At 34.6% G+C, this 72,089-nt stretch overlaps 4 protein-coding genes, 1 long non-coding RNA gene and 2 other non-coding genes across 10 annotated transcripts; 6 read left to right on the forward strand and 1 right to left on the reverse strand.

Moving 5' to 3' along the window:
* The first annotated feature begins 3,220 nt into the window (after window positions 1-3,220).
* On the forward strand, window positions 3,221-11,256 carry LOC127850544 (uncharacterized). Of its 2 annotated transcripts, XR_008035342.1 has the most exons (3): window positions 3,221-4,485; window positions 8,683-8,878; window positions 10,202-11,256. XR_008035342.1 is itself a non-coding variant. In XM_052383668.1 (2 exons), the coding sequence occupies exons 1-2, from the start codon at window positions 4,111-4,113 to the stop codon at window positions 10,295-10,297; spliced, it is 471 nt and encodes a 156-aa protein (XP_052239628.1). In that variant the 5' UTR covers window positions 3,221-4,110; the 3' UTR covers window positions 10,298-11,256. The 2 variants fall into 2 exon arrangements, 1 of the variants encoding a protein (XP_052239628.1); XM_052383668.1 differs by lacking the exon at window positions 8,683-8,878.
* Window positions 11,257-30,553: 19,297 nt separating this feature from the next.
* LOC127850538 (uncharacterized) lies at window positions 30,554-45,515 on the forward strand. Of its 2 annotated transcripts, none has more exons than XM_052383653.1 (9): window positions 30,554-30,626; window positions 35,559-36,553; window positions 39,203-39,302; window positions 39,710-39,885; window positions 40,374-40,557; window positions 43,074-43,243; window positions 43,549-43,607; window positions 43,881-43,952; window positions 44,785-45,515. In XM_052383653.1, exons 2-9 carry the CDS (start codon window positions 35,653-35,655, stop codon window positions 45,040-45,042), a joined length of 1,920 nt encoding a protein of 639 aa, XP_052239613.1. In that variant the 5' UTR covers window positions 30,554-30,626; window positions 35,559-35,652; the 3' UTR covers window positions 45,043-45,515. The 2 variants fall into 2 exon arrangements, with proteins under 2 accessions (XP_052239613.1, XP_052239614.1); XM_052383654.1 differs by having other exon boundaries at window positions 35,618-36,553.
* LOC127851981 (small nucleolar RNA SNORD16) lies at window positions 42,083-42,182 on the forward strand. Its single transcript, XR_008036092.1, has one exon. It is a non-coding gene; the product is annotated as a small nucleolar RNA SNORD16 (small nucleolar RNA).
* LOC127851980 (small nucleolar RNA SNORD16) lies at window positions 42,379-42,478 on the forward strand. The gene has a single exon (XR_008036091.1). It is a non-coding gene; the product is annotated as a small nucleolar RNA SNORD16 (small nucleolar RNA).
* Window positions 45,516-65,809: 20,294 nt separating the features above from the next.
* LOC127851172 (putative nuclease HARBI1) lies at window positions 65,810-67,110 on the forward strand. The gene is made up of 2 exons (XM_052384794.1): window positions 65,810-66,289; window positions 66,898-67,110. The coding sequence occupies exons 1-2, from the start codon at window positions 65,810-65,812 to the stop codon at window positions 67,108-67,110; spliced, it is 693 nt and encodes a 230-aa protein (XP_052240754.1).
* Window positions 67,111-67,168: 58 nt separating this feature from the next.
* LOC127851604 (uncharacterized) lies at window positions 67,169-71,306 on the reverse strand. Of its 2 annotated transcripts, none has more exons than XM_052385435.1 (5): window positions 71,151-71,306; window positions 70,615-70,782; window positions 70,021-70,159; window positions 69,626-69,697; window positions 67,169-69,105 (listed from the first exon to the last, which is right to left on the reverse strand). In XM_052385435.1, exons 1-5 carry the CDS (start codon window positions 71,215-71,217, stop codon window positions 68,988-68,990), a joined length of 564 nt encoding a protein of 187 aa, XP_052241395.1. In that variant the 5' UTR covers window positions 71,218-71,306; the 3' UTR covers window positions 67,169-68,987. The 2 variants fall into 2 exon arrangements, with proteins under 2 accessions (XP_052241395.1, XP_052241394.1); XM_052385434.1 differs by having other exon boundaries at window positions 70,021-70,162.
* Window positions 68,635-70,878, forward strand: LOC127851605 (uncharacterized). The gene is made up of 2 exons (XR_008035840.1): window positions 68,635-68,773; window positions 69,051-70,878. It is a non-coding gene; the product is annotated as an uncharacterized LOC127851605 (long non-coding RNA).
* Window positions 71,307-72,089: the final 783 nt, after the last annotated feature.

A 72,089-nucleotide genomic window follows, 5' to 3' on the forward strand; every position in this document is an offset into this window, starting at 1 on the left:
CTCAAGGTAGTTCTTTCTATTTGCTGAGTTATTGAAGAACAGGCAATAATGAACTTATGATTAATCCCATTTAGAAATTGTTATCATTAAATAACTTATACACACTTTAATACTGAAATAAAGTATTTGAAAAAGTGAGTTGCGAAACTTGTTTTAACTTTTAATATATTTTATCGAATTCGGTTGATTAAAGCCCCGTTGATTAAATATCATCTATAATCAACAACAGGAAATGACGCCAATATTTCGACGAAATGACGTCAAAAATCCAGCGAAATTATCCAGTCAAACTAATTTTGTTTAAACAAAAATGTTTACAAAATAAGAAGTGGGATTAATAGAATAATAGGTTAGTGTTGATTATAGATCAGGTTTATCATGCTCGACACGAAAACGTTTTTTAAGCCTCGCATGATAAACCTGATCTATAATCAACACTAACCTATTATTCTATATATATCTTTTTAAAGAAAACAAACACGTACACACTTATTGTTATGCGCAGTCTCAAACTGGTGATGATAATCAGGAGCATCTCTGAAAGCGCCTGCCCACTTGTGTCACCACTGATTTCTTGCAATGAAATAAAGCTTTCTTGTACATCATTTGTACAATGCAGAAGATGCAACCAACCACAATGCAAATGTAAATGAAGAATGAACATGATCAGTTTTATGAAAATCAAGGTTAAATAAAGTGCAATGCTTGATTAATGTTGTGAGGATGTTTACATTGTTGTCACTGCTAATGGTAAACAGTTTAGATGGAAAGATTTTCCGCATACCATCATCATTTGAAAAGCGAAAAAAGATAACCAGTTGTTCTTTGTTGGATGAATCTTGCACTGCGTCAGCAGAGACACTTAACCATCCGGAAGGTTTGTTTATGACATGCACACTGTTCTCATGAATCTTTGATCTGTCAATCAAAATTATAAATTTATTTTCTATTTTCTTTGATCTATAGGTAGCATTTTTGAGAGCAGCTTTATCGTGTTCCGTCAAAATGTCATAACCGAAATCGCCTGGAAATTACAAGTCAGTTTTCCTTGACCAACGTATTAAGATCATCTTTATCTCCTCGGACACACAACACTGCCTTTGCCACGGATTCGATGACGTTTGAATTATTCGATACGCGATCGGCTAGAGCACAAATAATATATAAGTGATTGTTTAATTGGTTGTTCTTTTTTCAGAAACTCATCACTTAGTACATTAACTTGCAGTTGTTTGATATATTCTATGCGACCATTTTTTTTATGTCTGGAGAGGTGGAGTCATACCATAAAAATGTCAATTGAATTAAGATTTGGCATCTTTCCAGCCTGTTTCCAGTCCCCACTCATGATGAGTGAGTGTTTAGAAATGCGAAACTCAGTTAAATTAACTATGCAAACATAATAACTTTCAAAATTTACATGTTTGTTTTTCTTCATTCAATGTGGTACAATATGGTCAAACTATATATCATTTTAAAGGTAAAGACGGATAGAATAACATAAACACATTTTTGACATTCAATATATTTTGCTTTATTCATATTTTTGTTTGAAACCAATACATTTTTACACTAATTTACAAAATCTCAATCTAAAGTTAGGAAGGATATGCACGGCCGTAAGTTGAATAAATACAAAACTATATACATATACAAGGTCAAGTTAGCAACATTTCACAAAAAATTATTGTCGGAAAACAACAAATGAGTTATTATTCCACTGCATATTTTGGATAATTTTCCTTAACAAAGTTCTAAAAATGACTAAACTGAACTACTTTTTAAAAATCCAGGTATGGTGGATAATAAGAGTCACCATTCTTTTTCAAGGGCTTTATAATTTTGCTATGACCAAATGGAAAATTTTAAACCATCTCAAATTGAAAGAAATTGCAGACGACATATAAAATTGTAAATAAATATAAAGAAATAGGTTTGGCTGGGTAGAAATCATTGTGATAAGAGGAGATATTGCTCATCAATAACAAGATTTTATGAGTTTTGTGCAGACGACACTAGAAAGCATAGTTTTACATAGAAATACACAGCTAGGTATCATGGTTTTTTCTTTCTTCCTTCCTGAACAACTAAAGTCCTTGTACCGTTTTGAATAATGTGTTCCTTTTGGCAAACCGACTCTTTTTATACATTTGTATATCGATTCCTTCTACCCATTTTGAAAGCGTGGCACTCGCTGTGCTTCGTAGAAAAACGAGCATTACAAATCGGTCGAAATCATGTTAAGTAGTAAGAAAAGGTGGTATGTATATACACATACCCGAGAAAACCAGGGACCTATACAAATTTGTTTGTATAGGTCCCTGAGAAAACACATCATTTTTTTTACATTTGGGTCGCGACTAGTAAAACAACTGTTAATCAGGAAGAGATCGCGCTTAATAACAGAAATAATCACACAGAAATATAATCACTAACCCCATTTCAAATATTTCCCAGCTGAAAATGTTCCCCCACACGTCTTTTTTTAGTGTATTTGTATTGTTTGTCTGGAGCCGAAGTGCATCTCACAGAATATCCATCCGACTTCCTTTGTTTTCACTTTCGTTATTAAAAACTCCGTTTAAATGAATTATTTTTACATTTAGGTTGTTAAAGCGAATTATTATTATATATTATCGATAAAATAGTATACCGTGATGAATTGAACGGAGTTTCGTTTCGATCTTTCTGTCAGTCTGTAAGCGTACTATTTTGTGCGCAATAATACAAGTGCATGTGATTCGACAACAATTGTAAACGTTGGTGAAATGCTTCTTACAAAGTTATTTTTTGGAGTGTTTATGAGGTCTGATCATGCAGTTTGCACACGTCAACGGAAATATTACAATTCAATGCATTTGTCATCGTCAACCGTTTGGAATGTCAACTAGGCGATGAGTGAGTTTTTATCATGTTTCTTTCGATTTTATTAATTTAAAAATGGCTGCCCCCATCGTCATGAAATGACATGTGTTCGAGTTTTGATAGTTCTAGATATGTAAACTGTTTTTACTATTTAAGCGTAACTTGCCCTCATAAATGTCGATATTTTTAACTAGTTATATAATTATCCGCCGAAGTACGTTGAATAGACATCATTCAGATTTTTGAAAATAATGTCTATTTTTGTGTTAAAATCGCTTTGTATTTTGATTGATTATGTCGATGGTATTAGACGTTGCTGCAGAAAATTGGTAGCAGTTTGAAGGAAAACCATCCTTTTAAGCAAATATTATGGTCTATTACTAAATAATAGACCTGTTTATTGTTGGGCCACTGCTGGGCTGGTTTTTCAGTTTTCTTATTGTTGGTGTTTTTTAACCGAAGTAGCGAATTTTACAGATTTAAAATTTCTTTCTCATTGTTATCTACACAAACAAAAGGTTGTAAATTTTCTCCTTTAATTATTTCTAATCTATTCTAGTAAACGTTTATTAAAAATGTAAAATAAAGTTAGAAACCGGTAGTTAAAAGGTGTTTCTTAGCAATTCTTGTGATATTTATGATGGATGCTGAGTTTACGGGCCGTAGTTTACGGATTTCTGTACAGTGGTGGGGAAAAAGTGGATCGGTCACATGGCGTCTGATCTAAGCAATTGTAGTAAGAGCAAAAACAATTTCAAGCTTTATGAGAAAACGTAGTTGATATGCATTCGTGTATTCAGTGAAATAACCATGTTATACTTATTTTCTGAAAATAGGCTAATATCTCACTGGCAGTAAGAGGGTAAATTTCAATCGAAATAAAGGAATTCCCGTGGCGTGTTAAACAAACATATTACTTTTGGTCAGCACAAAAATGTCAAAATATATTTAGCGTTATTATTCAATTTCTGGAGAGTGGGTTGCTTCAGGTTCAATTAGGGCGGGCACTATGTTCAGGTTTATCATAAACACTTTAAATGACTGTTGGTTTTTATGTAGCAATAGTAAAAGGAACTTAATTGTGGCAATGCGGCAATAGTCGGTACTTACTGCAGTTAAGAGGTGGTCTTATGGCGCATTTATTTATAATTACCAAGACATTTTGTTGAGTCACGTTTTAGTTCATATGCAATAAATCTCTAAAAGGTTTGTTAATTATTATAGTGGGTTAGCTATAAGCCAAATATGGCTTTTTTCGGTATTTACTTATTATCTTTATTGTTTATTTTATTGCACACATGGAAACGCGAAACCGGAAAAGGCGCCGTCCGTCGGTCAAACTACACCAGCATCCCAGCCAAAACCTACCTGGCACCAGCCAACAACCCCGTCAGCTGCCTTCCACCCAAATGCCCGATCAGCTGCCTTCCAACCAACAGCCTGTCCAGCTGCCTCCAAACCAACAGCCTGTCCAGCTGCCTCTCACCCCCAGCCATCGACTCGGCCAATGGTCTTCAAACCAACAGTCCGGCCATCAACCCGACCAGCTGCCTCTCAGTCAACAACTGGGCGACCAGATGCAGCCTGCAGCAAGCCAGCCAGATCCGGCTGGTCAATCGGGTAATGGTTTTAGTGAGGATATTTTTTTACCAGGCATGATTCCTAGTTTTCAGTCTGTTTTAGGTGATCATGTTCCTCAGTCAATTAAAGACAAAATAATATCAGGCCAATATGTAGATCTGGCATGTTTGTTGGAGGCCCCGGTAGTTCCTGAAGATTTAGGAAAACATTTGGTTTTGAATAATTCGGGTGAATTAGTGGTAAAGCCCAACATGAAACAAAGCATTGTGGACATAGCTAAATGGACTGACGCATTCCTCATTTTCTCAAGCATTTATTTAAGTGCTCGTCCGGTTAAAATGCAAGATCTCTTAAAGTATATGCACACTATAAGGCTGGGGGCAGCAAGACACACTGAGGGTTGGAGATCTTATGATCAACAGTTTAGGTTGAGAATGGGTAATAACCCAGCGAATTCGTGGGCAATGATTGATATGGAGCTTTGGCTGTTGTGTATGGGGCCTCCAAGGCAGCCAGTTCATGATACAGGGAATTTTGTAAGAAAATGTTATGATTTCAATTATACCAGATGCTTACGGTCAGTTTGCAATTACAAACATGCTTGTATGACTTGTGGTTCCGACCATCCTTCCAGGGTATGTCATCTCAAGCCTCGCAACACCAGTTCCTTGGGAGGAGGGTCTGTCAGGGGGGCTGTCACCCAGACCTCGTACAGGCCTAGAGCTTACACGTTCCGACCTAGAGGCCCAATTCAGGGGCTCCGGGGCCCGTTTAGCAGATACTAATACCTCAGTTTGGTCTCTTGGCAAGTCGCCAATCAATGTTGTTACGATTTCTAAATATCTTCAGTTATATCCAAATAAAGAAGTAGCTTCTGTGCTCAGTAATGGCTTCAAGCAAGGTTTTAAGCTGGGTTATAAGGGTTCACATCTAGGTTCTTCAGCGAATAATTTGGTTTCAACAAAAGTGCATTTTTCAGAAGTCCAAAAGAAACTTGACAAAGAGATTTCCTTAGGTAGAATTTCAGGTCCTTTCAAAGTCCCACCAATTTCCAATTTAAAAGTAAGTCCATTAGGCATTTTAGAGAAGCCAGACGGGGGTTGGCGGTTAATTACACACCTGTCGTATCCCAATGGGTCAATTGTCAATGATGGTTTTAGTGTGGAAGACATTTCTGTTAAATATACATCATTTGACAAAGTGGCTGACATGTTATTTAGTTTAGGTACGTCAGCAATGATGGCAAAAAGAGATATTAAATCGGCTTTTCGTTTAATGCCTATTTACCCAGGGGACTTTCACTTGATGGGGCTTCAGTTCAACAACCAGTATTATGTTGACAAATGCTTACCAATGGGTTTATCTATTGCTCCGGCTTTATTCGAATCATTCTCCACTTTTATACATTGGCTAGTAAGTTTCAAAACTGGGATTCAAACTTTAGATCATTATTTGGACGACTTTATTTTTGGAAGTGCAGCTGGGTCAAATAATTGTAACATGCTAGTTTCTACTTTCGAGGAAGTATGCACCGAAATGGGAGTCCCAGTTGCGGTGGAAAAGTCGGTCGGCCCAACAACAGTACTGACATTTTTAGGCCTGGAATTAGATACTGTGCAAATGACTGTTAGAGTACCTGCTAAAAAAGTGGAAGAACTTTTGAAGCTTTTGCAAAATTGTCTAGTAAAAAAGAGACTTACGTTAAAAGAATTGCAGTCTTTGACTGGGAAGTTGAGTTTTTGTAGTCAAGCAGTAAGAGCAAGTAGGGCATTCTTGCGCCGATTTTATGATGCTATGTGTGGCTTAAAAAAGTCCTATTATAAGATAGGAGTTAATGGTGAAATGAGAGAAGACATCCTGATGTGGATTCAATTTATTGAAGATTTTAATGGCGTTGTACATATTCCAAATAAAGTATGGTTGGATAACTCTGTCATTCATCTTTACACTGATAGTGCAGGTGGTGCTACTCTTGGCTGTGGTTGTTTTTTTGGAGGAAATTGGGCTTATTGCCCATGGCCTGTTCAATGGCAAGGCCAACCTATTTTATCAGATATAACATTTTTAGAGATGGTCCCTGTTTTCTTGGCAATATGGCTCTGGGGGGTCTTTTTGAGGGACAGGAAGATTAAGTTTCATATTGATAATTTAGGTTTGGTAGAAGTGATCAACAAACAGTCTTCCAAGTCGAAACGTTTGATGTTTCTGGTTAGAACATTTGTGTTGTTAGTTATGAAATACTCGGTGGTGTTTAAAGCAGTACATATTTCATCAAAGTCCAATTACATTGCTGATGCAATTTCTCGTAAACAGTTTCACAGGTTACAACAGTTAGCACCAGAGGCACAAGCGAGTCCAGAATCAGTCCCGCCGGAGTTTTAACTGATGATCTGCAACAAGAGGCTAATAGATTGCTAGACAATTCCCTTGCTGCTAATACAAAAAAGGCATACATCGTTGGGTTAGAGAGATTCTCTGAGTTTAAAAGGCAATACGGCTTGTCAGATGCCTGGCCGCCTACAGTTGAACAGGTGGTTCGATTTGTAGCATGGCTATCCTTACAGAAACTATCCCACAAAACAGCAAAATCATACTTAAGCTCTATAGCTTTTCATTGCAAGCTGCTTGATGTTGTTGACCCTACCAAAAAGTTCATTGTTTCAAAAATGGTGGAAGGAATGCAAAAAGATAAGAAAACACACGATAATAGGCTTCCAATTACCCTCTCGTTACTGCAAGGGATAGTAAGCAAACTTAATATTGTGTGTTCCAGTGTCTACGAAGCAAAACTGTTCACTGCAGCTTTTATGCTAGCGTTTTTCGGTTTTCTAAGAGTGGGCGAAATAGCTGTTCCTAAAAAAGGTGATAGTATTTTACAGGCAGCGGTGTTGGCAATAGAAGATTTACAATTTGATCACAATGGCGTAATCATTTCAATCCGGCATTCAAAAACTGATCAGTTGGGCAAAGGGGTAGCGCTCAAAATTACTAGGTCAAACAGTGAATTTTGCCCAGTTGTGTGTCTTAACCAGTATCTTCATGTTCGTCCTCAAGGGCCTGGTCCCTTGTTTTTGCACTTTAACAAACAACCAATTACTCGTTACCAATTTTCTGCTATTCTTAAGAAAACGGTTTCTCTTTTGGGTCTAAATTATGGGTCTTACAAATCCCACTCCTTCAGAATTGGAGCAGCAACTGCAGCTTCCCAACTAGGCTATTCAGTGGAGATCATTAAACAGGCAGGCAGATTGGCTTCCAATGCCTACCAAACATATGTTCGTCCTGTTCCTGTTGTCATGCCCAGCCTAATAAATAACCCCCATTAAAAAGGTATGGTTCATATAGTTAGATTCATGTGACTAACAAAAACCAAGTTGTATTTAGGGAAAACCATCTGGATACTGGGTTCATCAATAATCAAGCAAGCCTTCATAGCAGCAAGATTACGACCTGAAGGGGCCAACCTCTGCCTTGAACCCAACATCATCTGGTGGCAAGGGTACAGTGGGTTAACACTTGCAGAATCAAAGAAAAAATTTCTTTCGCTTGCCAATGTGGGTAATTCTCCAGACTATATTGTGTTACATTTAGGTGGTAATGATCTTGGTCGTCGGTCACTGATGGACCTTCGAAAATGGATTGTCGAGCTATTCAGGACTATACTGTCTATATTTCCAAGTGTTAAGATTGTATGGTCTGCAGTGCTTCCAAGGTCAAATTGGAGATATTCTGATAATAAAGTTGCTATGGACAAAGCAAGAAAGCGCCTTAATAGTCATGGTTCATCTAGGGCTTTGGCATGTGGAGGGCATTACTTGGCCAACTCTGACTTTGGAAAATTTGAGGAACATTTGTTTGAGAAGGACGGAGTCCACTTGTCAACTCTGGGTACAGATATTTTTCTTTCTAATATGTCTGCAGGGCTTGAAAAATTTATAAAGCATAATACACCAATCCATTACTGAAGTTCTAGATGCACAAATTTGGGGGTTCTTACAATTTTAAATCCCAAACATTATGTATGTTGGTGTTGCTATTGAGTCCAAAAATAGATATTTGCAGTTAGTTTGTATCATATTTTTCTTACTCATATGTATGAAAAAAGAAAAAAGAAAGTTTTTTGCTGCTAATTTTTATGCAATTTTTTGCTGCTAGTTTTTATGCATTTTTTTTTCTGCTGGGTTTTATGCATTTTTGCTGCTTGTTTTTATTCATATCTTTGCCTTGTGTTTACAGTTTACTGCTTCCGACTCCAAGCATGCGTCCATCCGCCCTGCAGCCAAAGTTCTTTGGCAGTGGCCACAAAAAAAAAATATAACAATAGAAGGTTTCAACTGCCCATAGTGCCCTACCACCCGTTAAATCCGTGCCTGTGGTCTCAATCATTTGCGACTGGATGCTAAAATGAAAAAAGCCATTACATTGATAATTAGTATGTAGCTATATTTAAATTCATCACCCCTTAAAGGGTCTTTTTTTCACGTTTTGGTAAATATGTCCAGCGCTTCTACTAGCTTTTCAAAATGGCTTTATTTTGAAAGTCTTACTCATTAATTTGGAAGTCCCACCTTTAGCTCAGTCCATTTTTCTGTGGACATTAGAACCGTGTGTTGCGTGTTTGTTTTTGTTTTATTTTATATGATTGTTATTATGCAACAAGAGATACAGTTTATATTGTATTTATATGCGTCAATGTATGTTAAATAGTTCGATAAATCAATAACATAATAATAAACATACATTTTCAAACACATATTTACATGCAAGGGTGAAATATATGGAGCTGCATGAGTTACTTAAGTCTAACAAAGGCCGTTTCAACATGTAAATTTAAATTCATATTGAATGCAACATCTATCAATTTTTTCTGAAAATTCGGCTTGAGTGAAAGAGAAGTTCTTTTTAAGAATATTTTTTTTTTAGTAAATCATACGGAGTACTAATTAAATACTCTACACGTCCACATGTGAGAAAATTTACCATATAGATTTTTAATAATAAAATAAAACTCCTTTTTTGTAAGAATATACGATATCGATACTCTGCAATCAGCTGCGCCTGTACACAAGTCTATGTTAATAATTGATACAATTTATTTAAATCAATCAAAGGAAGCCGTTGAATAAATTAACTATCACCAAAGATAAAGATATCAAATCTTCAACGTCCGACCTCAGTTGTAAAGTTACCGTGAAATTTTACTTGTCTGTAACCTTAACCCGTTACAAGGTAGCTCACTGCGAACATATTCTGGTTCCCGTCGTACTAATAATTTAGTACTTCAGGCAACCGTGGAAAATTGCGGCGCACTACGTATTTATTAATTATCGTAAAAATATTAAAGTTTGGAGTAAGTGAAAATCATTCAAGCTTGTGTTAAGGTTTAGTTATAGGTATCGATCCGTCTAATTTTTTTTCTAATCACTTATGATTTATTTAAAAAATGATATTATGCCATGTTTACCCAATTCGGACACAGCGTCTTTCGGATAGTTAATGTGTACACAATTGCACAAGAGAATATCTGTTCAATGTACGTAATGTATAATATATTGGATATTTTTTGGTCAACAATAGAAAATGCGAATTGTATATATATATATATAAATAAAATAAATAAAATAAATATATATATATATATACATACATATATATATATATATATATATATATATATATATATATATATATATATATATATATATTTATATATTTATATATATACATCATTATCATTACTGTCTTATTTTTTCAGCATATGTCCGAGAAATTGGACGAGCTGGAAGAACGGGCACAGATGCACAGGCCATCCTGTACTTCAACCAAGGAGACTTGGTGTCAGCAGCAATGAGGAAAGACAATAAAGAATATTGTTTATACAATTCAATGTGCAAACGTGAAATTATTTATTCTTTCTTCGGATTCCACACAACGGTTAAACAACGTGTCTGTTGCAGCGTTTGTTGTAATTCTGATCTGGAACTGGAATGGCAGTTTGGAAATCTAAGATTTTTTTTTACAATGTACTGCAGTTCTCTACTGACTGGATACGCTTAAGTGTGCCCATTCAGATATTTTCTATATACAAAAAAAAACAGAAACATTCTTAATAATGATTATTTGTTAAAGATGCTGTTATATTATATTGTGAATTAAATATTTTCATCTTAAAATATTGACTTTAACTTACCGGTCCTGGGGGTCGTTTCAACAAACATCATGTGACAGATTTAGAATATGAGGCATATTTCAAATAAACATTATTACTAAACACGAAATCATAGTATTGCTAATTTCGGTTAATTGATACATGTCATAATGTTCTTACCCATGGCCCAAATTTTGAGTGCATTTTGTTTAACAGCTTATATATGTTCAATTGTCCAGTTTTAATTGTATATTTGAATTGTCTTACGACCTTTGATGAAACAGTCCCCAGCATCTTCAAAGTTTTTGCTTAATTATGATAAACCGGGAAATATGTACCAACTTTTTTCTTAAATTACGTGCTATAAAAAGAAAAACAAATGATTTAACGATATCTCTCTCTGATCGTTTCCAGGTAAACATAGCCATGTAAGCAATTAATAAGTAAAAAAGACTATACAAATAATAAGTTGTATCCTATTTGACACCTTTAAAGCACATGAAATTACACCAAGGGAAACTAAAGTCTACAATTCATAGAAAAAGTTTACTTTGTGATTTACTTAAAGAATAAATTATGTATAGATACTACATTTCAGTATATCTGAATCATGTAATGTAAAATTATATTATTTCAGAGCAATAAACAATCAAACAAGCCAACTTTAACTGTCATTTTTTATCCTTGGCTCCAAGAGTCCTTCCTGCTTCGCTACAAATTCAAGTGATGAAGCAGTCAGTTGCTTGCACAAAGTGGTCAGTACTTTTGATGCAAGAAATGCTGGCTAGGTGGTCTTTCCATGTGTATATTGTTGTTTTCTCCGTCCACTTATATGCTTAACAATACGTTGGAGATTATGTACTAACATAAACTAGATCTAAGGTCTTAAAGAAATTCGGTAGTGTTTACTATGCATCATGCAAACTAAATCGACCAGTAGAAAATTCTACACTCCCAATATGGAAATATCTCATGGCACATGGAATATTTGTCACACATGTATCACTAAGATAAACCAAAGGGATTGTAAATTATAACTTAAACATTGCGTTATAAAACTTTATCCGAAATTCGTTCTCTCCGAAATTTAGCCATATATCATATGTCTATGTATTGAGGTTATGCGTAAAAAGCAAGAAAAATCTATATCGCCAACATATTAATTATAATAAAACGTATCGATTATCACAATGTGAACTCCTTGCCTCGAAAATAAATTAATTGTCCATTTTTAAGAACACACTGGCCACCGACATGAATCATGTATGCCTGACCAAATACAAAGAGTCAGGTGCAGGTAATCCAGACTTTGAGCAAGAAAGCTTCCGTATTAGCTGTATCAAACAACCTTTCAGACAAGACAATATTGCAGTTATACAACATTTCATCAAAATAAAACGCTTGGTAAACGTTTGGTTATATATTATATTGAATTATTATTATGATTTGATTTTAGATAAATAATTTATTTATTTGTAAATGTTGATTACGGTTAAATCTACAACTACACACTGTATTTCGGCATGGTCGAGTAAATACATGTATACATATAGAGAGGGAGAGGGAGAGGGAGAGGGAGAGAGAGACAGAGAGAGAGAGGGAGAGGGAGAGAGAGAGAGAGAGAGGGGGAGAGAGGGGGGAAGGGAGGGAGATGAGAGAGAGAGAGAGAGAGGAGCTCGAGGAGAGAGAGAGATAGAGAGATAGATAGAGACAGAGACAGAGAACAGAGACAGAGACAGATAGACTCTAGAGAGAGAGACATAGAGAGACATAGAGAGACAGAGGGAAGATGGAGAGGTAGATAGATAGAGAGAGGGAGAGCTCTGGGGAGGGAGAGACAGAGAGAGAGCTCTAAGAGAGAGAGAGAGACATAGAGAAAAGAGACAGAGAGACAGAGAGAGACAACTAGGAATAGGAGATTTAGAGAGAGAGAGAGAGGGAGATTTAGAGAGAGAGAGAGAAGAGAGAAGAGAAGAGAGAGAGAGAAGGATCTCTCTCTCTCTCCTCTGAGAGAGAGATCTCTCTCTCTCTCTCTCCAGAGAGACATAGAGACAGAGAGACAGAGAGACAGAGAGAGACAGAGAGGAAGAGGGAGAGGGAGAGAGAGAGAGGGAGAGGGAGAGAGAGGGGGGGGGAAGAATGTGTCAGTCTGTATGATCAAATCAGTCAAATTAAGACTGTTAAGGAATGCTAATAAAATTCTTAAACTCATTTCGTTAAACACACCAGCACTGATTTGTTTAATGTTTTAATAATAATTATATAAGGTCCATATCAATACCTAGATCGGTTAATTAGGATCTCTTTCTGACGCATTCCGTGAGTACTTTGTATGCTCTTCGTGTGAGCGATGAAGAAAGTGTTCTTTTAAGCTCTTTAAGGAGGATTAAGAGTGGAGACCATTATCAATGTAACATAACGTTTAACATAGCCACCAAAACATTGGGCCAAGTAAAGAAAAGTGCTGTGATCAAAGTGGCTGTGGTATTATTGTTATCAGTGATTTTAATGAACCATTAAATAATCCTGCATGGAATCAATCTATAGTTGACAGGAATTTCACAAAAAGTACATACAATGAAGCCATGAGCGAACAGTTCCGAAATTTTTTTAATCATCTCTCATTTTTAGGCACTATACTTGTAAATACTAGAAACTAAACTTGAACTTTGATCAAATTTATTGAATTAAAAGGTGTCAACTTTAACAAGGCAAAAGTTCTCAATAAAGTTATCGCACTTAATAACAGCCTCTCGTATCACACTGCGCTCCAAGATCGGATGTTCTTTCGTAAACAAGGTGACTGCGGATCATGCCGTTTTCTGTAACATCAAAGACAACAAGATTTAAGACATATCTTGTCGATTGTGCACTTAGTTAAATCTATATATATGAAGGCTGGCGACCGAAAGGACATAAAACATTGAAAAATTAAATAATATTGAAAGGTAAAGAAATAGCAATTTGTAAATGTTTGTAAATTGAATGTTTGAATTGTATATCAGAATGATTTAGCAATTCAGAAAAGCAGCGTAAACACAAACATTGACATCTTTTTCCAGCGTACAGAGTTAAACAGATGTGATGAAAATAATTCAAAAATCTTCATTGTTATATGTTCACAATGCTATGATTATAAGACAAAAATACGTATCGCAGATTATCTGTTATGCTTTCAAGAAAATTCAAATACCCTGTAGTAAACAGTTCATCCGAGTTATCTTGTCCGAGCTCAGAAAACGACAGAGATTTATGATGCGGTGAAAGTTTCGGCACAAAATCACAAGAAATCAGTCGTCTGTTGGATTGTATCCCCCCCCCCCCCAATATCTTCCAACGTGGAGTGTAGAATTTGTGGAGTGTTTAAAATAAAATAATTAGTCAAACTGTATGTATTGTATTTTATGTGAATGACTCAAACATGAGGATCCAGGTTCAGGGCAATCAGCTAAACTTGGTACCACCCAATTTGAAATTAGGAAAACAAGGACGACTAGTAGGGCGAATACAATACTTAAACATATCCTACCAGATAAATTGGAACCTGATACGTGAATCTGAAAAAAAGAACCACGATACAAGGTTAATTCACAAAAGTTCTAAATAAAGCGACAATTTAGCAAGTATTTTACCGGACTGTGTGGATAGCGGGCTTGTTTGGCTAGTCATGGTGGATGCATCTTACACAGGGATAGAGTAGCGCAGATTCACCTTTGTTTACACACCTACAAAAAGCAGACCGAAACCAACAAATATATATATGCTGCGTTCTGGATAAACTGGGATTAATGCAGTCCGCGAAGGCTAATCAGGAAAGTCACTTTTCGCCTTAACTGGATATTTTTTGTTAGAAGAGACTTTCTTGCAACGTTAACAAAAAAATCCAAAAAGCGATAAGTGCTGTCCCTGATTTGCTTGTGCGGACAGCTCTGGGACTTTGTCCCAGAGCTGTCCACACATGCATTAAGACTAGTTTTCCAAGAGTGAGGCTCATAGCCAAATATAAACGTCCAATGAATTCTTATATAAAAACACAACCATTTAATTGTTCTGACAAAGAAGACATTGGTTAAACAGTCTTTTCGGGAGGGGGTGATATTACTCGCTCACTGCAAGATGTCATATGGGAAACATGTAAATGATAAGTTGTTGTTGTTCCCTTCAAAGCCCATAAAAACTGAAAATCAACAAATATTTCGTACAATATTTCCTTAAATAAAGATAACACATAACAGAATCAATGTTCCTTATAGCAATAGCCAAAATTTCAATGCTAGATGTGGTCTGGTAAAATACATTTAACGCGATAAAAATGCTCGTCTTTATTTTTTGTCGCAATATATTCCATGTAAATTTCCGGCTACGGTATCCGAACATTTAAGAGCGAACGCGAGATTATCTTCGGAAGCACGACGAAGTTCTCATGAATACATGTACATCGTTCTTCCGACACTGCTCGAAGCCAGTCTTACGTTCGTTTGTAAATGTTCGGATATCGTAGCCGGAAATTCATTAAATCTGGCTTTCCCTGAGACCAGCTCATATCGTTCAAACAATTCATGCTTTGATTTTTAATGACTCGACATAATATTTATCACATACCAATATAGCATGCTAACCTCGTATAAGCCTGAGCGTAACGCCCTGAAGATAACTTTTTTTTTAAACCTATTTATTTAAGCTCGATTGCGTAACAAGCCTAAGCTTATATGAAACGCTCTCGAGTCCGTTTCCTTGGTGCCTACGGGGGAGATCTAAAGAACGCTCCCACAGTGGGGTCGAACCCGTGATCTCCCGATCGCTAGGCGGACACCATAACCACTACGCCACGGCGATCTCATGGTGAACTTTGGCTTCCATAGTCTCCCCAACCTGACATGCACTTGGAAGAAAACAAAAAGAATCATTTCAAGTGAAACTTAAATCGTCTTTTTGGCATCAGGATCCAGCCAGATTCGCAAGTTCTGTCAGGATTGTTTAAATGCAAGAATATCGCAAACTGAATTACTGCAAGTACATTCATTACATCTAGTGTATGCACGTTCTTAATAGCCAAGTAATCCTAGTACAAAGCTCACAAACACGATGGCCATGAGACCTTAGTTCGCTCTCCTGAGAAACTAACCTGTTATGTGTAGATTTTGTGATGTTTGTATAATAACTTTGGTTTTAATCATGGTATTTTACTCTTTCTGACTGAAAGACAGTACAAGAAATATATCTATTAACATTAAATCCAATTTTTACCATAGAGAATTATTTGAACAAACTTAGTGGAGAAATACAAGGTCGCTCATTTTCAGAGAATACAACGTTTAAGTTATTTACAAAATAAGTCAACATAAACCATGAGACCTTGATAATGGTTAGTTTTGACCTCAGAGACATGATTTTGAACAGACTAAGAAGAGGAAAACTATACAATGTTACACACTGATTATCAACCCCTGACTCTTGTAGTTTCGAAGATTTTTACATTTATACATTTTGAATGTTAAAATCTCTTTAATTCATTTTACCTCCGAGGTTTCCATGTTTTAACCTAAGCGGAAGAATTATGCTTAGAAGAGGACCACTACATTCCAATAACAAACCTCGTGGCCTTGATTTGTTATAAAAAATTACTAAATACATATACGGAAAACAAGTAACCCCAATATCAGTGCTTATTTCGACCCTTGAGTTGTGATTTGAACCAACTAGCTAGTGTACCATCATACAATGTTTAGCACCAAATATAAAAATCCTGACCCTAGTGGTTTCAGACAATAAGATTTTGAAAATAATTTACTATATAAGTCTACATAAAAATAATTAATGTGAACCTTGGGCGTGGTAAGTTTTGACCCTGAAGGAATGATTTTAACAAACTTGGTTGAGGACCACAAAACAATAATTAATTCCAAGTACTTAACATCTTTGAATTAGAGTTTCAAAGAAGTTCTAAAGAATTTGTACGATAAATCATAAAAGGGAAACAAGGAAACTCCACGGCCTGGACAATTTTGACCCTCAGTTGCATTATTTTAACATCATTTTTAAATGACCACCATACACTATTACACACCAAATATCAAAACCTTTACTCTTGTGGTTTAAGAGAAGATCTTTAAAGTAACTAACTACATGTATACTATGTAAAACATGTGACACCTGGGGCCTGATCAGTTTTTACCGCGACAAATGATGTGGACAAACTTAGTAGAGGAACTCTAGAATATGCTACATGACAGATATTTAAGTCCTAACCCTTGTGTTTTCAGGAAACAATTTATTTAAGTTTTCATTCTTTTAAATCTTGTTTAGCTCCAGTGACCTACATACCATTAAATAATGGGCCGAAAGGATTTTAACAACTTTTAAAGAGGGTCACCAACAATCTGTTATGTTTCATTAAAGGCTGTCATGGATTTGTGGATAAGAAATTGACAACTGTCGAACAACATACTAAACATTATCCTTAACGCTCCTTATGCGAACTATTTGCTCAGGTATGATAAAAACAACAACCAATTTTTTGGTGTAAACAACAAACATGTCTCAAAGACAAAACTAGAGCTTTGTCACAGACGTGACGAATACCCCCACATGCCGCATTGACACAAAATATGTTGCATGTTGTCTTCACAAAAAACACCAGACACCATGCTTAATGTTTAAAACGCACTAAGTGACCCCATGATCTATTTTTTGACCCAACCATGTTCGAACTTGACCTACACATCATCTAGATACAACTTCTGACCAAGTGTGGTGAAGATCGGATGTAGTAAACTACTTGAATTGGAGAGCGGACACCATGCTGAATGTGTAAAACGTACTTAGCGACCCCGTGACCTAGTTTTTGATCTGATAAGACCCTGTTCGAAATTGGCCTTATGATCATCTAGATACAACATCTGAACACGTTTGGTGAAGATCGGATGAAAACTACTTGAATTAGAGAGCGGACACCATGCTGAATGTTAAAAAACGCACTTAGTGACCCCGTGCCCTAGTTTTTGACCCGGCATGACCCATATTCGAACTTGACCTAGACATCATCTAGATACAACATCTGACCAAGTTTGGTGAGAATCGGATGAAAACAACTTGAATAAGAGAGCGGACACTTAATAAGGACGGACAGACAGACTGACCGACCGACAAGCTCACTCCTATATACCCCCTAAACTTCGTTTGTGGGGGTAAAATTAGAAAAGAGTTATTACTATGAAATGCTAAAGAAAAAGTTATGATATGTGCAAACTACACAGCCTCTCAGTGGTCCTTATCATTGTATGAAGTTTTGTTACATCCGTTACAACACTAAGAGCATAATATCGAAGATAAACAATATTTGTGATCTCTTTGTGAACACTTACAGGTACTTAATGAATGTATGCTCCAAACAACAAAAATAAGCTAAAGACACACCTCTGTAATAATAAAGAGAGATTTATCGGTTATTTCCACTGTATTATAGGTATTCAACCTTCAAGACTTCCAAAGTTATGCTTTACACAAGAAACAGACTATACAAAAAATGAGCCAAGGGCATTGAACTCTTCACTTAATCTCTGTAACCTTATTCATTGCACATAAAGTTTTTTTTTAAATACCTTCAATTCTAAAGGCATTATATTATGCACAAGAATCTCGGCATTTACTATCCATTTTATTTAAATAATTTTAATATAAAGTGAATTATGCTCCGCATATGAGCATTTGCCAAAGGAAAATAACTCTGAAAATTTTAAACAGAGAGTTATGGTACATGTCCACTGCGCATCCCCTTGAAGCCTTCTATCAAGATATATAACTTACATGTGAATATCTTCAACACATCCTTAGATATGCTCTGCAAACAAGAAAAAAGACTGCACCCAAATTTAACAAAGGGCAATTTCTCCAAATTACTGATATGAGAGTTGTTATCTTGCACCCTTCCGCTCAATATCCTCTACAAATGTCTTTTTGTTTGCAAGAAAATTGACCTACAGAAATAACTCTAAAAATCACGTTTGAGTTATATCCCTTGCATTATCCACTGCCCATCAATTACTTCTATCATTTAATTACGTAAGTTTTATTTAAATCCCTGTTATACTTTATACAAGAAGCGGGATATAATGGCCATTTGAAGGACAAATCATGGGCTAACTACATGTATATGCTTCTCTTGGGCAGTATAACCACCAAAGATTGTGTCACAAGTTTGCAGTTAATAAAAATTATCAGTTTCCTGAAATGTTCAACAAAAAATACAAATCTATTATAAACAAGCAAATTCGTTGAATTGATATCCCCCGCCTATATTCTTCTGGACACAAACGTGTTATATTTGACACTAAAAAAGCATTTGTTTGAAGATACAAAGGGCCATAACTCTGTTATTATCAGATGGTGTACAATGCCATTTGGCGTGCATCATCCTATTATCCAAATATATACTCATACCAAGTTTCAATGAAATCCGCAAAAGCACTTCCAAGATATGGCTCCGGACACAAAAGTGACTGATGGACGGACAGCCAGACGGACAGCGCCAAAACAATATCCCTCCGCCTCTTGCGGGGGATATATACTCATATCAAGCTTCAATGAAATCCGCCAAAGCACTTTCAAGATATGGCTCCGGACACATAAGTGCCTATAAAAAAAAGCATTTTTTTCAAGATACAAAGGGCCATAACTCTGTTTATAACAGATGGTGTACAATGCCAGTTGGCTTGCATCATCCTCTTATGCATATATATACTCATACCAAGTTTCAATGAAATCCACCAAAGCACTTCCAAGATATGGCTCCGGACACAAAAGTGCATATAGTAAAAAGCTTTTTTTCAAGATACAAAGGGCCATAACTCTGTTTTTAACAGATGGTGTACAATGCCATTTGGCGTGCATCATCCTCTTATGCATATATATACTCATACCAAGCTTCAATGAAATCCGCCAAAGCACTTCCAAGATATGGCTCCGGACACAAAAGTGCCGGACGGACGGAAGGACAGCCGGACGGACGGACGGACGGACGGACAACGCCAAAACAATATCCCTCCGCCTCTGGCGGGGGATAATAAAGAACACTAACAGATAATGTTGGAAGTTATTTTCCGAAATAAGGCTATATGAATCATCATCATGTGAACACTGAGGTATGGGAAATTTTGTCCACCAGTGTTTGATAAGAATCAAACTCTGTAGAGGACCACTGTACGGCAGTCCATACTGATTATTAAACCTCCTAGTCTTGTTGTTTCAGACGAAAATATTTGTTCCAGTTTTATAACCTATTTTAAAGCGCCAGTCAACTATTAATGTGGCGGACCAGAATGATTTGGACATTTGTGAAAGAGAATAACCTTAGAATCATTCCTATGTAAAATGGTATTTAAATTTGCATAAAATTTAAAGTGGAGAACAGTTTTGATCGCGGACATGACACTTGACAGATGCAGGACAGACATCCGCCGCACTTCAAGCTCACCTGTCGATAAACACAGCATCTGACAACATCATGAAATGACAACACCGTACAACAGAAAAGTACTGGTTTTACCCCAGCAGGACTGACGGTTCTTCACACACTAGACCGTATAAAGTGTGTGTGGTCATCAGTTGTCCATTATCCTGTTCATCTTTGTGCATGCATATTACAGACCAGGAGTTTCATTCAAACAATTTCTTGAAAGTCTTTCTTCTATTAAACACAAATGACAAGAAAAATACCTGTGTTTTTGTGTGTTAGGGGGGGGGGGGTAAAGAGTATCTAAAACAAGTCTTTTATCACTTAATCTCAATAACAGAACACATGAAATTGTGTGAGGCATACACATCTATATAGACATTTCATATAGGTAACAATTGGTTGAACTTAACATTACAAACTCTGATACTTTAATAATGCATTTAGTGTTTATTACATGATAGTCTTGATACATACAGCTTATTGTTAGTATGAATGAGCTGCAGTCTGGGAAAATTGTGTTCAATGCATGAGTGTAAAGCGTTCTCAAACATAAGCCTGCGCAGTATGCATAGACTTATCAGGGACAGCACTTTCAGCCTATATGGATTTTTTCATTTGAGGAAATTCTCTTCTTAGCAAACGTGCAGTCTCAGCAGAAAGTGTTGTCCCCAATTTGCATGTATATGGTGCACAGGCTAACATGAGACAACATTTTACACACATGCATTTAGCCAAATTTTCCCAGATGAGGCTCAATAAGTCACAAAAAGCACACATTTTATGTTTACATGTTACACATTACCATTAACTATTCAAGCATACGCATGATATGTTGGGTTATATATTTTATTTCGTTACATGTTTCGATATATTAAAATTAACAACAACATAAAATTCCTACCTGCAGATGGGGGTTGCCAGGACAACCGAATCGACAGAAACTCATGAAGATTATGCTGTATAGTATACGTTACACAGACGCTGAAATATATTCAGAATAGATAATAAAACAAGCGGAAATATATCGTGGACATTTTTTTTGTTAACCTTCCTTTTACAATTTGTCATCTTAAAAATCCTAGCAATGTACATAAGTTTTGTTTCGCCCTTCGAAGACACATTTCAAAAGAAAAATATTAATATTATAAGCTTAAAGTGGTTTAAAACTTCAACCTTTTTGTATGTGCCTAATGGCATGTGTGTTTATTCATATATAGAGGATATTTGTTCATGTCAGTGTAAGATCGTTTGTTATTTCACGAGTGATCATAGAAAATATATGCGCCATTCGTGAAAGTATTAGTTTTCTATGATCACAAATGAAATAACAAACGATGTTACACTGACATGAACACATTTTCTGTTCCTTTTATGCCCCTTTTACAAGAAAATAATTAACAGCTGTTTCCCTTTCGCTGAAAAGTTACCCTTTCTCCCGCGGCGTGCCTTAATACATTTCAATACACAAAATTACGTCATTATACCAGCGAAATTCTCCGGTTAAACTCTTTTATAATGTAAACAAACGGTGGAAAAAAATCATTAAATAAAAATAAAATGTGTTGTATTCGATGGAATATCGTTTTTAATTCACTCGTGATCATAAAAAATATATAAATCTTGAAGTAAATCTTGATATGATAATCTTAAAATAGAAAAAGTAGTTCCGAAAATGTGTTATTTTCACCGGTGAAAATAACAATTTGTTTATTTTCACTGCTGTTATTTCACTGCAGAAATATCATTTTTTATTATTAGGTATAAAAGAAACTTGTATGTTTGTATTTAATGGGAAGGAACATTTTCTTTATATTTTTATTTTCATGTCTACATGTAGAAATAGTATTATACTTGCCTTTCACCTTTCTTGAATGAAGATTTGTTGCAACATGTTGACATTATAAACAATCCTTTCTTCAGCTTTAAGTTAGGCAACCTAAAATTATAAATGCACCATCGTAGTGTTTTTGTCGTGGATCTATTAACTTAAATAATGTTTTGTCATAACAAAGAAGAAACATATATGACTTCGATTTTCTAGTTGTTCTGCAGTTAGCGTTACCATGATGATGTTAAATCCATTTAGCGTCACAGTTCATTTATTTTAGGTTGTATACTGTTAAATCATTATTATTTAAGGGACATAAATCATTATTATTCAAGGGACATAACTCATTATTATGCAAGGGACATTAATCATTATTATTCAAGGGACATTAATCATTATTATTCAAGGGACATAAATCATTATTATTCCAGGGACATGTTTCATTGATTTTGTGGGTTGACTGATCCCAGAATTTAACACAAACACAAAATCATAATTGAATGAATGCATGAATTAATGTGTACACGAAAAAGTCATGCTTTGAAAAACAATATATTTTCATGCGAACAAATATAAATGATTTTACAGTATATCATGGCTTTCATTAACTTAAAAAAATTAAATGTCTGGACTTCTTGGCTATTGATTTCTTAAGTCTTGCTCAGAGACTTTGAAAAACTCAAAATACATATTTTTCAGGTTATTTAGTTGTATAAAAGGTCTACATAAATCATATGATTACTTTGGCAAAGCAAGTTTTGACTAAAACTGATAGGGTAAGAGGTCTAACGTAGTATAGTGGTCCTGTACAAGGTTTGTCCCTTCAGAGATTTTTTTATTTTGTGTATCTATTTTAGCTGTTTTATTATTCCTGTGTAAAATAGAGGAAAATATTTTAAAGTAACATGCTTATGAACAACAGAAGACAGAAAAAGTCAATCATAAAGGCTCACCTTGTGCAGGTTGATCACAGCTGACCACAAAACCGCAAATAATTGAACTCAATACAAGGGCTTTAACAATATTCCAATATAGTTCACTGTATTGCATTACAGATTTTGTAATATTGTTAACTTATTACATAAAATTTTTGTGAAAGTCAGAGTTGATTTACAGGTCCCCTCAGCGTCTTTGCCACTGCCTTATGTCCGCACCTATTCTTATATACAAAGGAAGATTGAATAAAATAAAGAATAATAAAATATATAAAAGCAGGGCATGAACTTGAAATGAACCTGTATGTTGTAGCAATCGTAAACTGCTTCATGGAATCCTTATCAATAGCCCATGTCAACTGTGCTTCCCAGGACAGCTCCTGCAACATCAATCATTAGAGTAGAACCCTGCACCACGCAAATATGTACTTTCTCTTAAACACATTTCAAAGCCTTCATTTCCAACCCGTTAACACTATACTATTCGGATATGCACTAAAACACAGTTCAAAGCTTTCATTTCTAACCCGTTAACACTGTACCATTCGGATAGGCACTTTAAAGGGGCCTTTTCACATATTTTGGCATTTTTCTAATTTATTCATTAAATGCTTTATATTGATAAATGTAAACATTGGATCGTAAAAGCTCCAGTAAAAAATCAAGAAAAAACTTAAAAAAAGGAAAAGAACATTGCCCGGAGCAGGTTTCGAACCAGTGACCCCTGGAGTCCTGCCAGAGTCCTGAAGTAAAAACGCTTTAACCTACTGAGCTATTCCGCCGAGTACACATTCTGGACGTATTTTATACCTCATATAAATAATCTTCGTAGTTTCACAAAATTTAACGACAAAAACAGAACTCTCCAAATTATTCAATCGTTTCGCGTTGCAACGCTTTATAATTTTTAGGTTTTAAAATCGTCAAAAGATGCATATAATGGCTATATTAGAGCATGGTTAATGTTCAGTATTACTGTTTCCTCACAAATATCATAACTAAAACGAAAACTTACGAATCTGAAACAACTTTTTTCAATTTTGTCAATTTACCAAAGCGTGAAAAGATCCCTTTAACACGTTTCGAAGTCTTCATTACCAACCCTTACATACTGAGTATCAAAGCACACAGCATTAAACCTGAACAGACTGTGAGTTACTTGCAGCCTGTTGTGGTTTTATTCTGGTTGCATGTAGCCATTTTAAATGTGCTTTTGAGTGGAAAGGGTTAAAAGAAAAGGTTTGATAATGGTAAAAGCTGTTCATTCAAATTAAAGATATTAGTTAAGGTTGCAATGAATTGTATTTTTTAATAGAACATGTGCTATCTGCTAGATCAATCCAAGAACAGTTTAAACATGGAAGGAATAAATATATTAATAGCATTCTGTTTGCAGCAAATATGGGATTGAAGACAAAATTATAAACTTTTAAATTTAACTGAACACTGATTAATTTCATATTATTTTTCATACGTTTTTGCAACATTTGAGGTGTGAATTTTACTAGTTGTGACCAGTCGTTTAGTTAGATTTTTAATATGATGTTATATTCACTATCAATATGTCATAAAACAATTTTTTTCATCACTTTGACAAAAATAAATTCTGATATAATATATATTATACCAGATTATTTTTTTTTGCGGGGGGGCAAAGTGATTAAAACTCTTGTTGTATGGCAAAATGAGTTTTTTTAGTGGCTTGACCACGCGCCCAACATCTGTGGAGTGTGGTCACTTTGTTTGATACTGGGAAGGAACCAAATTTCGACCAAAAGAAACCCTGTCATATAAAGGCTTTTGATGAACAAGGCTTCTCCAATCAAACAAAATTTAATAATAACTGTTCCTTAATAGATTGCTACATCAGATACAACAGTTTTACAATAATACCTAATTTTCCACCTTCTGCTTTGTCATGTGTGTTCTCTTGTAGTATGTCAAAGGTGTCTATCTTTGCTGGACTGCTAAGCCATCTTGGAGTGTGTTTACAGGCTGGCTGAATGATGATGACAAGGCTTGCGAGGCTGGTTTCAAATGGTAACTCTGGTATAGTCACCCGTTCTGGTTTATGGTAGAATTTCTTGTCACGTGAAAATGTTGACTCCAGTGACTAAAATAAAAAAGTCGCTTATCTTCGTCTTACTAACTGTACTCAGATGGGACATTTCACAAATTCGGGAGTTCCTTACAAATACAGAGCTGTAATGCTGAAAAGCGGTGAGCTGCTCCTAGACAAATTGGCTGGGAATTGACAACTAAGTTTGTAATGCACAAAAAAAAGCCAAAACACTTGGTATATTTAAAGAAAAGTTATTTTTTATACCACCAAGTTATTCTGCTTTGAATTCACAAAAAGACACTACCATGCTCCACATGACAATTATTTGACAATCTAAGATGTAATTGGTTTCCCACTTGGAGTCAGTTATTTTTGTGGTCTTTGATGTTTATTTAATATGACACTCTTGCAAGGACAATCAGGTGCTTAAGTACACATCAAACATAAGTTGCATTGTTTTTACCTAATTTTTAGTTGTAAAAATTGTTACTTTCTTAATTTTAATGTAATTCAGCGTTATTTCAATTCACTTTTACATGTAAGTAAGGCTTAAAATTTTGGTTAAAACATCTTTACTCAATTAATTTCAATTTAATTTTAAGTTATTCCCATCATTTCAAACAAAAGTACATTGTATCAAAGATCTTTGCAGAAGGCAAAATATCATTTTAAATCAAGCATTAATAATTGTTAATAAATAAAAGCTCTAATAGAATGGGTAAAATGTAAATTCCTTTATGTAAAGTGCTGGGTCAATTTATAATAGTTTGAATTATTCTTAGTTCAGTCTACACTACTTCAGCTTATTTCTTGAAAAATAGCTTTAAACAAGAGATGTGTTTGTCAGAAACTTAATGCCCCTATTACGCCACTTTGAAGCCATATATTTGACCTTTGACCTTGAAGGATGACCTTGACCTTTCACCACTCAAAATGTGCAGCTCCATGAGATACACATGCATGCCAAATATCAAGTTGCTATCTTTAATATTGCAAAAGTTATGGCCAATGTTAAAGTTTTCGGACGGACGCACAGACTGACGGACAGTTCAACTGCTATATGCCACCCTACCGGGGGCATAAACAATACAAATGATAATGAGACTACATTCTGGGCAAGCTCACGATACAATCATTTATTGGTTTCGCTTGGACGCTTTAGCACGTGGGGGTATATATGGTTTCATCCTTTTGCACGTGGAAATGGTGAAACGCGATATTATTCTAAATGTTTTTCAATGTCAACATTTGAGGTTAGTTATTTCACCAAGAATACATAACAATAATTAAAAAAATATACTGGCTCACATGAATATTCAGATGCGCAACCGCGCATTTTGGAGAATACCCCACGTGCTAAAGCGTCACGGATGAATGATTTTTTTGTTAGCTTGCACCGAATGTAGTCAAATGATCACATGTACGATTTTAAATTAAAAAAAATTACTCGTGAGATATTCAAGTTTGAACAGCGTTGCGTTAGAAAAGTCTCCAATACACTTGCATTTAGCCTTCAGAATACCAAAATGTGCGGTTGCGCTCCTAAATATTCATATTGAGCCATACATTTTTTTAGACGTCCGATCGTCACGGATGGATGTTTTTTTTCGTTTTTCGCCAGCTTGCGCAGAATGTAGTCAAATGATCACATCTAAAATGTTGGATCATAATCTTTAACTCATAAATGAGATATTCAAGTTTGAACAGTGTTGTGTTAGAAAATTATTCATTTGTATGAATAATGCCTTTACAAACAGATAAAGTTGCCAGAGCACTCTACTTAAAATAATTGAAGACTGGAAACTTGCATGTGACCAAAACAAATTTGTTGCTGCAGTTTAAATGGATTTATCTAAGGCGTTCGACTGTCTGCCATACGATTTACTTTTACTCAAATTGAAATTTTATGGTCTATCTGAATCCGCTTTAAACTTAATACATAGCTACTTAAGCAACAGAAAGCAATGTGTCAAAATAGGTCCTCTAACTAGTGATTTTAAAGAAATATATAAGGGTGTACCACAGGGCTCCATATTAGGACCTGTCTTTTTCAACATCTTCATCAATAACATTTTTCATTTTGTAAATAATAGTAGTTTGTACAATTATGAAAACGATAACACACTGTCTCATGCGGATTCTGATGTCAAAAATGTGGTAAAAACGCTAGAAGAAGATAGCATGTCTCTTATAAATTGGTTTCAGAACAATAAAATGAAAACTAATCCTGATAAGTTCCAGGCAATTGCTAACTTTTAACTTTGATGATATCAGAATTCAATGTGATGACAATGTGGTACTCCTAGGCGTCACTATTGATTTCAAACTTAAATTTGACATACATGTTTCAAATATATGTAAAAAGGCTTCAAAACAACTTAATGTCCTCAAACGAATTGGGAAATATCTATGTAGATTAGGAAGGAAAATTAAGTATATATCATTCTTTCATCATGTCAAATTTTAATTACTGCCCTCTTACTTGGCACTTTTGTGGGGAGGTTAATACCAAAAAGATTGAAAAGGTACAGGAAATGGCCCTGCGTTTCATTTACAGCGATAACAATTCTGACTATCAAACCCTTCTATCTCGCTCTAAAATGCCCTCCCTTAAAATAAGAAGGATAAGGACTATGGCACTTAAAGCTTTTTAGATTTTAAATAAACAAGGTCCAACATACTTACATGATCTTCTTAATATGAAAAAAACAAAATTACTATTTTAGGTACACTGGGACAGCTGATATACCAAAGGTGAGAACCACTGGTTATGGCACTAACTCCTTCCGCTCCTATGCTGCCAAACTATGGAATAAGCTCCCTCAACACTTGAGGGATGAAAGTAATTTCAATCAGTTTAAAAGCCTGATTAGCTCATGGAGCGGAGAGAGTTGTACCTGTACTTTTTGTTCTAACCATTCTTAGTAATAGTAATACTTCATACACCCTGCTTATATATTCAGCATCCGATTTGCTTCTACCTTGCTTTTTGCATATCCTATGTAATCTGCTAGATTAGTTCATTATTGTTTTGCTATATGCTTTGTTCATTATTGTGCTAGATTAGTTCATTATTGTTTTGTTATATGCTTTGTCTTTTATTTTGCCTTTTAAACTTAGCTTTATAACTCAACCCCTATATGTGCATGTATGCTATTGAGGATTTGTACACACACTCACATTATATCTAAGATGAATCTGTGTATATAGACTATTTATTCCACCTTGCTTTTTTGCATTTCCTATGCAATCTGCTAGATTAGTTCATTCTTTTTTTGTTATATGCTTTGTCTTTTATTGTGCCTTTTATACTTAGCTTTAAAACTTAATCACTATATGCATGTATGCTATTGAGGATATGTACACTCACTCACATTTAGGATGAGTCTGGGTATACATACTATGTATTCATTCATGTATGTGCTTTGTGATGTAGCTACTGATCATTTCCTCGCAGATCTGATCTGAGGGAATAGCAGTTTTTTTAAATCAATTTTGTATCTGTCGCACCTTTGTGCCCATATTTCTCACTCGGTTTTTACCCATTTGCTTTTAAGCAGCTTTTAGACATTTATAAGTCAAGATCAGCAGGTACAACACACATTTTTAATCATACAATGTATTTATGTTATTTGTTTTAAACCCACCTTTGATCTTTCATTTCAGTATATGATACTACGATGTTTTATAGTCATTTATTTATTTATTCTCATTGACTCTCGCATATGCTTGTTTAATTGTTACATGTTATGTTGTTATGATATGTCGGTAAATAGCTATACATAGCTAATGTTTATATTGACATATATGCACCGACTTAAAAAAATGACTTGAATATAATTGAATGGTACTTTATGTTTAATAAAAAATAACCATTTCCGTTGAATAACGTTTCAGCAATATTTGAAAAGTTTTACTTGCATGTAACCTGAGGTTAACAGTCAAAACGGCCCCAAGTCAAAACGACCCCTAGTCAAAATGTCCGAAAACTTGGTCAAAACGGCCCCAAATTTGGTCAAAACGGCCCCACTTTGGTCAAAACGGCCCCAAAGATAGTTTTTAAGTTGGTCAAAACGGCCCCACATTTGGTCAAAACAGCCCCACATTTAGTCAAAACGGCCCCACAGATAGTCAAAACGGCCCCACATTTAGTCAAAATGGCCCCAAAGATAGTCAAAACGAAATCGAAACCAGAAGAAATTTTTTATATGAAATGTACTTCTGTTATTTTCTTAGTCTGCAATTAGAACTTTAAAGGATTTAGTTTATTTTACGAACATACAAACATATCATACAAATATTGATTGCGCCTTATTATATAATAATTCTAAATTGTTTAACTATATCACAAATAACTGATTGCGTCGGTTTTTAATTGAAAATAATTTGTTTGCCGGCGAGAATGAGCATAAGTAAATTATGACAATAAATTATATATCTTTGAGAAATTAGACTAATTGTAAATATACTATAATTATATCACAGTTTTATAACAATCAAAAGGTTATTGATTACTTGTGATCTTATTTGAAGTCGTAACTGAAGTTAACTTAAAAGGAATTAAAGGTGCTTTAGATGTATTGTTTAAAGCAAACTGTTGAGCATAATCTGCATACGTGTTAATAATAATCTTTAAATCAATTATTTCCCGATCATATAAATATCGGCGAAAGAGCATGTAGTTCATTGTTATGATCTATTTGTGTCTATACGGATATATTTGAGTGTATAATTGTGCAATAGAGGATAAGTGTATTGAGTGTGATTTATCAGTTCGACCGCGTCAACAGGGAATTTCATGCGACCTTTGTGAGAGATGGCAACACCGAACATGCAATTTAGGTAAGCGAATATCAATTATATCAGTTGATATTTAGATTTTCAATAAATGTACAGCTCTACATATGTGTTTTGGTTATGTCTTATATCTTTGTATATTGAGCATATTAATAAGAAATAATATTCATTTATTACGACGTTCATATGACAATATTTAATTAAATTATTCTGTATTAAACGGTTTCTTGATGCGGTAATATGTATCTTGTCTTGACGAATTATTTCGTTAACTGTTGTTTGTAATGATCAAATCTATTTCGACGGAATATAAGGTCTCCGTAGTGAGTTTTTGGACGTTTTCCATAAAGGGTGCTTAATGCAAAACATTAACATATTGATTATAACTTTGTTGCCAAAATTAACAAATACTTTTAAACGAGACTATAAATAATGGACTGTTTATGTATTATTAAATAAAATGTTAATATGTTTTCGTATATCTTTGTAAATTGTGCATATTAATAAGAAATGATATTCACTTTTTACGACATTCAGCTTACAGAGTTTAAATTGTAATTATGTCCAGATATTGTTCTGTATTAAACGTATTCTTGATGCGGCAATATGTATCTAGTCTTGATATTTATAAACTATTTGATACTTATTATTGTTTAACAACAATTGTTATGTTTGATTATTCAACATGCATATCTTCAAATAAATACAATATTGAACAAAGTTCTTTGTTACACAATGGGGCCGTTTTGACCAACTTAAAAACTGTCTTTGGTACCGTTTTGACCAAAGTGGGGCCGTTTTGACTATTTTTGACTAGGGGCCGTTTTGGCTGGGGCCGTTTTGACTAGCTTCCTAACCTGACACATGGTTTACTGAGTTCCAAGGGAAATCACTGCGCACGCAATGTGAAATATTTGCGATGTAAACATCGAATCACAATTAAACAAATAAGAGAAGTAAACGCTTTTTAATATCGCTGATCAGATGGAACAATTGTGTTTACTTAATGCAATGATGTTTTCTTGAAATGACAAAAGTATTCGGTCACATCATTGTGTTGCTGATTAAGGACATTTCACTTTCTGAAATGGTCAGAAGTGGGTGGGGTGGGTGCTGGAGGTTTCGGTAAAGGTTACATTACACTAAATCATTGTGTATCCCTCCGTGGTCCATTCGAAAGTAGTGCCTATTTCTAAAGAGTTCCTTTTCTCTTCTTGAATATAAGCCATTTAACAATGTGAGACATGTCTTTTGTGGTTATTTGTAATATCCTGTATGTGTCTGGAGTACTTTGATGCCTTGGATTGGAAGCTAACTTAAAAGATGAACTTTTGAGGGTGTGTTTTCTATTGTGTGGGGCTTTTGTCGAAATTAGGATTCCGAAACGCGTTTTTCTACGGTGGGTTCATTCGACAGCGATTTACTTTCTTAGAAGTTGCGAGACGGTATGTTTTTGATTGCAATTATTGGAAGATGACAGATCCATCTTTAAAATGATACCAGGTTCGGAAAAATTGATACGTCGGAAAGGCAAGAAAAATGCTGTGAAAGTTGTCAGTTTTATAATGGGACCCTATGGGAATCGGAATTAGTGTAATATAACCTTTAAAAAGCACATTTACTGCAATGTCAAGGTCACATGGATTCGTCTGCAAGCGAGACAAGTAGAAAATGAATTTTAATGAATGTTTTGATGATTTGGGTGCTAAAATAGATGAGAGATGTCAATATTTTGGTCCAAATGGATGTTTTAGGTGGTTTTGGACTGTTCCGGATGGGTGGGGGACCTGGTATGGACAAGTAAGGGTAACATTTCCAACAAATCTTAAATGTAAATATTATTATGTCCATAGATTGAAGTTTCAGGTGGAGAGCAAGATGAAAAATATGCCAAATTACATGCATGCAGCCCATTTATGCCATTTTTCTCTTTGTTTGTAGGCCTGACCGTTTGTCCTTGAGCCGTAGTTGGTTAACAATCCGCTAGCTGTCTTGCTCTGACTGGTGCACTGGACATGATTTCAATGTGAGTCATCATACTGATTGTTTAATTAACACATGAATTTCAGTTTGTTCGTTAAAGTACTAACTTAGCTGTGTATTTACAGTGGATGTAGTGGTGCGCAGCAGGTGGTAGACTAGGTATTTCCATAAATACACTATGTTTACAGAATTGCGGCCAGTGGAGCAACATAGCTGATGAGTTAATAGCACTAGTTCTTCAGACAAATAACTTTATTTTCAACCTATAAAGTATATTTAGCTGTATGTGGGGCCATTTAGCTGTAAGATCTGGCTTTTGTTCTGTTAAGCCCTTAGAGTAATGAATTTAAGAGTGAAGACCATAGCGCCTTTTCCTAGTCAAGTATCGGGCAGCTGTATGTCTTTTCAGAAATGCACATGTCTTCTTAAGCATGTCATTGTGTTTGCTTTTAATAAGATAGGCAATAAACTCATAACCTTTAGACAAATGAGCATCTGTAAATTCAGATTTCACTATTTCAGAGTCAGCCAGACCATGATTGAGCTTAAGGATTGTGCTGCGGATGCAGCCTGTGCAGTTCCGGGAGAAAGTCACTGTCTTGGGCAATGCGGTCTGGTATCAGGTAAGCACTATTGAAAGCCTCACACTTTTGGGGGGTCTGAAGCCTTGTGCTGTCAATGCGATCTGGTTCAAGTACAATCAGAATGCATTCTCAAAGCAGTACTTCATCAGATATGGTTATCTCAAGCTTACAGTTCGCGGGCAGATATGACTTCCATTTGTTCTTGCTAGCAGAATCCCTACAGGCCAAACTATGCGTTAAGCACTATTTTCCACAGCAACCCTTGCAGACAGAAAAACAATACTTAAAATTACTTCTGGCATTTAATTTCTAATTTCCTTTATATCTCTTTTGTATGTTTGTTTGCCCTTTTTAACTCTGACATGCCATCTTGCTCACATTGATGGAGCATACCTGTTTTTGTTTAGAGCCAAGTCCCCAGCTGCTCGAGTTTGCCGTGTCGATAATGAGAAAGCCATGGCATGATGTCTCCTCTATGTGTTTCCTTATCTCAGTGTTGAACATAATTGCCAGTTTCAGGGGCCTAAACATTTTATTTTATTAAAGGTCTGGATGATCCTTGCCTGACTGCGGGTTTGTGTACACCTCAATCCGACTCTGTGTCCTGAACAGAGGCCGCAGTGGTGCAGCGCTTGTGGACGATCCATCAACATCCTGAAAGGTCAACACTACACCAAGCTGGGAAAATTGATCCTGATAGTCATCCCCAGGTAGTGGAATGAATGTACACTGAACTACAGAGGAATCACACCCAAATGACTTTCCTGCCACGACATTAGTGTGGCCACTCGCGTAGGAATTCCTTAGCAAACGTGCTCTTTTGCATGGTGACTGTGGGCATTTTTGCAAAACTTACGCTTTCAACACTGGATTTTAAAGAGAATACTTAATAAAATGTCGCTAACAGGACTTATTTATATGAGAGAGACTATCTGGATGCGCATTAAGTGTCACTTTGTGTCGTAAGCTGTTGAAGGAGCGATTTGCGCCTTTTTAAGTGTTAATTTTGGGTAGCCGGCTTGTATCGGCTTGAAAGCTGCAAATTATGCCTCTCATCATAATAGCATTAATTTTTGTAATTGCAATGTGTATGTTTAGATTGTAAGTGAAGCTTTTAATAATAATTTTCTTAAAAAACATGATTTTATATGCTGTCAGTGAGTTTTTTATTGAAAAAAGTGCTTAAAATTTAAAAAAAGTCTCCTATTTCATCAAGAAAAGTATACTGATTCACAATCAATACATTTATTTGGGCCTTTTGCTGATATATTGGTGAATTTCGCATGCAATGATACCAGTTTTTGCCATAAAAGTTACGCGTAACAATAATTGGAGACACAAAATCAGCTGTCGTCACTTAGACTAAAAATCATGCATTCCGACTTGACTGCGGCCAATTTAGTCACCGCTTTAAATGGCCATTTTAAGGCCTTTACCCCCATCCGAATGCACTGAAATTGCATATTCATTGTGGAAATAGTTGAAATCTCATGTGGAGAAAGTTTGAAAAAGATGGGACAAAGTTGAGTTCCCTTAAAGGTTACATTACACTAAATCATTGTGTATCCCTCCGTGGTCCATTCGAAAGTAGTGCCTATTTCTAAAGAGTTCCTTTTCTCTTCTTGAATATAAGCCATTTAACAATGTGAGACATGTCTTTTGTGGTTATTTGTAATATCCTGTATGTGTCTGGAGTACTTTGATGCCTTGGATTGGAAGCTAACTTAAAAGATGAACTTTTGAGGGTGTGTTTTCTATTGTGTGGGGCTTTTGTCGAAATTAGGATTCCGAAACGCGTTTTTCTACGGTGGGTTCATTCGACAGCGATTTACTTTCTTAGAAGTTGCGAGACGGTATGTTTTTGATTGCAATTATTGGAAGATGACAGATCCATCTTTAAAATGATACCAGGTTCGGAAAAATTGATACGTCGGAAAGGCAAGAAAAATGCTGTGAAAGTTGTCAGTTTTATAATGGGACCCTATGGGAATCGGAATTAGTGTAATATAACCTAAATGACAAGTTCGGTAAATTGATTTATATAGTAAATGCCGTGGAGGATTCGGTAAATTGGTTTTTATAGAGGTGGTATACATACAACGAGGTGTTAATGACACCTATTATTGGCTTACAATAACATTAGGGGAATTTATTTGCAAACTGTGGATAAATTTTGAGTTGAGTAATTAATGCTATGCCTACGGTAAAGAATTAAGGGAAATGAATGAGCTACCTCTGAAAAACGAATTCTGTTAGGATATTGTAGGTAAATTTACGATTTAAATAACGCAATACTGTTGTTTTTTTATAATTGGTGCTTTTATTTAAATAACATAATAGTAATAATAAATAATGATTTATGGCGGAATCAATGTAAGATCTTCAATTAAGTTTAATGCTATTTAAAAAAGTTTCTTGTAAAAAATGATTTAATAAAAATGATTTCAGTTTAAATATAAAGCGCAATAGTATTTTAGACCACCGATAAACACTCAATTTCTCAATATATAAACATGGGGTAGTTTGCCAACATAATGAATATAAAACCAAAGCTCTTGCCACGTGGAGGCCACCTCTTGTAAGAGCCAAATGTTGAATTTTATATTACATGTTTTATTATTTCTTTCTGGTTGAGAAAAACACAAGAAAAAAACAATATATAAAATCTAATACGTGTACGTAATTAATAAAAAGTAATATAATGATACGCGTTATGTTTTATAATTATGTTAAGTGCGCTGCCATTGAACGTTGAGTTAAGCGAAGAGATACACATAATTGAAACCGATAAAAATGACAAAATACTGAATATGTTGCCCAGCTCTTGCCACGTGGAGGCCACCTCTTTTAAGAGCCACATTGTTATTTTTTTTATCTGATACGCTTTAATTAAGGTTTTTATCAACTAATTGTTTAGAAACATATATAAAATACAAAACGATCATGACCTAAAGATAAACTTTTAATATATAATTTAGGCTACCTCCCTTGATTAGAATATTAATAGGTTGCAAGCCTGGATAATTAATATTAACACTTTGCAAACATATCTAAATTGATAAAATCAACTCCGTACATTTAAACAGATAATTTAATTAGTGCCAAACAACTCAATTAATGTACACGCTTATCGACAAAAGGTGCGATAATCCCTATTTATACCAATTTACCGAAACCTCCACGGCATTTACTATATTAATCAATTTACCGAACTTGTCATTTACCGAAACCTCCATAACCCGGTGGGGTAATGTTAAAGAATATTTCCTTATAAAAGGAAATATTCTTTAACATTACCCCACCCTCATCTGACCATTTCAGAAAGTGATATGTCCTTAACTGGAGAAAATTCGCAAAATTCTGATTTTTGAAATCGAAAGAAGAATAATAAATTTATGCCCAAATTTTAAGTATAATGGCAACAGGTGGACAGATCCTTTCCAACCAATTCAATTCAAGCGATGCCATCGAACCAAGTGTTGTCATACGATCATGTGAGCCGTGTAGCAGAGACGGCTCATCAACAAAAGCAACAGTTTTCTGCAAGGTTTGTAAGGAGATACTTTGTGATGAGTGCAGTAGACCACACACAAAATACAAACCTGGGAGGCATGACATAGTCAATATTCAGGACATGGGTTCAGCCGTAGTGATGGTTGATATGAAAGATATGGACGTTTGTGAGGAGCACGGCAAGGCAATAGAATTTTACTGTGAAGACCAATCGAAGCTGTGCTGCAGCACGTGTACATTCACGCACCGGAAATGTGACAATGTTGAGGAAATAGCGAGCGTGTCATTGAAAAATGAACCGGAGTTTCAGGCAATTAAACACGCATTGATAAAAATAGAATCTGAAGCTGCTTCTATGATAGCTGACTGTGAGAAGTCAGGGGGTGAATTGAATGAATCCATCGCAAATGTATACAATGAAGGAAAAAAGATTATAGACCGTATTGTTAAACTTTTAGAAGAAGCTCAACAGAAGATGTTTACTGAGACAAATCAATTTAAGGCCAAAGTGACTATGCAACTTGACAAAAAACATACAGCCGCTACAAAAATAAAAGAACGAATAGATCAGATATTACCGATGTATTCTGCTATTCTAGAACACGGTACACCTGAGCAAAAGTACATATTTTCTCAGAAGACCAAAGAACAACACAACGCTATTGAAACACTTATTGATTCGCAAAGAAATGCACCAGTTCCAACAAACATTTCACTGTCGTTTTCATGGGAACTGCAGGCACTTCTTGGAATGGAGAACCCAATTTTTCAAATGAATTACGATCAGCAATGTGCAGAGATAGGTTTGTATTTTATTGTCTCTCGACGCATTTTAATTCATAACAAAGCAGTAAGAAGATATTACAAGCAATTTACTAAACACTTAAAAATGTTAAAATTACTCGGCGAGTTATACCACAGGCTCTTGGCATTGGCTGTTACCCCTCCTCCCCCCAGCTGTTACCCCCTCCCCAAAATCCTCATTACATAAATATCCCTCCAAATCTATTATACGGAATATATTCACTGTCTGTGCACCATGTTTGACGCGGAAACAGTTTTAAACACAGCTGTGCTCTCATTTGTTAATAAGGTGGGGCTGTCCTGTTTTTGATTTCAATTCGAAAGTGAAAACAATACGGATAATAGTTTGAAAGCTGATACTTGCAACATATTCGATTTGGAGAGATATATTTATGTAAGTGTTAAGTTTAATTCTGAAATTTATTAGATGTGTAATAACATTGTGAGATGACTGTCAAACCAAATTATGCATGTGTGAAACAAATTTTTAGGTAGCCAGATCGATTCTAGAAAATGTTATTGCAAGTTTGCAGGGGGTAATAGCTAATGCAGAGCGCCCGTGATTTATACAGCCATTTTTTAAATACCGCATATTGAAAGATGTAAATGTCACAAGAAGGAAGAATAAATGCGTTATTCATCTTTATAATTACATTTTACAATGAAGCAAGTTAATTAATGATGGAAACACTTTTTATATGTAAATACATGCAATATGAAAATACATTCAATATGAAATATATCATTATTACATAACACATACTATGAATAGTGCTCAATGCTCACACATAATTATACATGATTTACGCACGTTCAATACGAATTCTTCTGTCATGGCGCATATCATCAATATTTTCTATGTTCGTGTAAATAAAAATCATGATTTTACTGGATTATTGGGTAATGGATAGAGTTGGAACATGTATATACGCAGCGATGAGCACATATCACACTATAAAGCATTTAATGACAAACTTCAATAGATGCCAAAATATGTGAAAAGGCCCTTTAATGAATTACTCCACAAAATATTTTTTTTTGTCCCCCAGTGAGTCTATACTGGCAGACATAATTGTTTTTGCCCTGTCTGTTTGTTGGTTGGTTTTTTGGTTTGCGTCAAACTTTAACATTGGCCATAACATTTGCAATATTGAAGATAGCAACTTGATATTTGGCATGCATGTGTATCTCATGGAGCTGCACATCTTGAGTGGTGAAAGATCAAGGTCATCATTCAAGGTTAAAGGTCAAATATATGGGGGGGACATAGTGTTTCACATACACATCTTGTTAAGTCTTAACATTTTCAGTGTTTTTTCTCACAAATAGGGGAATGGTGGCGGGGCCTGTCCAAAGGGGAAAAACGCGTTGTTTTTTAGGAAAAGGGAAAAATTAAAAATTCACTCTTTTATATTTTCTGAAATTTATTATATGAATACACATGTATATATGAATGTAATATTCACAGCTGAATTTCTTTGTCCTTTTTCTAAAATATATACCAATGATTTTTTCAACATTAGTTTCAGACAGTTAAGCCTTCATGCACTATATACCAATGATTTTTTCAACATTAGTTTCAGACAGTTAAGCCTTCATGCACAGTCTCAGTTTTCCTAGCCATTTTGAGTCTAATTGGGACTTTCTAATCGATAAAATGGCAAATGTTGGCATTTTTTTATCAATAAAATGGACCAAATTAAAATGTTTTTTATCATCAAATATTTTCCTGGCCATTTTGGGAAAAGCATGAAATTCATATGAAAAGTACACTGATTTGGGAAATACTAATTTAATGTAACTCTTTATAATAATTCAAAATCATATAATATTATTAATTTGTTATATACTTTGTTAGTTGTAATGAAATGAATATTTTTCATAAGAGAGTTCTTTCTAAAAAAAAAAAATAAAAAAATAAAAAAAATTATTCTGGAGGGGATTTTTTTCTACAAAATCGGGGAAAAATATATACTCTTTTTTGAGGGGAATGGGGACGAGTATCGGCCCCGGAATCGCCATAAAAAACCACTGATTTTGTTCATCTCTTATCAAGATCTACATGTATAATTTAAACCCTAGTAAAATGCATTATTGAAATCACTTTTATTCTTAATTTTAAAGTAATGTTAGCAAAAAAAACACACTAATTTTCCAATTTAAGTCAAAACAACGCAATTTTTCCAATTCCTCAGGTACCCCGTCCCACTCTGAAAATGGGGAAAAATAGTGGGTTTTCATGACATTATTGGAACCAAAATTTAGGTCTGTTTTGCCTTTTCCTTATTTTAGTTGACTATTACTTTTTTAGGTTTAACTTAAAAATTAATAGTTTTGCACAAAATCAGACAAAAGATTGGCAAATGTAATGTTTATCATCACTAACATTCAAGAAAACCATTTGGATGCATTTCAAATATGTATTACAAAAATATATGTATACATGGATGTATAATAGAAATCATTAATGAATAATTATATGTATTAGGATTTTACACAGTTCCAGAAAATTCCAAATTTCACATTACAATTGAATCATACTTATTGAAATCTATTTATGGTTTTCTTTCTAGTTCTGTCACAATGCTTTAGTCTTCAAGGCTGGTAATTTCACTCAGTGCTTGGACATATGTACCGATTTCTTACAGATTCTGAGGGTGTGATAGTGGGTGAGATATTGGATGGTGGTGCCCAGACTGAGCTTATCCAGGATAACCAACAGTTCTATGGCAACCATGCTCCTCTAAGGTAATAACATTAATGTTTTTATGAAGCCAAATGTGCATATATGTATGACTTTGCTGCAAATGTTAATTGGATTGAATTTATACAATTGTCCAGCAAAGATATAGCCAGAATATACAACAAAAAAGTAACACTCTCATTGTGTCATTTATGCGGATATGTTGTGATGCTAGTCTGCACATGTCATTTGAAGTTATATCTTATATAAAGTCAATGTCAAAAAAGGAACTATGTTTGCTATTATTGTTTTGTTCATTATCTTTAAAATGACAGTGCAGCTCTTCAAAAAGGCCTAGATAGAACACTATTATTTTACAATATATCCTTTACATATTTCTTCCACTTACCTGTATTGGGCAGGACCGGCATAAGTATTTCCACTTCCAGAATTTAACATATTGATATTGCAGCAATGGCACGGGTCTTCTTGAAGAGGAGCAGGTGGAGACACCATCCAGCCCCAAGTCTGAGCCTGAGGAAGTTGTTGATGTGAAAGAGGATGTGGCCCCCTATGACACGGTGGTCCACAAGGAGGAACCCAAACTGGAAACTGTGCATCTGGAGGAGGAGCCACATCACATCCATGGTAATCATTGTCAGATAGGGAGTATCTTTATACATTAGCAGGGTTCTGTGAAATAAATTTGTATGATTACAGTACAATTATATATTTTTTCCGTTGTTTTGCTTTACAATATTTGTATGATTATCATGTTTTTCTAATTAAGCAAGAGTTGAAGACAAGAAAAAATTCTTATCCTTAAAAAATAATATCGATCAAATGCTGTTTTGTTTGAATATTTTTCACACATTTAAACTAAAAATGATTAAAATATGATTGTCTTTGCTTACATTAGAAGTTGAATTGGTTGTCTTTTTGATTGAAGATGCTTGCTGTTGCTATTAGGTGCAGAAAATATGCACGAAACTGTACATGATTGATGTGTTTTAAAAATGTATCAACAATGGAAAAGACTGATGTTGATAATTCTGACCGTTTTTGTACCACATAAACTTGTGTAACAAGAGTTTGTACTTTCTCCCATGCTAATGAAGTACGACCATATTTATCAGAGGAGCCTCAAAGGAAGCCATTCTCGTGGGCTGCGTTGGCCAGTAGGAACACCACCAGTGCAGCCCATGTGTCTCAAATGCCTGGTCAACCTGCAGCTCAGTCAAAGCCTGCGCCAGGCTTCAGGACACGGGAAGTGGTGAAACAGAATGCAAGTCCAACACAGAAGGAACAGAGAGGCCCAAGGTACATGTGTATTGTCAAGGCATTGATAAGTGAACTAAGTGTTCATTGTAGTATTCATATCTTTGTGTGTATCCTTTTAAAGATTATGTTGCCATATAACTTTTTATATCGGGATACACTAATATTATATTAGTGGTAGTTTTGCAGTTTTTAAGATGGGCTGTTTTCGGAGAAAACCCAAGGTATTGTCATAGCCAGCTCGTCTGCAGTCCGTGTCATGCTAAAACCTTAATATTGGCTTTAAAATCAAAGTGCTTCCACTTATGAAGCCTTTATCCATTGGCAATCGTAAAAAAACTCATTTGCTTGAAATCATATTTTTGTCTGCTGTCAGCCATCTTACTTCCTGTTCAAAACAGTTGAATTGTTTGAAGTCAAGGTTATCGGCTATGAATAGAAAAAGCCAACGTCGTTTCATGGTATTATGCACCGCTCTTGTAAATTGTCATAATTTAATTGCCCTCATGTTTAATTCTTATGTAACGTCCAAGATTGCTGCCATGTGTCTGTTTTACTCAGTCAGTTGTCAAGTTGACGTTCTAATTGTGGGCAATGTAGTTAAGTCGTAATGACGTCATTGACCAGTTATTTCGTCACTGACCACTTTTGCCCATGTATTCTTGGTCATTGGCCAATAGTTGGTAAATGACCACCTTTTGACCACTTTTTGCCCCAGATTTTTGGTCAATCCCATCTCAAGGTATATAAGGAGCCGATTTTTTGCTCCGAGTCAGTCTCGCTCAGTTTTTTTATTGGAACCACTTCCACGTCATTTTAAAACAGAAACAACTTAAAATTCTTTCGAGTGCGTGGTTTTGAATGTTATAACTTTTAAATGGTTCATATCTTTATACTTGAGAGTTTTACTAACAGTCTAGCCTAAAAAGTAACTATTTAAACGTAATCTGCATGTATTATATTAATGTTTTTGTGTGAATTGATCTGCCTTTAACAGTCTAATATATTGAAGACTTTTAATATCGCTAGCTATATTGGAAACAATCTGTAGGTCTGTTCAAAAGGATCAGTGGAAATACTACGCATAATTTGTTAGCCAGTTTTTTTTATATCTTAGATTTACTAAGCCGTTGTGAACACGATTTAACTGTAACACTCATAGTTGTACACAATGAGTAGAACACTACAGTATTATATACCAGTAATTGAATTTGATTATATTCCCCTAAGCAATCATGTTTGTAATTTGCGTCAGATGGCAAGTAAGGTAACACAGTAGCCTGCTGTCATTTGCCTACTTGTTTAACTGATGACAACATTACTGAGCTAAGAATCTAATAAGAACCATTGTATTACTATTTGTAGATTTTCAACCCCTCAAATAAAGTTTGAGAGCTGATATATATTGGAGTCACTCTGTCAGTCAGTGAGTTGCTTGGTTTGAAACTTGAAATATATTATCACTATGGACAGAGTACAAATAGAAGACGCAATTTTTGCCCATGCCTATGACAGAGTGGTGCGGGGGTATATTTAGTAATATTTGTGACAAAGCTCTTGTTATTACAGCAATGATGTTTGTAATTTGAGTCAGATGACAAGTTAGGTGACAGTTGCATTCTGTCATATGCCTTATTGTCTAAATGATGATGACATTGTACTGAGCTGAACATTCTAATTTTATCAACTTTGTACTTTGCGTACATCGAAAATGGTTTTCATATCTTTTTGTGTATCCTTTAAACGGTGATGTTGCCATATTTATTTTGTTACACTTCTGTTGTACAAGTATGATATAAGAAGTAAATGTGCAGTCTTTACTGCATAAATGTATATATTAATGAATTTGAGAATAATCTCTTAAGCAATGATGTTTGTAATTTGCGGCAGATAACAAGTGATGTGACAGTTGCCTTCTGTCATATGCCTTCTTGTTTAACTGATGAAGACATTTTACTGAGCTAAGTATTGTATTAAAACACCTTTTTAAAAATAGTTTTTATACCCCACAAACAATGCATAGGGGGGATAAAGCAAGTCTTCTGGATGGCATTATCAGTGGGTGTGTAACTCTGCCTGTCTTCAAAGTATATCAAATGTTGGTGTAGTGAACCACTTCCATATTTTTTAAGCGATTGAATTGTAACTTGAAATATGTCATGGCTATGGAATGTAAACATACAAGACCTTTTGATCCTACCTATGACAAAGTGGTGCAGGGGTATTTTAAGTTACGTTTGTGACAAAGCTCTAGTTCTTACTGCTATGATGATTGTAATATGTGTTAGATGACAATTTTGCAGTTTTCAATTTGTAATAGACTACAAATTTGGTCATGATTGTAAGCTTTATTTCTCTGAAGTAAACACACTTTGTTCATATAAATTTATAGTATCTTAAGTATCATGGGTGTCTGTTTAACTGATGGTGACAATGTTACTGATCCTAAATTTGATTAAAACAGCTGTAATATTTGTTACTGCCATTATGAATATAATAAACAGTTTTATTTTAAAACTTTAAATAAAACTTTAAATTAGTTGTGTTGTTATGTTTAGACATTGTCGCGATCGTTCTGATTGGGGGCGTGATCGCATCAGCACAGGCAGTGAGGATTGGGACAGCACTATGGACCTGCGTGGTAATCGCTTCCCGGACAGTCACCAGTTGTTCGTTGGCAACTTGCCAGACAATGCCACAGAAAAAGAACTGATGGAATTTTTTGAAGGTTTGTGAATGAGCACAAGATTTGTTTTGTATTTATTGTGTCATATAGATTAGGAAAGCATGGACTTCATTGTTTTATACTATAATGTGTTTACTGATTGTGGTTGTCCGAGATTGACCTGTGAAGTGGTAATAAATCCATGCCATCAGTTCAAACCATAGTAGTATGTCTAACATTGTTACACATTTGCAATATAAATGCTTAATGTTGAAACCAAAGTGCTGATTTGAATGCTTAAATCTTCAATATAGCAACCAATAATCATAATAAGCAAAAACAGTGCTTAAAAAATCATTGTTTTTCAGCACATGGCTCAGTTGTTGGAATCCGCATAAATCAGAAGGGAACAAGTGGAAAAATTCCGGTAAAGCAGTATTTTAATCTAGTTATTTTTTATTTAGAAAAAGATGATAATCTATTGCTCTGGCATTGGTTTGTACATACAGACCCAAACAAACAATTGTGTATGAATGGCCTCACATCGAATGATAGATCTAAGAAACAAAGTTTAAATCCAATATATTGTTGGATTCTAGAGTATTTGTGTGTTTTTCTGTAAGCTTAAATCATGTTTAAAAAAAGGTATGTTTTGCTATTCAATCTTCATAATTCACTGAATCATTCTATTCCTTTGCAGAACTATGGTTTTGTTATCTTTGAAACCAGTGAGCCAGTGGAGAATATTCTTACAAAAACTTCTCAAGGGCAGGTAATATATTTTTTTGAATGTTCAACTAGATCTTGTTGCAATAACTATTTATCACTAATATTTTCAATTCTGGCCGCAAAGCGTTTAGGGGATTTATTTGAGTAAACTTCAATAAATGTTTAAGGTAATTGAGACGATGTGCAGTAGCCATGAGTAAGTTGCACCTGCTTATGGTCAAGGTCATACTTCAAGGCCGAAATTTTGATGCACTTATTTCATGATTGTTTCTGAACTTTTATAATTGAATGATTTTAATGACACATGGCTACAATGTCTCAAACATTAGACAATGCAAAAGGCATGGCTTTGGCACGCAGGTTCAAGGTGAAGGTCCAATTTCAATGAAAGGTCAAAAGCTTGGGCGCTTTTATTTTGTCCAGTCTCCTTTACCCAATGAAGTGTTTTCATCAAACTTGGCCGAGTTTTAAAGGTAATATGGACGATGTGCTAAAGGCATGTGCTTGCTAAAAATCAACGTCACCACTTCAAGATAGAAAATACATTGGCTGGGGATCTAGCTGTCACTTGGACTGCGGTGTTGAAACTTTATTATTCTGCCTATTTGTCAGCTTCTCTTTGCTAGATTTGCAAGTTTGAAATCTTTTAGGCCAATAATAAACAATTTGCCCAGCTAGTTAGCTTGTGAAAGGGAAAATATAAGTTGTTTCATCTCCAGAAACAACTTAGTCTCTGTATTTTGTTTGTTTGGCTTAAAAACACTTTTAATTGTAAGAAAAAAGTAGAATTTTGTTAAGGGATTTTTATATGTATATAACATTACTAGTGCTTAGTTATATAAAAATGTATAATAAGTATAAAATTTGATCCACAGTTTATCACGTACAATAACCAGCGACTTAACATAGAAGAAAAGAAGCCTAAAGATGGTCGTCCTGTGGGTAGAGGCCCCTCACCCCGATCAGGCAGTGCAGGTGGCGGTGGGGAAGGGTTCAGCAGTCGTGGAGGAAGTGCAGGAAGGGGTATGAGCTCTAGGGGCGTACCCCCGGGGATCAGATATGGTTGTCGTGGAGGGGGCGGAATGATTCGTGGTGTAGGAAAATTTGGTTTGATGTTCAGGCCAACGTACTGAGGAAGGTTGAAGTGGTGGTTCGGGTAACATGAAGTCTGTGGGGATGTTGATGGTGCTTTGTGTAAAATGCTAAAGAAAGTATGCAATTCTGGGTATGGTGAGGGAATATCATATAACAATCACCGTTTATTTACAAAGTTGATTTTTACTAGAATTCAAGATGTGCTTTGAGCAGCCGAGTGTTTATGTGTAATTGAATTTCAATAAATAAGCACCCCCGTTTGCCTGTGATCAGTTACACACAAACAACTATTTATATTATTTATTTCTGTTTTTGTACCAACATTCTATGTGACCTGTGTGACGATTACAAAGGACTAGGAGTTGTCATGATCACTTTGAACTTTTCAATCCAATGCCAGCTTTGGGCGTTTTACTTATGTCCTATTACAAAGCTTATACCTTGTGCAGCATACAGGTTCATAAACATTGTAAATAAGGTATGATCATTACACAAGCATTATTAACTATCATTCTTTGATGTGTTGTCTTGATTTCATATTTCACCATTCATCTATTCAGAAGTGTGTGTTGGAGTGTGTGTAGAAGAATTGCATATTTTCCACTTTAACATCGTACATGTGAGGAATACATGTTTGACAAGGCCTGTAAGAAAATAAAAGATTTTTTAGATGTTTTCAATTCCATCTTTAGTGTGAAACAAATAACAACAACATGATAATTGTTTACCTTTGATGTTATATGTTACTAGACTATTTAAGTTGTTATTTAACTTACAATTTTGTAATAGAAATATATATATATATATATCTATTACAAAATTGTATATATTTGTATATACAATATAAAATATAATATAAAATAAAATATATATATATTTGTTACAGACAAATTATTTGTCAGATTTTGATGGCATTTTTATGTAGCATTTAAGTTTCCTGAACATGAGACTCAAACATTAAATTTGATTTCATTCATAATACTCATAACAAAGAGTGGTGCCATCTGCGTTATCTGTTTGTAATTAAAGAAAACAGCTAATAAACCACAGAAACTTCAGACCATGTTAAATATTTATTGATAAAAGATGTTCCATATGTCTTGTAATTTTGTTAAAAATTGTAATTTTTATGTCCCTCAGTTTATACTGGGGGACATATTGTTTTTGCCCTGTCTGTTGGTTTGTTGGTTTGTTTGCGTCAAACTTTAACATTGGCCATAAATTTTGCAATATTGAAGATAGCAACTTGATATTTGAAATGCAAGTGTATCTCACGTAGCTGCACATTTTGAGTGGTGAAAGGTAAAGGTCAAGGTCATCCTTCAATTTCAGAGGTCAAATATATGGGGAAGACATAGGGTTTCACAAACACATCTTGTTTATGACTTTTTTTCGGAACAAGGTGTTGCGAACTTTAAAATAATGCTATTGGTTTTCTAACCCAAAACTGGTACTATGAGATTACTGGATAAAATGCACAAATTCTACAAAACATTTATAATTCTGTTGTTTGTTCTTGAAAATGTATCTTCCTTACAAACTATAAATACCGCTTTTGATCAGAAAATGCATAGATAATGATGTTTAAGTAGATTTTTTGTTTTTAATTTCAATAAGCATATAGCCTTTTTTCCTGTATATTCAGCCACTATTCAGAGTTCATTGACTTTTAATACTGAATGAAAACATTTTAAAGAAAAGTTAGAAACTTAATTAAACATTTCATGTCTTTACAACAAAATAAAGGCAAAGTAATTGACATATCAGGTTCTTCCTTAGTAACATGACAACTCAGTGATAAGTTAATATCATTCAATTAATCTGTTATATCATCATTTTTTCTAGGAACACATTTTATGTTTGTAATTTTATTTTAATAAAATAACGTTCTAATTTAAAGTGAATATTTTGAAAAATATTGGCTTTTAATTTAACATGTGTAGCAAATGTAGCTAAATCTTTACCAAAGTTGTTTTTTTCCAAAACTATATAATATAATATTAACATTTTATTTACCATAAATAAATTATGTTATTGAATTTCTTAAATACAAAGAAATAACTCAAAATGTATCAAATATGTGTCATAATTTCCAAAATAAGTGGGTCAGGTCAAAGTTGTAAGAATTTATGAAACTATGGGAAAGAAGGATAAAATGAAATATGAGGTGTTTTTTTCCATATTTTCTGCGCTAAATTTGAGGTTTCTTTTTATTATATAAAGAGTTCCTGACCAAAATCAAGGTAATATTATTTTTAAATCATTTATTTATTGGTATACAAGAAAGTGGTAGAATATTTGTGGAAAACATAACAATTTCGACGAAAACATGTGTGGTGAAATTTTCCGAATGGTTACGGAAATTATCAATCGCCAGTTTCCGAAAAAGAGCATGTCGAGGTTTCCGAAAAACAAAATGACTGCATCCAAAGACTTTAATCTTACTGACTATAAGTGGTTGATAAATGTATGATTTTGCTTCTCATTTAATAAAGTGAAATTTTTAAGGCCGATATACTTGAAATATGAAGGCTACTCTGTCCTTTGGCATGTGTCTATCAATATATCTGTACGATCGGCAATTTCCGTTACCACTCGGATAATGTTGACAGACACAAAATTTACTCAAAATTCTTATGTTTTCCACCAATATTCTACTTTCCTGTCGTATACCAATAAATGAATTATTTTTAAGAAAAATCACATTGATTTCAGTCAGGAACCCTGTCTAAAACCGCAATTATTCCAAACTTTTTGGTTAACAATTTTTGAGATGTAAATAGCTTGCATGCAGCATGAAATTGAATGATTTGTCAGATTAGTGTTTCGACTATCTTGAATAGGTTATTTTGGACTGTTTAATCCAATCAGAAAAGAGCTCTTAAATGTGGTTTAGACCCATGTAAAGCGAAGTAATAAAGAACCACTTTTAGTTCACTACCCGATATGTGACGTCACGAGTTGCCTCCCTTGTTGGTACATGCTACCTTTGGATTGGGAAAATCGCTTTGTTTTGACTAGAATTGGGAAATAAGTGTTGTAGCTTTTATGCTTATTATTTTAAGCTCACCTGTCCACAATGTGCTCATGGTGAGCTTTTGTGATCGCCTTTTCTCCGTCGTGCGTTGTGCGGCGTCAACATTTGCCTTGTTAACACTCTAGAGGCCACATTTATTTCCAATCTTCATGAAATTTGGTCAGAAGATTGGTCTCAATGATATCTAGGATGAGTTTAAAAATGGTTACATTTGCTTGAAAAGCATGGCTGCCAAGGGGCTGGGCATTTTTATGTCCCCCACTATAGTAGTGGGGGACATATTGTGTTTGCCCTGTCTGTTGGTCTGTTGGTTGGTTGGTCTGTTGGTTGGTTGGTTTGCCCCAACTTTAACATTTTGCAATAACTTTTGCTATATTGAATATAGCAACTTGATATTTGGCATGCATGTGTATCTCATAAAGCTGCACATTTTGAGTGGTGAAATGTCAAGGGCAAGGTCATCCTTCAAGGTCAGAGGTCAAATATATGTGGCAAAAATCGCTCATTTTATGAATACTTTTGCAATATTGACGATAGCAACTTGATATTTGGCATGCATGTGTATCTCATGGAGCTGCACATTTTGAGTGGTGAAAGGTCAAGGTCAAGGTCATCTTTCAAGGTCAGAGGTCAAATATATGTGGCCCAAATCGCTTATTTTATGAATACTTTTGAAATATTAAAGATAGCAACTTTATATTTGGCATGCATGTGTATCTCATGGAGCTGCACAATTTGAGTGGTGAAAGGTCAAGGTCATCCTTCAAGGTCAGAGGTCAAATATATGTGGCCCAAATCGCTTATTTTATGAATACTTTTGCAATATTGAAGATAGCAACTTGATATTTGGCATGCATGTGTATCTCATGGAGCTGCACATTTTGAGTGGTGAAAGGTCATTTTATGAATACTTTTCAAATATTGAAAAAGCAACTTTATATTTGGCATGCATGTGTATCTCATGGAGCTGCACAATTTGAGTGGTGAAAGGTCAAGGTCATCCTTCAAGGTCAGAGGTCAAATATATGTGGCCCAAATCGCTTATTTTATGAATACTTTTGCAATATTGAAGATAGCAACTTGATATTTGGCGTGCATGTGTATCTCATGGAGCTGCACATTTTGAGTGGTGAAAGGTCAAGGTCATCCTTGAAGGTCAAATATATGGGTCAAAATTGCTCATGTAATGTCACTTCTGCAATATTGAAGCTAGCAATTTTATATTTGAAATGCATGTGTATCTCATGGAGTTGCACATTATGAGTGATGAAGGGTCAAGGTCAAGGTCATCCTTCAAGGTCAAACGTCATATAGGGGGACATTGTGTTTCACAAACGCATCTTGTTCCTTATATTGCTATTTATGGCTATAGTAAAACCTTGTTAACACTCTAGAGACCACATCTGTTATCCGATCTTCATGAAACTTTGTCAGAAGATCCATCCCAATAATATCTTATACGACTTCGAAAATGATGCCAGTTTGTTGAAAAACATGGCCGCCATATGACAGGGCATTATTCCGTATATGGCTATAGTAAAACCTTGTTAACACTCTAGAGGCCACATTTATTTTCCGATCATCATGAAACTTGGTCAGAAGATTTGTCCCTATTATATCTTGGACAAATTCAAAAATGGTTCCGGTTGCTTGAAAAACATGGCCACCAGGGGGCGGGTGAGTTTTCCTTATATGGCTATATATGGCTTTAGTAAACCCTTGTTAATACTCTAGAGGCCACATTTAACGGCCACCGGAAAAACTTTGCGAAACCGAAATTTCGCAAACTTAAGTACAATTTTTCTTAAAGATTTGCTACTTTGAGGCATAGTATGCGAAAAAGTCTTATCTTTGATTAATTATTGGTTATTTTCACTCAAAAATGTGTTTTCTTCACAATGAAATTTATAAGCAAAGTTGGGGTTCCCATGGGATTTTTGCATTTTCCCATGGATTTTCGATTTTCTCATTGGATTTTTTCATCCGTGGGATTTTTTTTCTCCCCATAATTTGTATATGGGAGAAAATATCCCATGGGATTTTGAACATTTTAAAAAATGTGTTTTATTTGCGTTTGCAAGTATTTTAACGTTATTTAAGGACTGTATATTGGTTTTATGCACATTATATATAAAAAAATCTCATTTTAAAATGGGAGAAAAATATCCCATGGGATTTTTTTCTTATTTTGAGAGATTTATTCATGAAACTTCCAGAAACATCATATTTAATGAAATAATGAACAACCTACGATATTATAATGCGTTTAGTCGTGTTTGAAAAAATAAAAAAAATCCCATGGGAAGAATGTTGCATCTGTACACATGCATGATACCATTAAGCTAAATGTGAATAGACATTGGACATCAGGCAAGATGTAAGTGTCATCAAGCATGAAAAGGTGTCTACATACAAATTGAAAGTACCATCAAGAATCATGACACAGTCACAAAGAAGGATGTAATTTTTACCTAAATACCCTTCCATACAATTTGCTTTATTTCACTGAAGAACGTCTACTGGTAAATCTTACAAAAAAGTGATACATAAGACTGAGTAGAACTTTTTTCGGCGTTGCTGTTTAACGTCAAATTTGGCCTTTCAACGAACTTCTTAAAAGCCCATGGAATTTTAAGAAGTTTCCCGCTAGTAGGTCCGAATGAATTAAATCAAATTTTACAATTGGCAATTTGATAGAAACCACCATAAAACATTGCACATAGCTTTCTGAAATAAACAGGCCACATTGAACGCATTCACGATATCAAACAGTTCTCTTTGCAAAGACCTATCTAGTGTTTCTTGGCCGTGTAAGATCTTTAATTAAAACATCGTCACCTAAACATCTACTAATAGAACAGCATATTTTTGGGAATCAGATTCAATAAGAGTATAAAACGTTAATTTTAAATTGGTAATTTTACATCTATTTTATCTTGATAAACCAATGAAACAGTTATATATTTTATCTATTGTGTTTGATATTTGTTCTTTATTTTGTAAATAAATTGCGAATAAAAACATGTATAATTAACTTTTTACACCATCAAAAATCTTCAAAGAACGAGCAATATCGAACATGATTTCGAACATGCAAATTGTAAACGCTGTACTGGTATATTCTTCATACAAAGACCAGCGGTAATGAGTAAACCGTCCCTCAAGCACTGTTGTTCGTAAGTACGCCTTTTCACCTCGACGACAGGAGTTCGATTCCTGCTACCGACGCAATGTTTTTGTGTGGTCACCGTACCGGACAGTTTTTCCCGGATAATCCGATCCTCCACAGCACAAGGCCGTATTAATTAACAAGTATTTCATTAAAAAAATAAATAGCTGGAAAGTGCAGCTACCATTCAAGCTGGACACACTCCGCGTATAGAAAAATACACGCCGATTATCTTTTTAAAGATATTTCATGTTTGTTGTAGTGTCACTTAAATTCACTATTAAACTATGCTACACAGAAAATAAATGAGCTGGCCGATTTTTTAGCACATTCCGGAAATACATTTTGGTGACCCCAAAATTGTATAATTATTTATACATATAGCCTGATGAAACGTAATATATTTTTTCGTTCTTAAATTAAATTTTAAGCAGCGTTCTATAACTATTATTATTCACGTTCACATACAATGTATATTGTCATTTATGTTATGTGTAAAATAATTAAAAATACGACGTAACTTGTTAGACTTGTGTCTGACATCCGCCAAGTTCGAGCGCCCGTCTCGGTGTCTTCGTTACGGTGAAAGTGTCGCCGAAGGAACGCTGACGTGCCCGTATTTGCCCAGTTACCCTATAATGGGAGCCTGAAGTCGAGCCTATCTCCCCGATAATGTGTCCGAGAGCGACGAAACTATGCAGACTTGTGTGACCCGGTGGGCAACGCATCCGCCAAGTTCGAGCGCCCGACTCGGTGCCGTCATTCCGGTGAAAGTGTCGGCGAAGGTACGCTAACGGATCCGTATTGACCCCGTTACCCTATAATTGGAGCCTGAAGTCGCACTTATCTCCCCGAGTATGTGTCCGAGAGCGACGAAACTTGGCAGACATGTGTTGCCCGATGGGCCACGCATCCGCCAAGTTCGAGTGCCCGTCTCGGTGCCGTCGTTTCCGGTAAAAGTGTCGCCGAAGGTACGCTAACGCGCTCTATTGACCCCGTTACTCTATAATGGAAGCCTGAAGTCGCATTTATCTCCCCGAGTATGTGTCCGAGAGCGACGAAACTTGGCAGGCGTGTGTGACCCGGTGGGCCACGCATCCGCGAATTTCGAGCGCCCGTCTCGGTGCCGTCGTTTCCGGTGAAAGTTTCGCCGAAAGTACGCTAACTGGTCCATATTTACCCCGTTACGCTATAACGGGAGCCTGAAGTCGCACTTATCTCCCCGCGAATGTGTCCTATGGTTGACGAAACTTGGCAGACTTGTGTGTCCAGGTGGGCCACGCATCCGCCAAGTTCGAGCGCCCTTATCGATGCCGTCGTGACCGGTGAAAGTGTCGCTGAACGTACTCTGACGAGCCCGTATTGGCCCCGTTACCCTATAGTGGGAACCTGAAGTCGCACATATCTACCCGAGTTTGTGTCCGAGATCGACGAAACTTGGCAGACTTGTGTGGCCCACCACATCCGCCAAGTTCGAGTGCCCGTCTCGGTGCCGTCGTTTCCGGTGAAAGTTTCGCCGAAGGTACGCTAACGGGCCCGTATTGGCCCCGTTACCCTATACATTTGTAATTGGAGCCTGAAGTCGCACATAATACCCCGTGTTAGTGTCCGAGAGTGACGAAACTTGCAGACTTGTGTGACCCCGTGGGCCACGCATCCGCCAAGTTCGAGCGCCCGTCTAAACAAGAATTATATTTAACCATATATATGCCGTTATTGTGAATATGTGAGTTTAAATTACACAAGCATTGAGATTATCTCGGAATATTACGAATGATAACAGTCGATTAGGATATATATATCTGATATATATATCCAAATCGACTGTTATCATTCGTATTATTCCGTTACCGACAATTATTTACCGTTTTGTGGTTGCAATTAATTGTCTTATTTCGTTTTAGACGGCGTTTCCGAGAGCATATTCACAGAATAAAGACGATAGATATAATCTACATGATATGAAATCATACTCATTTTTTATAGAGCGAATATTATTATATATATTTAAACACTAACACATACTTTCTTATCAAATAATTAGGGTTAGTTTTTCGAAAAAAAACCACGAGCGTGCCAGTACGCTATTTGATGCCATTAGCGCTGGCGCTGTCTCGCAGACTTGGCGTTATGATTTAGTTCACGTTATCAATGCAAAACGAAATAAAAGAATATAATAGGTATACAATGAATCAAAATTGTATCGTATTGTAACGGAGAGTTTTGATCGTGGTGATCGTGTTGATCGTGGAATGTCAGAGACCGAATTGGCATGTGTTCGTTTGCGGTTGCAAAAAAAAGCGGGAACATAGAATAAGCAAATTAAAAAACTCATTTTGTTCTCAGTTGGAACGCTCTTAACGGACCTATGTAATCGTAAACGGGTGACACATGGACTTTTGTATCGGGAATAGATCACAAACGAGCGCAAAACAAATTATCTTCACGGATTGACTGACATCACATCGTACCAAAGTCTAATCTTTCAAATATAGTCCACGATCAATAATGTGTAGTTCGTTAAAGATATCACGGCAGTAGAAACATAGCACTTTAAAGAGACTAAGTCTGGTACATTTGGTCAATTGTTGCGTCCGTGGCGGACAATACATTTTGAAAAAGAAAGCTTACAATAAAGCAAACACAACGTTCTTTTTAAGCTTGTTTTAATCTTAAAAACACATCATCGACAGTCATTCCAGTCAAATACAATACTTTAATAGTCAGCACTCTAGAGATCAAAATTGCGGATATTAATAATTAATTCAGGGATATCAAGTGTATCAAGTTCGAATTCCTGAAAAATTAGCCGGTTGTCTGGGGCATTAGGTCTCTTACAGGGATGAAAGGTAAATCCCCGCCCGAGCCGTACCTAATTGATTTATTGTAGTCTTTCTAGTTGCAATTCCTGGTGAGTGCAATGCGGAATATTACAAACCAGGCCATCCGTAACATAGCATGAGCATCTGCCATTCTATAAAAATGTAATAAAGAACGTCAAAAATAAATTAAATCGACGAACGATACCGTATCGGAAAATGTACGTGCGAAAACAAGTTGAGAGTCTTTTGCAAATGAAATGAAATATGCATCGTTTGACCTAAGAAAATTAAAACCAGCCACCAGTAATATGGCAAATGAGCAATCAATATATAATTTGGTTTATAATACGCTATTGCAGTGATCTAATGTGCTAATCGATCATTTAAATTTTCAATATGGCGATATTTTGCAACATGTCGAAGATTTTCGGAAAGTAGCTAAGAGGTTTTCGTCAGTTAATATTCATGTCCGTGCCGGCCGCTAATTTATCAGAATCAATAAAAAAGAACCAGGAAAAATCGGTACCGATCGCAAATTTCCGGAATTCCGATGAAGCTTCAACATTATTTGTTCTCAAATGATCGCGCACTCGAACGAAACTGTCCCTACGCCTCCAACTCCTTTAAAATCTCATCGGACGTACATTGATCTCAAAATCTATCCTTGACGACTCAAATCATATTTCCTGAATAGTTTGGCCTATTGACGCCCCTGATATTATAACAATGGTCTTTTGGATAAAAAACGCTATGTTGTTGCAATATAATAACAGTTTAAAATAGTTAACGGTTTTCATTTAATAAAATGATTAAGTCATATTCGAGATTTCAGCGATTGCCAATATTTTACTTTTGTTTTTGTTTCTCATAAACATATGGTGCTTGGTATCTGCTATTGACTCCTATGTAGATTGCATATATTACATAACCCTTACAGCGGCCTAGCGCAAATATCTGCACTTGGCCGCTAAATAGAAAAATCTTTGCGCATTAATTTAATTCAAAGCTAATTATCATAATCAAAATCATCATCATCGTCACCACCACTACCACCACCACCATCATCATCATCTTCTTCTTCTTTTTCTTCTTCTTCCTCCTCCTCCTCCTCATCATCAACAACAACACCAACTTAACATCATCATCATCATCATCATCATCAAACAGCAATAAACATCGGTAGCATACAATGTGCTTCATCAACCATACAAAATTAAATGCGTTAAAACACCATAAAAGAACAATATGAAGGAAAGCTGTTTTTTACTCTTTTACATTTCCTATACCAATAATTTTTATTTTTTATTTTTCGTTAATTGAAGGACTAGTTGGAGTCTTCTATTAAAGCCCTCCCCCCCACCCCCCACCCCCCCCCCCCCCAAAAAAAAAATAAATAAATAATCATAACCCAGGCAAACAAAATTAGACATAGGTTAGTTAGTATACACTGTGCTTTAGCAGCCATGCATAATGAATGTTTATGACTTCGGACCGTTGTGATTTAATTAAGAAAAAAAAGCAAGAGTGTATGTATGCGGCACACAACAAATAGATAATTACAGTTTCATACCTTAAACGTAGTTCATCAAAATAAAGAGAAGTTATTATCTTTGTAATACTTAAATTATGTTTATAACGCATGCATATTTGTCTTAAACTTGTGAAATGTGATGTGCCGAAGACAACTTTATCATTCGGACCCTTCTCCCCACCTAACAATCGAGATTAAACGAATTTAAACACGTGTGGAGATCCCGATCTTATCAATTAATAAACCGGTTTGATGATGTCAAGTCAAATAAAACATACTATTTCTATCCAAATAAATATCTATCAAAAAATATAAATTGATATATCTACTTAACTAAAACTAAAACTAAACTTAAACGATTAGCAAGCAAAATATATAAAGAAGAAGCAGGCAAAGTAGACAAATTAATTGTAACATATGTTTTCTCAGTCTCCCACTGTTGAACAATATAAATAGTATTTATCACCACCCCAAAAGGGATCTTAATCACTCGTTTGGCTCAATTAATATATAATTGTGGCAGGACAAACGGTCAACAATTACCTTGTTAAAGTTTTATACATAAGTCCAATCAGAGGTTAACTTCCAAGGAAACTGCGGCATGTTAAAACTGTTGATTATGACAAAATGTTGTTTAGTACAAATCAGTACAATAGCGTCTGTTATGTTGCCTATACTAATCCAGTTAAATAAAACAGTAATCGCAGGAAAGTTTAGATTCTTTACACATTTAAGAAAAAATATATAACATTTCTGTCCTGTTTTAACAAAATGATACATTTAAAAATAAATCATGAAGAATCGCTACCAATAGTAGAAAAAGAAGTAGAAGGAGAATTATTATAATTAGTAGCAGTTACAGTAGCAGCAGCAGCAGCAGTAGCAGTAGCCGTAGCAGTAGCAGTTGCAATAGCAGCAGAAGCAGCAGAAGTAGCACTATCAGTAGCAGTAGCAGCAGCAGCGGCAGTCACAGCGGCAGTGGCATGGCAGTGGCGGTAGCAGTGGTCGTAGCAGTAGCACTATCAGTAGCAGCAGCAGCACTGACAGTGGCAGCGGCAGTGGCAGCGGAAGCGGCAGCAGTAGAAGTAGCAGGAGCAGCAGCAGTAGCAGGAGCAGTTGCAGTAGCCGAAGCAATAGCCGAAGCAGTAGCCGAAGCAGTAGCAGTAGCAGCTTTTTGCTTTTTTTGTTTTTAGAAGTGTTTGTCGTATAAGAAGAACGCAAGGAAGACAAATTAATTATAACATATGTTATCTTAGTCTCCGTTGTAGTAGTATTTGTTGTATCTACACAACCATTTTTCAGTCACCTGAGAGACATGTTTTTATAAGAGATTTAATTGTGGACCAATACATCGTGTATTATTATCAGTGTACCCACTTGGACACCACATGGGGCGAGGACTAACAGATAAACTAGGCCTTCAATTAATTATGCGCTGAGAGGCAAACAATTCTATAACTTACTGATAATATGGGGATTGGGATGTGTTTGTATCTTATTTGAAATTAGCTAGCTTAATTCAAAAACTAATTATAGCCTCATTATTATCACAAGAACATCATCACATATCCTTTGTGTAATATATAATCATATCACCATCACAAATGCCAGAGCGTTAGTATTTATTGTGCATACATAAAAAGTATGCAATTAAAATAATCAAATTTAAATAATACTAGAGTTAGTTTCAAACTGTCGCTCAAAATATGTATCAGTAATATCAGCTACTAGGGAATCGATTTGTTTAATCTCCGCAATCCAATAATAATTATGGTGTTTGTATGACAAATTAATAGCCATTCGTCATTGAATGTATGATACTCATAAAGATATTGAAACAATAACCACAACAAAAACAAAAACAACATATGTGTTTATGTATATATCTTCTTCAGATATACTGTGTCATACTAGCAAAGTTATCCTCATAAGATTCATAATAATAACAAAAAACAATATTGCAATCTTAGTAAAAACCAACTTAGCCGTTATGCAAATGATTTTATTTTCAGTATGCGTGTACATTTCAATATTATATTACAACAAGTGTTCAAATACCTATTTTTAATAATTATTGAAATAAAAATAGGAGAACAAATGAACGTATTGCATTTTAATAGACTAGTTTTACCAAGTGTGTACATTCATTGTGATTTGAAAATCACACTTGAGATAATGTCTTTGGGTGTTGCTATTTCTAATCGATTTAAACACCATAAAACCACCGTATTTTCTCTTACATTCTAAATTTTCTAACAACTCCTTTTTAAGCCAAAATATTTATCGGCCATTACATTTGCGTACTTGGGTAAATTACCTTGTAAACCTTTAATAAGCAATGGTTCCTTCCAACAGCGTTTGAAATGATATCGTATTAAGAAAGCCAAACGTTTATTGTTTTTACTTTAAATATATTATTTCAGGTGATTGCAAAGATGTTAAGTTGTATTTTTAAAGTACAGAACGAAGGGAACAACACAATAAATTATGTACATTGATGCATTATTTCTACTTCAATTGAATAATTGACAAACAAACATAACACACTTGTCTCTAAATATTTTTCGTATTTAAATTTTCCAACACGAAAAACAATATCTTTAAGTGACCGGAAACTTATAATTATTACGGCATATAGTAAAAGCAGAGTTGTCTGAACCATTAGTAAAATAAAAAATGAAAAATGATACAGCTTATTTTTCCCTCAAGTATTAGTGATAAAACGGATAAATCAAAGTACTGACAGTACTGGTGTGACGATGCTTTTGAAGAGGATGGATATAAAACATCAATTTAAGTTTATCTATATCACCACAATTGTGTATGTTGATACGAACATTTGGGTACGAAAAAAAATTTGGGTACGAAAATTTTGGTTACGAAAAAAAATTTGGTACGAAAAAAAATTGCGTACGAAACATTTTTGGTACGAAAAAAAGTTTAGGGGTACGGGGAAGTAGTACCCGTGGGTAACTTGACCCATTGAGCGAAATTGGGAGGCGGGTCACATTCTTGCTCATTAAGTATGGCAATACATTCATGATGATTCTCGAAAGTAGGTATGAGCACATAGCCGGACCATGTGAGCTCAATCGTATGAGCACTTGACTATCCGAGTTCGCCCACGAACATATGGATAAGTTAACTAGTAGCGAAATGACCTTATACATGTATATGCTGAAATCTAACAATCGAACGAAATATCAAACATGGTATGTACACTTAGGTGGTTGTGTAATTTCTGTTAGAATATCGTATTCAATATGTAAATTTTAAATGCTTGTGCCCGTACTTGAGTTTGTTGCCTTGTTTGAGTCTATACGCGCCGAGGCTGCACCCAGTGTGTGTATTTGGGTTTTTCCAAGGTAATGAGTTACCTCCGCGCTGAGGCTGCATAATGTTGGGACCCGGAGTGTGTCCAGCACTCCTACCTAATAAGATTAGATTGACGACAGTTGGGACGAATTTTGAATGATAGCTGCAATGTCCAGCTATTTGTTTTGTACTGAAATACTTTTTAATTTGTTATATGGTCAAATGCTGCGGGGGTGGGGATGAGATTTTCCGGAAAAAAACAACTGTCAGGAATGGTGACCACAAAACATACAAAATATAACATTGCGCCGGGAGCGGGAATCGAACCGGTGTCGTAAAGGTGAAAAAACGAACGTCTTTACCACTGCGCTAGCGGGACGGACAATTGCGCAAAGAAATGTTGTTTTATCTATATATATATCATAGCAGTGCAGCGTTTACAATTTGCAGGTTCGAAATCGTTCGCATTCTTTAGTTTTGTGATCACGTAAAAAGTTAATTTTACATGTTTTTTATTCGCAATTTATTTACTAAATCGAGAACAAATATCAAACAAAATAGAGAAAATATATAGTTGTTTCATTGGTCCATAAAAATAAAATGGATGTAAAATTACTAATTTGAAATTAACGTTCTGATACACTTATTGAATCTGTTTCCCCAGGATATGCTGTTCTATTAATATTTACCTTTATCAACAAGAACGACAACTCTGCTAGGAGAATGTTATCAATGAAAATCAACGAGCAATCTCCTACGCAGTGGCGAATGCCAAGGGAAGTAACTGAAAAATCGAGTTATCTCAATTGGACTGGCTCGGTCTTTTACATAGGTCGCCATTGTGAAGATTTTTTTTACTGGTTATCAAACCTTGGACGCTGCTGTTCCAGCATCGTCAACAATTAAAAATATATAAAGTCAATTGTGTTGATTACTCGTTATTGAAATATTACAATGCCAATTATAAGACATCTGATTAAAAACAAAATGTATGGTGGAATACCTAATGTGGAAATACAAACTAATGATGCTATTAATGCAACAACAACAATCACATCTATTCAAGCGCAATCAGAAAACTGTTACAGCTTTGTATTAACAAACATAAATATGTTTGTGCTTATAGATTTAGATAAACTTCAAATCTTTAAGCGTGCAATGAATTGAATATAATTTATATATTTAAAAGTTTGCTACTCTGTTGATAACTAGCAACAGCAAAAAGGAAAATACCATTTTTTATCATTTAATTTTATTTATATTTCATTGTTTATTTCTTTATGATCACAAGGATTGTTTGGATAACAGAGTGTGTCTAGAGTTCATATACCGGTACCCTTATCAAATTTTTTATGAATTGCAATAAAGCGTAGAAATTAAACAGGCCCTAATACAGACACCATTTTTATCGGAATGCGATTATAGTTTCTATAGCAACTCATACGCTTTTTGGATTGAATGTGTAATGAATGAATAATGCGACAAATTGAATTGGTCAAATACTGCATCTTAGACGGATAAATAAAAGTGAAACCATTTATTTTCAATGTTATCAACATAATTATTTAATTATTAATACACTAAGCAGCAAACTCTATTAATCAATAAGATTTGATATAAGTCATAATTAAAATGAGAATCATCCGAATTCACTCCAAAAATGAGCTGAGCGATAGGTTTTACGGTTGTTGAAATTGTTTATGATGGTAACGATGATGACAATGACGACGATGATGACGATGACGACGACGAGGAGGAGGACAACGACGATGACAATGACGGTGATGCTGATGATGACACTGATGATAATGATCACGACGATGACGACCATAACGATGTTGTTGGTGATAGTGACGATAATGCTGCTGCTGTTGCTGATGACGATGCTGCTGCTGATGATGATGCGGTGGAGGCAGAGGAGCAGGACGAGGACGCGGGCGAAGACGACGACGACCACGATGATGATAATGACGATGATGACGATGCTGATGATGATGATGATGATTTTGATGATGATGATGATGATGATGATGATGATGATGATGATGATGATGATGATGATGATGATGATGATGATGATGATGATGATGGTGATGATGGTGATAAAGATGAAAACGATGATGTTGATGAAAATCACGATACTGTAAGTAGTAAATTAACTCATTAATTGTTATTATAATAACAATAACAATAAATATGCCTTTTCACGCATAAATTAGTATTAAATGATGAATGATCAGCTACAAGAAAATAGGCACATGAACTTTTTAACAGAAATGATTTCATTTGTCATTTATTCGCAAGAATACGTGATTTGCATACATCGAGTAAACATAAAACGAAGCATGCAAGTAATGTAACAATAACTGATAGAAAAAAGCATAAATACGCAAAACAAATAAAACAAAGCCGAATACAATTGTCATTTAGCAACATGCATGTAATCGCGTGTATTACCAATTGTAATATATCAGCATGGTGTTGTCATAAAGTAACCTACAATTGTCATTAAGCAAAGTGAAATTGTAATTTAGCAAAATGAAATTGTAATTTAGCAGCATGCATGGACTGGTGGATATTCCCTTCCATAAATTTTATTCACATGTTTCATTTACATAATAACGATTGCTACGATATGTGATTTTGAAGGTTTTATTCCTGCATCAGCATTGTTTTCATCAGCAGATGTAATCGTTATAGCAAAAGCTAGCTCATTCCAGGGTACTTATATTCGGTGTATTACCTTGCGTTCTGGAAAACGATGTCAACAAAAAAAATCGTCGGATGTGTCTTTGCTGTCCCAATACAAATATAAGCTTTTCAGACAAAATAAAAACTCGCATGCTTATAAGTCCGTTGAACACAAGTGTCAACGAAGACTGCTCCGCATTTCCTACATAGAGCACAAGACCAAAGAGTACATGACAGCAGCAACCGTTCTAGACGACAAAAGCTGGCTTGGTTTAGTTTAAGCAAGACTGTACTCCTAGGCACGCCAGACCTAAGTCGCCATTGAAGCCGCCAAGAAAAAACAGAATGGTAAATGTGAAAGAATGGACGTTCGCCTCAGAAAAACCTGACTGGCAGAGATACTCTATGTCGTCTGTTCTCATTTCGCCACGATGGCCTGACAGATCAAGGGAATGGCCATGATTATTATAACTTTCTTATACATAGCATGTATTCCTTTGAAATACTTTTATTTAAGAACTTTTTTGGTGGAAACTTAAATGTAAACATTTCTAACCAATGTAAAAATTTAAAAGCGGATTTTAAAGATTCACCTTAGGAATTGTGTTTTGGGACAATAGGCAGACTAAAACATTTCAACTACAACTAACTAGAATATATATATATATATATATATATATATATATATATATATATATATATATATATATATATATATATATATATATATATATAAAGGAAACTTAAATGTCATTTATTTAAAAAAAATTAGTTAACGCACACAGAGCGGGTTTTTACAGAATTTTATTAACTTTTCTCAATCCAATTAAATCATTAAAAAAAACTACGTGATCGTGAAAGCTTACCAGTGATCGACTTAGCTTGTAGAGATGGCAACTACCTCGCTATTGTACTTCATCAGCAGGTCATCTTCACTAACTATTTCTCAATCCCCATACGTTTAGCTCGCATGTATTTGTTTAATATATGGTTTATAAGATTTGTTGCAGTCTGTAATACTTGTTATTTAATCCCCTGTACCCATTTCCATTTTTCTGTGGCGAGCGTTGTTTGTCTGCTCGGACACGTTATAATTCTGGTGATTTTTGTGTGTAGAGCTATGTCAGCAGGATTACCGCATGCGTACTTGTACGTTTTAATTCTATACCCATTTTTAATCTCAGTCCGTCTTGGTCTCACTTTAGTGTCCATGACTTGTTCTTACGACCTTAGCCGTTGACCTTTACATCCACAACAAAACATAAATGATACGTACAGTGTAATTGATAAGGGACATATCGTCATATTAATGCTAAATGATAAATGTGACCATTAAGTGGCGACATAGAGCTGCGATTCACAGTATATGAAATTATATATAAATGTCTTGTGAAATTCCTCATATACTTATAGAAGTATTTTTATATGTTATATTCAAACGTGATGATTGTTTTAATAGCTGTAGTCAACTTTGACCGATAGATTTTAGCTTTAAAACGAACTCACAGTGCGAGATCAGGGGCGGTATTCTGAAACTTTCTTAGACAAAATATTCACTAAGAATTCATGTTTTTTCTAAGTATTATACTATAACTGTAATATTTTCTTAGTTTTTGTCTAAGAAACAGTCTTATTTCTTAGAATTTTCTAAGAGTTGCCGAATTTTACTAAGAAAGTTAGAAACCTCTACACCTGTCTAAAACTTACAGAATTTTCTTAGAGAAATTTTGTATCTGCCATTGTGTTGATTTATAAAAAAACAAAGCTCAAATTTCACGTCAAACCATAACAGGTAAGTTAAATTTAACATCGTTAAACAATGTTTACATTGTAAATGACGTTAAAGCAACTAATATGTAAATATTTAACGTAACATAAATATCCATCTCTCGTTTACAAGTGTACACACGCATTTAAAATGTGGGAACAAATTCACCACAATATATGTTTACAGTTATTATCATCCTACAATTTATTACTTTGTCAAAACCTTCTCTTTCCTATTTTACAAAATACGAAACTATATAGTGACGAAACCTCCTTAGAGACATTTCCGTCACAACAAATATGGCGAACGTATCCTTTTGTTTACATCTTGGAAAATTTTGAAAGAACGTTTCCAATGTATACAGAAACATAACGATTCAAAAGCACATCATCTCTTGTGCTTTCAATATAAAGAAGTGAAACTCCAGCTGCTGGAGCAGTATTGAATTTTCATTAAAACAATTAGTTGGTCCTTTATATAAGGCAAGTGATCGATTGCCCAAACAGGACAAACAGCACAATACAGCACAATACAAACCAACATAAACACAAAATATGAATAAAGCTGGGGTCACCGCCTTGGAACGGTCAATGCAAAGCATTGGGGGTTAAAACCTGGTTATAGAGCGCTCAACCTCACACTTGGCCCAGCAATATTCAAGTTAAATGCTCATAATTTTATCAAACTATAGATTTATAAATTGGTAACAATTCTTAAATTGGAGAAAGTGTAAGTTTTCACATGTTAATTTACAACCATTTTCACTTTTAAAGTTTTATACTGAATTTCTTAAAAAACGTGATGTTATTGTTTTGGTTTCCATTTTTAGTTATTGTCATTCTAGCGTTGTTTATATTGTTTGTTGAACTGTTCATATTAAATTTGTAATTGGATGGCTATGCCATTATACTCATTACCTATGAAATGAACATGTGTATAAGAGGTTTTGGGGATTCCGATAATGAAGTCACGTTTGCGCATGCTCAAATTTTCGCCGTCAAAACTGCGGCCATTCTGCTATTGTTTGCATTGATGAAGCGCATCGTGATAAGGTTACAAACATATTCGCGACCCTTTTGAAGAACAAAAAATTCTCAGAAATTTAAATTCTTTCAGATTAAATTGAATCCAATGAACGAACACAAATAAGGACGAAAACAAACAACAAGTTGATTGATTTTATGTAATCAACATATAGAAACTGATTTGAACCTATTTGTCTGTAAAAACTTACCTTGTTACAGATTAACTAAATCCTCTTTACAAATGTTAATGTTTTTTATTTAATTGTTCACACCAATTTTGACACTCTTTGTTTCAGCATTTTAACCCAGTGTTTAATTGCCCCTTTCTTTATCACAAACCAATTATCTCGATATGATCAGATACTGTCCAGACAATTACTAAGAAAACAATGTGTCATAAACCCAGGGACCTATACTTGTATGACTCTGAATGGGGTCTCTGCATAAACCACATGTGTCTGGTCATTCAACACAATTTATGATACCTCCATGTCATCTCTCGACAAATTAAGTCAAAAACTTAACAAAATATTTGAACATATTTAAAAATAGACATTTGTCCGAAATGGAATAACAGCTAGGAACTATTAAGTATATATATTAGCCAGTTTAAACATAATAATAAAGTGTTTAATAACTATACATTTAAAATATTGTACACATTTACTGCTACACAATTAACGTATTTAACGGGTACCTGCAAATGTAAACTCTGCTATAATGTGTAAAGATCGTGCGTTACTGCAGTGTTCGAAACATCATCATGAAAACAAGCAATCGCGTTTGGTCATTATAGGGATATAAAATACTTGCGTTAAATAAATTAAATGTGTAGATTAATGGTATCATAAAATGCTAGATTTGTATCGCTCATTATCACTACAGACGAGTTTTCAATATACGTGTACATGCAAAGACATTTCAATTTGCAAAATATGCAGGTGTTTTTTCAATTTGAATGCTTAAATTTATTAATATTTTCATTCAATGTTAACGAAACGAAAATTCATTCAATGAAAAAGAAAATTAAAAATACATTTCAAGATTGAAATGTATTGAGCTATTTTAGGGCTTTGTTTTATAACTGATTCAATGCATCCCTTACACTAAATTTCAATCCCGGATGAAAAATAACACTATCGCATCCACACCACTTATAATAATATTCAAATTTATGCACAGGCTAATCCAGGACGACACTTTCCGCCTAAACTGAATGTTCGCTAAGAAGAGACATCATTTAACGAAAAATTCCATAAAGCGGAAATTGTCGTCCCTGATAAGCCTGTGCGGACTGCACAGGCTAATCTAGGATGACAATTTACTCACAAGCATTATGCCCAGTTTTCTGAGAACACTACACAATATTTTTAATATTATTTGTGTATTTGTTTTACAAGTAAGATGATATGGATATAAACCTTTTTTTATTTATTGACTTGTAGATATGAATGAAAGACTCGATACCTATGAAAACCTCACAAACATGGAAGTTGTTCAACGATATCGTCTAGATAAGAATGGAATTGATCGGCTGAACGAGGAATACGTTGATCGCTTATCGTCAAGAACACTTGGCCAAAGAAATGTCTCTGCTTTAGAGAAAATACTTGTCACCCTACGCTATTTTGCGTCAGGTGACTTTCAAATTAATGACGGAGACATACCTAAATTGTCACAGCCATCCGTGTCAAGAGCTGTGTCACAATTCACAGAGATGCTGGCTAACAGGGAAACAATGCCAAGACACATTTCATTCCCAATTAACATGCATGATGTAACCAGGGTGAAGACGGACTTCCAAGGCATAGCCAACTTTCCCAATGTTGTTGGCGTGGTTGATGGCACGCAAGTCCAAATTCAAGCTTCGCATGTCAATGAGGATGCTTATGTAAACAGAATGGGATATCATTCCATCATTACCCAGGTAAAAAATAACAATTCATGAATTGTATACTTTTATTTTTACATATAGAAGTCTAACTGTTCTCCAATTTTCAACATACACACATGTGTCTGTATACAGGATTTAATTGAATATCTATGATTCCAGTGTTTAACTTATTTTATAAAATGATGCATTTGACAGTGATATAATCAAACTTTTATTATGTTATATAGTCTTAAACTTTTCTATGCTATATGTTAATTACTCTCAAAACTCTAAGATTGTACAAAGCTGTTTTATTTTTAACTGATTTCCAAACTTAAGTGGAGACTATATAACTTTATGGTATTTGGACGAGATGTAACTCTGTAGTTCATGTTACAGTCTCTGTAGTTTGAACTCAGGGGTTAGCTCCCTTTCATTTCACTATAAATGTATGACGATTCTTTGTTATATAATGTTCTAGTTTCTTATAACTCGATACTTCCAATTGGCAGCATTTTATTATTATGCTTATGTTTTTATTGTATGTTGTGATTGTATATATGCTGATGAGACTGTAATAAACTAATAATAATAATACATAGAATCACTGGCAAAAAATGGATGTTCAAGACACACAAACTACCACAACTGTTTAATTTTAGGTGATATTCAATGGTCAAGACAGTCTAAGCGACTTAGTTGCGCGGTGGCCAGGGTCAACGCATGACAGCCGGATTCTGAGGGAGAGTGGGGTATTTCAATTGTTTGAGCGTGGGCATGTGGCTGGTGAGCACAAGTATCTGCTTGGGGACAGTGGCTATCCATGCAAGCAGTGGTTGCTTACTCCCTATTTAAACCCAGCCAATGCCCCATAGGTGAACTACAACAGGTACATAACAAGGTGTTTTTAATTAAACAGTAAGATGATTCATATTCACTGTTCACAATATTTATTAGAAAAACACGAAAACATATTTCAAATATATTGTGAAATAAAACAATAACAGGTTATGGTGAGTGTTTTTGTATGTATGTTAAAAACTTAATCCATGGCAAAATATAAGATGTTTATGTAATGAGGTGTTTTAATACAAGCAATAATAAATTAAGTATTTATTTAGTGCAATAATATCACACAATGATTGTAATTTAAAAAGTATGATCAGAAAAATAATTTTACTGGATTTTATTAAATGTATATTTGATGTCACAGAGCTCACAAAATAAGATCAAAAGTCGAAAGAGGAATAGGCCAACTGAACAGAAGATGGGTAGTGCTGCATGGCGAAATTCGTTTGAAACCTGAAAAGGCTTGCCAGTAAGTAATTAATGTATTGCCAAAAAAAACAAAAAAACATTGAATAATGTAAACAAATGATATGATTAAAAAAAACATTATTTAGTTATGTATACCTTAATCATCATTACCAATACCATAAATATAGCATGGTTCACTATGTAGTGTTATCTATAAGGTGTGATCCTTTGGTTATTACAAATTTACAATGATACAAATGATGATTTAACATAAACATCACATTTATTTGAAATAAAATGAAAACATAGTCATAATACACTTTTATATGTAGTGTTAATTAATGTCATTTTTACAGAGTTATCGTGGCATGTGGAGTGTTGCATAACATATGCAAAGACATGAACATTCCAATGATTGGGGATGATATACCAGACAACATGCAGCAAGAAGTACCTTATCATGGCATACAGAATGGGCTTTGATATAGGGATTTTGTATCACAAACATATTTTAACTAAGGTATGGACATAGACAAAACAAGTCTTAAAAATGTGTGTTCATTTACATTTGATAAAGACAAAACAAGTCTATAAAATGTGTGTTCATTTACATCTGATAAAGACAAAACAAGTCTTAAAATGTGTGTCCATTTACATCTGATAAAGACAAAACAAGTCTTAAAAATGTGTGTCATTTACATCTGATAAAGACAAAACAAGTCTATAAAATGTGTGTTTATTTACATCTGATTAAGACAAAACAAGTCTTAAAAATGTGTGTCCATTTACATCTGATAAAGACAAAACAAGTATTAAAAATGTGTGTCCATTTACATCTGATAAAGACAAAACAAGTCTTGAAAATGTGTGTCCATTTACATCTGATAAAGACAAAACAAGTCTTAAAAATGTGTGTTCATTTACATCTGATAAAGCCAAAACAAGTCTTAAAAATGTGTGTTCATTTACATCTGTTAAAGCCAAAACAAGTATATAAAATGTGTGCTGAATGAGACATAGCTGATTATACAGGTTTTGGGGCCGAGAGACATAGCTGATAGCTATATATATCACATTTATTTGAAATGAAATAACAACATAATAATAATACACTGCTATATGTAGTGTTAAGTAATGTCATTTTTACAGAGTTATCATGGCATGTGGAGATTTGCATAACATTTGAAAAGAACATTCCAATGATTGGGGATGATATACCAGATAACATGCAGCAGAAAGTACCTTACCATGACATTCAGAATGGGCTGCGTGTTTAAAAATGTGATTTTTAAAAGAGTCTATATATTATTGTATACTGTAAAAGTTTTTTCAAACATAATAAATATTTACGCATTTCATGCTTTCAAACTTGTTTTCTGTATAAAAAATGTATTAAATTTTCATGAAAACAAATGCTATTTTAAAAAGTATTTAATTTTTTTATGGACTAAGAATTTTGATAACAAAAATAAAAGTTAACATTAAAAAACAACATTCATTGTGACTGCAGCCTTTGCGCTAACAGCTTAATTTCCAGAATGATCTTTTTTCTTTTCAGTTGCTCCATAGACATCTCCTGAAGTTGGTCATTTCCGTGACAGCTGCAATGACATCTGACAAAGAGAATTCATTAGTCATACTTTGACATATGTACTAGACTGAACAAATAAATGTGCTTAGGATTATATACTTAATTTAGTATCAACAAGCGGAAACTTGAAGTTATTTTTATAAATTGAATATAGCAATTGTTAAATCTAATATAACACTGATGAGTTTTCTGATATTTATTTGTCAACAAACAGGTGCTCCCCAACACTCTCAATTGTCTCCCTTACATTCACACAAGACTGGAGGAGTATTTCCCCTTACATTAGCAAAAAGATAAAAAAAGTATTTTCCCTATATTTTGTACAAGATAACATTGGTATTTATTTTTTTTACAATGAGTTATTCTTTAGTTTGATTAAAATTATGTTTGTTAATTATAATACCAATCACATGTTGAAAGGCATTGTCAAAAAATACTTGACTGCAAATGATAATTTGTATACACCAAACATATGATGATATTATGTATTTATCTTTTTTGTTTTTGTTTTCTTTTATTATGAAAATAATTTTTTGTAATACCTGCTACCATAATCCACCGTTTGACTTGGCCCTGCAACCACTTTCAAGTATTGTGCATGGGAAGGTATTGCTCTGAAATTTTTTTGTTTCATGAAGCGTATATGTAAGCGCACAAATAATTTTGCTAATAAAAATCAATGAAGCATTTTAGATAATTCTTGGTTATGCAGTTTTGTATGATTTTTTTTTTGCACTTGTTTTTGTATGATGTTTTTAAGCAAGAAATAGATAAAACTGAACTTGTTCTATGATTGTGCATGTGTTTTCTGTAGTTTGTCTTGAATATTACATTAATGAGTATGAACATTAAATGCCTAATCATATATAAAAAAGATAAAACAGTAGTATACTGTTTATCTGCATTTTTCTTAAAAGATTATAAATAAGTGTCATACACAGCTGATAAAGACTCCAACTGACTGAAGCTGGAGTCAAGTGCCACACCTGCAGCACCAGCGATTGAAGGCGACTCAATGCCTATGACGTTCATGATCGCCTCTGTCACGATGTCGAGATTTTTTTGCAAACAACCTCCTCCTTAAATCAAAAAATTCATTCAAGAATTTATGGATGCGTGGTTAAAGTTATATAATAACATTTATGAATTTATTCCAAACTTAAATCAGAGTTTTACTCTTGTATAATTTTAAACTTGCTACTATCAGTGTACGGTAATGACTTAATTCAAACAACTGAATTTTTGAAGGTGTACTGAAACGTCATTACCAACAGGTTTTTACTTGAAAGCAAAATTAAACAGTGGCTACATTGTTAAAAATGACATGATAAGTCTCAATTTTGTTGATACATGTACTTTACATGAAGAGGACTTTCATTTTCAAAGTGATATATAAGACATACATGTATATGAACAAAATACTGGGTACTCATTTCAGAGGTAAAGCATTACAAAGCATTACACTTTATAATATTCTTTTCCTTGTTATATAAATATTTTATTTCTCATTTTGCAATAAATTGATGACTACCAGTCAGTGCACGGTCTCTCACGTAATCCGTGTAGATAATGCGATGCTTGGCCACTAGGTTGAGCCACTTTTTTTCAAGCTTGTTAGCTGATCTCGTCTTGCTTGCTTTGACATTATACAGGTCTGACACTCTTGCCCACATCTTCTTTTTTGTTTGGCTTGTTATTCCTGTTATAAAATATATTTATTTCATTCATAAAACAATTAACATGCTATAAGCATTGATTGTTTAAAATGTAGCAAATAAATTGGTATGAAGATTTTGATGGTTATTTTATTATTATTATCTTCCATTTTTAAGTTCATGAGATTAAAGAATGGGAATGTGCACCTTTTTGGATCAGACTATACTTTTGATTATTGCAACTACTTTAAGCTAGATTGAAATATTTGTATAAAGTTACTCGTTTAATAATGTACAGCAACAACTGTATGTTCAATGGTGCAATTGCAAAATCTGCTAGAAACATTTTTCCGTAAAAAAAAGGCTGTGGCCCTTTTCCCAAAGTTGGTGTTTTGGCCCTGAATTTGGTTACCTTCAGTAAATATGTGTTTAAGAAGTTCATGGTTGCTCAATCCGTTTAATCCACAATCTTCTGCCATCAAATTACAGAGGATAAGACAATCATACAACGAAAATTTTTGCTCCCTTTCCTTTTTTTTGTCGCCATTGTTTTCGCTGATGACAGTTGTCGTCTGTTTACATTCAGTGTCAAATATTCTATTTTTAGAAACGGGCATTCCTATTCATGACGAAGTCGAATGGTTACACAATGACATAAATATGAAATAAATATAGAATCACATTAATCCAAACATACCATCATGCAACCACCCGTTTTCTTTTCAGACTTGACACCTTTATTGCTTTCGATTGAAGATTTTTTAGACACGTAATATTCTAACAATCGTACCACATTCGCGCGAATAAAATTCGATGCACATTATAACTGTTACTCTACTCTGAACGTTTGAGCGATTTCACAATTGGCAGTTTACATACCTTATTTGAAATATGACATTGATTTTTGTAAAGGATGGCTTTGAATCAGGCTGTCATATGTGATTAACCCAGTGCAATTGCACACTATAATCAATACTTTGTAATGCACGTTAGTTTTTGAAACGATAATCTTGCATATTAGGCGACACAAAACTTACACGTCTATAAAACTTGCTAAAATAAAAGTTTTCTTCTTTCCAAGTTTCTTTTATTGAACACAAAAATATAATATTATATAAAAACTCATTTTTTATTTATATTCAATGCAATATAAATAAATATAGTGGACATTTCTAAATGTAAAAAATACGAATACGGCTAGCAAAAGATGCTTAAAAAAGACTAAAAAAGTAAACAATAAAGTTTTGGATAAGGATACAATGCAATAAATATGTTATTACAATAAATATGGTAGACGCAAATGTACACGATAGCAATGTGAGGTAAAAATATAGCAAAACACTTCGAAATT

The sequence above is a fragment of the Dreissena polymorpha genome, chromosome 11 (genome assembly GCF_020536995.1).
Source record: "Dreissena polymorpha isolate Duluth1 chromosome 11, UMN_Dpol_1.0, whole genome shotgun sequence".
Lineage (NCBI taxonomy): Eukaryota > Metazoa > Mollusca > Bivalvia > Myida > Dreissenidae > Dreissena > Dreissena polymorpha.

What these genes read in the sequence shown, in the direction of transcription:
- LOC127850544 (XM_052383668.1), top strand. Translation starts at nt 4,111, where the DNA reads ATGGCTTTTTTCGGTATTTACTTATTATCTTTATTGTTTATTTTATTG. An exon ending in AGATCCGGCTGGTCAATCGG is followed by an intron (nt 4,486 to 10,201) that starts GTAATGGTTTTA and finishes TTATTTTTTCAG; the next exon opens with CATATGTCCGAGAAATTGGA.
- LOC127850538 (XM_052383653.1), top strand. Translation starts at nt 35,653, where the DNA reads ATGGCAACAGGTGGACAGATCCTTTCCAACCAATTCAATTCAAGCGAT. An exon ending in GGCAACCATGCTCCTCTAAG is followed by an intron (nt 39,303 to 39,709) that starts GTAATAACATTA and finishes TTGATATTGCAG; the next exon opens with CAATGGCACGGGTCTTCTTG. An exon ending in CAAAAACTTCTCAAGGGCAG is followed by an intron (nt 43,953 to 44,784) that starts GTAATATATTTT and finishes TTTGATCCACAG; the next exon opens with TTTATCACGTACAATAACCA.
- LOC127851172 (XM_052384794.1), top strand. Translation starts at nt 65,810, where the DNA reads ATGAATGAAAGACTCGATACCTATGAAAACCTCACAAACATGGAAGTT. An exon ending in ATCATTCCATCATTACCCAG is followed by an intron (nt 66,290 to 66,897) that starts GTAAAAAATAAC and finishes GTTTAATTTTAG; the next exon opens with GTGATATTCAATGGTCAAGA.
- LOC127851604 (XM_052385434.1), bottom strand. Translation starts at nt 71,217, where the DNA reads ATGGCAGAAGATTGTGGATTAAACGGATTGAGCAACCATGAACTTCTT. An exon ending in TAAACACATATTTACTGAAG is followed by an intron (nt 70,783 to 71,150) that starts GTAACCAAATTC and finishes ATTTTATAACAG; the next exon opens with GAATAACAAGCCAAACAAAA. An exon ending in ACGGTGGATTATGGTAGCAG is followed by an intron (nt 69,106 to 69,625) that starts GTATTACAAAAA and finishes TCTCTTTGTCAG; the next exon opens with ATGTCATTGCAGCTGTCACG.